Source organism: Lottia gigantea (assembly GCF_000327385.1).
Source record: "Lottia gigantea unplaced genomic scaffold LOTGIsca_7, whole genome shotgun sequence".
NCBI classification, from domain to species: Eukaryota; Metazoa; Mollusca; class Gastropoda; family Lottiidae; genus Lottia; species Lottia gigantea.
The window spans coordinates 93,292-165,380 of record NW_008710370.1 but is presented as its reverse complement, the minus strand read 5'-3'; the positions used below and the strand labels follow the sequence as shown (position 1 = coordinate 165,380).

General features: G+C 33.1%; 4 protein-coding genes across 4 annotated transcripts; 1 reads left to right on the top strand and 3 right to left on the bottom strand.

Moving 5' to 3' along the window:
• Positions 1-12,906: 12,906 nt before the first annotated feature.
• LOTGIDRAFT_229397 (hypothetical protein) lies at positions 12,907-15,871 on the bottom strand (the record flags this gene model as incomplete). The annotated part of the gene is made up of 4 exons (XM_009065364.1): positions 12,907-12,962; positions 13,425-13,489; positions 14,612-14,814; positions 15,782-15,871. The coding sequence occupies 4 exons, from the start codon at positions 15,869-15,871 to the stop codon at positions 12,907-12,909; spliced, it is 414 nt and encodes a 137-aa protein (XP_009063612.1).
• Positions 15,872-21,038: 5,167 nt separating this feature from the next.
• Positions 21,039-22,668, bottom strand: LOTGIDRAFT_154855 (hypothetical protein; the record flags this gene model as incomplete). Its single annotated transcript, XM_009065363.1, has 2 exons — positions 21,039-21,623; positions 22,475-22,668. Coding segments are annotated over 2 exons (779 nt in total), but the record flags the coding sequence as incomplete, so codon positions are not given.
• A 408-nt stretch (positions 22,669-23,076) lies between these two features.
• LOTGIDRAFT_210710 (hypothetical protein) lies at positions 23,077-25,022 on the bottom strand (the record flags this gene model as incomplete). The annotated part of the gene is made up of 4 exons (XM_009065362.1): positions 23,077-23,629; positions 24,002-24,111; positions 24,417-24,461; positions 24,924-25,022. The coding sequence occupies 4 exons, from the start codon at positions 25,017-25,019 to the stop codon at positions 23,077-23,079; spliced, it is 804 nt and encodes a 267-aa protein (XP_009063610.1).
• Positions 25,023-26,579: 1,557 nt separating this feature from the next.
• LOTGIDRAFT_154853 (hypothetical protein) lies at positions 26,580-58,185 on the top strand (the record flags this gene model as incomplete). Its single annotated transcript, XM_009065361.1, has 56 exons — positions 26,580-26,601; positions 27,333-27,453; positions 27,620-27,685; positions 27,820-27,885; positions 28,020-28,085; positions 28,359-28,519; positions 28,817-28,987; positions 29,583-29,669; positions 30,287-30,342; positions 30,466-30,595; positions 31,127-31,144; positions 31,678-31,742; positions 31,941-32,096; positions 32,621-32,835; positions 33,383-33,566; positions 33,942-34,008; positions 34,292-34,329; positions 35,464-35,567; positions 35,750-35,837; positions 36,081-36,169; positions 36,350-36,473; positions 36,771-37,049; positions 37,675-37,963; positions 38,426-38,529; positions 38,561-38,581; positions 38,613-38,633; positions 39,337-39,485; positions 39,794-39,951; positions 40,297-40,478; positions 40,803-41,004; positions 41,207-41,389; positions 42,651-42,761; positions 44,296-44,417; positions 44,601-44,651; positions 45,655-45,780; positions 46,163-46,345; positions 47,175-47,313; positions 47,456-47,805; positions 48,145-48,499; positions 48,997-49,165; positions 49,560-49,805; positions 50,109-50,147; positions 50,893-51,005; positions 51,214-51,299; positions 51,659-51,898; positions 52,623-52,733; positions 52,999-53,103; positions 53,325-53,382; positions 53,554-53,726; positions 54,122-54,297; positions 54,841-55,030; positions 55,530-55,580; positions 55,753-55,893; positions 56,221-56,298; positions 57,793-57,837; positions 58,006-58,185. 56 exons carry the CDS (start codon positions 26,580-26,582, stop codon positions 58,183-58,185), a joined length of 7,320 nt encoding a protein of 2,439 aa, XP_009063609.1.
• Between the last annotated feature and the right edge of the window lie 13,904 nt (positions 58,186-72,089).

Below are 72,089 nucleotides of genomic sequence, written 5' to 3'. Positions count from 1 at the left end.
ATATTTCTGTTAAGGTTTACTACGATTTGATTAAATCGTGGGGATCAAGCAACTTTTTGACTTACATTTTCGAGAGTTCTTTGACTCTTTCTATCAACCTTTGATCACATTTTAATCAAATTTTAAATCGTACACCTATAATTGGACACAGGAGAGTGCCTTATTCTAGCAAGATGCCCATTTCAAAAACTTGCTAAGAATACCAAGAACATTAAAGACGTCAAAAACAAAAAGGCAATAAGATACATGATCTGGTAATGGTAAATCATGAAGGGATAGAATTACATTGAAACTTCCACCTATTTGTCAACAAGATGATTCAAATAAAGAGCAAATTTTGCACATTTAAGGCATATTGACAAACAACAGGTCCCCAAAAATAAAATGACAAAATCATCATGGCACTAAAGACCAAGATTAATTTCGTTTTCCTTCTCTTCTTCCATTTTAATGACATCTCTGATGAACACATTGGAAATGCAAAAGTTATTTTCGTTAAGGTTTTTAATGATTTTCTTTTTCAAGCACATTATCGTATTATATTCTAAAAATAAAAAAGAAACTCTATTTAAATGTCGAAATGTCATTCTTGTTTTAAAACTGTACCAAGACGTCTTTTCATTGAACTACTTAGAAAACGAGCATTTTATCTCCTGTCATTCTCCACATTCGCGGTTAAATTTCAATTCATCACCCTTACTCATTGGGCAGCAGTGGAAAATGGGGTGCTCGGTTTGGTTCCGCTACTGACAGAATCTAAGAGCAACTGGGTTTTCAACGATTGCTGGCAATTGGCGGCATCAATGAATCAGATCAATGAGCGTGTACCGACCTGAGCGCATCAACGGCAAAAAACGCAATTGTTGCCATTTTCCATCATTTGCTCACCTTCGTCGATAAGTTTATTAACCACCCAATTGAGAGCAGTAGTATGTCAATCGTTCGATGGAAGTGTTTCGCTCATGTCGATTTCGTTAGCTAACTTCAGCCCACCTTTTTGACACCTTGCTTACTTGATTACGCATCTCTTGTTGCTGAACCTATGATTTGATTCGTTTCAGTACTAATGCATTGTTAGGTTCATTAAATAAACACGAATGTTCATCAGAAACACAAAGCGGAATGAAGAATTGTTTAGAATATTTTTGCATTTGTTTCATCTGTGTAATGAGTGTGCATTCGTTTCATCTACCGTAATGAACAAGCTATTTTTTGAAGTATAAAAAGGTTTATATTGTATTAACCGTGAATAAATATTGTAGTATTTGTTGAACATGCACATACAATATGCTCGGGATAATTTTACGAGGGAGGTAAAATTACTTGCTAGTTTGTTTGAAGTATGTCAGGTTTTTTTTTAGCCATGAAAAATTACGAAACTCTCCATTGCTTTTCAATGCCTTTTATAAAAGGATCAGTAGTTGATCTAATGGCAATCTAATCACATTGGCCTGAAATCATGACACTTTTTGTGTCACCAATTTCGAAAATTTCCCATTGTTTCTCGTGAATAGGATACGATTAACACTCATCCCCTGGTTCTACGATATAAAGATCCCTCGACAGTTTTGATGAAAGCGTAGTGGATCAAATTCATAGGACACAGAATACCTCAAGACGTTCCTCTTATGCATTGCTTTGATACTTACAATTCGGAAAAAAATGCTATTTTCTAGTCTTTTTCTGAACGAGAAAAAGTTAATAATTTACCAATGATCATGCGTGGTGTAATTATATTTTTTTCACAAATTTTTTTTTTTCAAATTTAATTTTCAGATTTTGTAGTTTATGTTTAAATTATACTTGACTCTAAAGGACCAATATTATACCTAGATTATGTAGTGTTAAATGCTCATCAAATACAGTTTGATATATCAAGGGGAAATATCAAAGACTACCTTCTAAAAATTAAAGGTTCTTGATTATTTCCATGCCAATTTGAATATCAGCTTAATAACAGTGATGACAGTCCGGTCATTGATCAGAATTCCAAAAATGGCAACTTTCCATCCAAATTTGCTCAATTCCGGTTGAAATTAATCGAGGGAAGTACTTTCAATTGAAATTCTAAAACATTAATTATTTCTATGCGAAAACAGATGGCACGGTGTCCGAAGCAGTGAACAATAAGTGCTTTTCCAAAGTTATAATTAGAAGAAGCTCTTCCGGACAGCGTACATTGCCCATATGCATTAAAAAACTATCTGTTATATTACTGTAGCTGGTATGGTATACCAACTATGAGTCGTTCATAATTAGCGAATACACGGACACAGCAGCGTCCAGCGTACCTAGTCCATGTGCACCAAAAGAGCATCTGTTATATAATTGAAGCTCTATGAGTATGATCGAGTTATTAATAATTAAGCGAATACACGGAAGATCGGACATGAAGCTCTTCCGGACAGCGTATATTGTCCACGTGCACCAAAAGACTATCTCTTATATTTTGATCAACAACTTCAACTCACGAAAATAGGTAAAATTCAATTTATGAACAAAAGTAAGACATGATAATAATAAAAGTTGATCAAAAGTTATTATGTCTCTACTTTTGCTCTACATTAAACATAAGAAAAAAACAAATATAGCCAATACCTGATAAGAAATCAGGATCTGCCTATCTTACCTTGATTAATAGACTTGAAACGATCTAGAATAATCAATTTCACAGCAAGAAGACAGTTGTGATACTGTGAAACTATCCACATGTCAAATATGAATATTATTAGTCGAAGTAACAATACATAATCCTTCTGTGTTCAACGTCTCAACTGATCACCAAGGTCGTGGGCAGAAGGTTTTTCTATGCCGTGTGCTCGGAACTTTACCTTGCCTTGTATTGGTTAGAAGTTGAGGACTCGAGATAATAAAACTATGACGATTTTTCCTCGATCTTAACCCATTCTTGACTTCTTCTCGACACAGCAAAGCGATTGTTTTAATACTGACAAAGCCATCTTCCACTTCATCTACTTCATAACAATAAGTGAACAGGTCTACTCAAAGTTCACATATTTATAAAGACCTATTTATAACCTTCATTCAATTTAAACGTTATTTCAAGAACACTCAAGAATTGTTTTCATTAGAAAGTCGACATTTCTATACATGGATGTTAGGATTCTTACTTTATTATGGTTGTCGATACAGATGATTCTGTAATGGGAAGATCTATCACCTACGTTAAGACTTTAACTCTAGAAAGATCCCGTCCTAATGAAAAATATAAATCTTCTTCGCGTATTTTTTCTTTGAAATGTCCAGGGAATCTTTTCATTGTAATTTTAATATAGGGCTGTTTAACTATGTATTAAACTCTTATAAGAGATGCATTATTCAAGAACGGAAGTGTTTTAGCGTTAAACGTATCTCATATATTAGCGAGTCTACTCTTATTAAGTACGAATCGATAGCTTGAAGATGAGAAAACAGAATAACAACCTTGTATTGGAATGAAATGTGGAATGATGAGTTTTGTGTCCAAAATTTCGTCATCTTAATTTGTGTTTTGAGTGATAACGGCATTGTTTTGCGAGAGATAAGAATGAGCTTTTATGCCATCCCATTGATATCATCCCCTAAATACACACCACTACGATAAAGACACTATAATATTAACCCTTCGCCGATTTCGCTTTAGTGTGAAATGGATCATATGTGTTGACACCCACTATTTCAAAATGTCACTTTCAGGAAATCGGAAAAGAGGAAAATAATCTTCGATTTTCCAAATGTTGACAAAAAACATGACAAGAGTGTCACACACTAATGACTTTTGAGTGATCAAATTTTTTAAATCGTTTTCAAAAGCAAAACATTTTCTAAATTGATTGCCAATACGGTCACAGCTAAAATTATCTCGCATTGCTTGGTCACATGGAGCTGTCACTCAATGTTCAATAGGATCCGTTGCTCCGATTTGTCACCCTAGTCATTGGCATCACGGGTTCATAGAATCTGCCAATCTGCTTCCTGGGATCTGCTACCCATATACGTAGAATCTTTTGTTCTAGTCATTGCGATAGATAAAAGATATATCCTTTTTCCTGTTCCACGAGATATCTTTTTCCTGTTCCACGAGATATCTTTTTCCTGTTCCACGAGATATCTTTTTCCTGTTCCACGAGATATCTTTTTCCTTTTCCACGAGATATCTTTTTCTTGGCATACGAGATCTTTTTCTGATCAACGAGCCTTCATTTTGCTGGTTCATGACATCTGGTGTACCCCATAGTTCCGATGGAAGCCGTTATTCTGGTCCTGTATATCCGGCACTCTTGTCTTTGATACGATACCAAAGTTCCATCAGATCTGTCAATCCTGAAGTCAATCCTTAAATTTAATTAGATCTTTATCGTTTTGTCTTGCCATAATTTGAAGATTGTTTTTGCTCTTCATCTTAACTTGTTATCTCTGAGATCATTGTTTGTTGCAACAATCAGCACTGTTTCTGTAAAAAAAATTGAAGGCACTTGTAACTCTTAAGTACTGTTTTAATTGGACTTTTTTGACTTTTTTTTTATCAAATAGACATGACTGTGAACGACTGAGACTTGACTGATTGAGTCATTAATAATTTTACTGACTCATCAATACCGGAAGTTGAAGGAATAATGGGCTTAAAAGCATGTAAATTCATAAAAGATTATTTTATTTAATTACTTATTTATTTTTACTCCAAGGAATACATATAATAATTTAATTTAAGAAAAGCAATCCCTAAACGTTTCTGTTATAGAACGGAACGTAACTAAGTAAAACGTTAAAGCTGAGAATGGAAACTTTACCACCCCAAAAACATCGAAGTAAGGATCGACAAATTAGTTGGTATAGAACCTAGTTCAGAAAGCCGGAAGTAATTACAGTCAATAATATGTTTCTTTTCGAGTCATTAATCCTGTCTTCAAATAATAATAGGTCTTGATGCGATCGAAATGTGGATTGTTGTAAATAGACAGATTTATGGTTTATGTGTTTTCTCCCTTTCTACTATTCACGTAAATCATACTAAACTAAAGAGACATATTTTTCAGGAGACATAATTTGGCTAGTTTTTTTTTTGCCGGCGATTAAGTAGACAAAGGTGGGGGTGGTAGTTTGCTTTGACCTATTTGGGTCGTGTTTTTTGAATCAATCACGGCATGTGCGGGTAAAGATTTCAAGCTGTTTCATTTTTAACAGCGATCAGTTGTAACAACTGCGGATGAGGAGAGGCAACCTACCCCGCTCCCCTACAATACGCCACTGACCACCATGACTAGTGCCCTTTAAAATCTGCAAGGGGACTCGGGGCGGTGGAATACCCCTGACCCCCCGTCAATGAAATCATCTGCTACGTCACTGGATATAGATTCAATGCGAATTAGAATCTAGAGTTCAACACCACCAACTGTTACGAATAAATTTGATTGTGGAAACATATAAGCAATTGTTTTACACTTTTTTAAATAAACCAGTGGAACAATGCACAATAGTAGGCCTAGTTAAAAAAATGTCGTAATTTTAGTCTTTATCACACTATAGAAAGGTTCCTTTAAAACCACTACACTATAATCGATTGAAATTTACACTTTATAGTGAAAAAAAGTGTGTTTGAAGCAATGTTGCCCCAGGTGAAAGTCGGTGTACTTTAAAGCGGATTTTTAAGAGCTGTTTTGCAAACGCTACGTTACCGTCTTCAAGAATGTAATAACTCCACTTGAATTTGAAATATAGTGCCGCTGAAAAATTTTCCCCACAACAAATTGCATGGCGTTGTCTAATACCATTAGCCCGATCAGAGTATGGCAAGTCAATTTGTTAGACAAAATATAATGCTGAAAATGAAGATGCCTTAACGCTATTAGGATCAATGTTTGATAGACTCTCACGTTTGACACAATCTACACCATTAAGATACTTGAGAGACAAGACTTTTTATCTCTTATAGAGTGTTTTTGCGAAGTTGCGAAACCTTTATTCATTCACAATGGCAAGAAAACGTTCAGAGAACACAGTGTAAGATTCAGAAATGTATGGCATTACAATGCTTAGGATATCCTGGTTGAATTGTGTAGCATGAAGGTTGTTCGTCGTATGATCGTTGTATTGCTCCACATTCTCTACTTGGTACATTGCTCCACATTCTATACATGGCACATTGATCCACATGCTATACATTGTATGCATGATACATTGCTCAAAATGCTATACATAGTGCATTGCTCTATATCTTATACACGGTCCAGTGTTCCATATCTTATACATGGTACATTGCTCTACATGCTATACATTGTTCATTGCTCCACATTCTTACATGGTGCATTGCTCCATATCTTATATATGGTGATATACATGATGCATTACTTCACATTCTATACATGGTGTATTTATCCATTTATAAATGTTGCTTTGCTCCACATGTTCTACATGGTGCTACTGTTCTGACGTTCAGAGGTTAAAGAGTTGCTGTATTTGTCGTCTAGTTATTGTCATAAAAATGAACAGAACAATGAATCCTGCGGTCTTGTATTTTTCTCTTGTATCGTTTGTTGGTTTTACGATAAACACATTACATTAAAAATAATCTTTACATAATTGTGTTTGGTTTTTGGGCATTTCTTTCTTTTCGCTAACCACTTGTATTGCAGTTTTCATATTCCAGAAAATTGGCATAAATTTAATCCTTTACGATCTCTCTAGTCATATGCATGTATCATCTTACACATTTTATAGCATGATTTTCTTTAGAATGAGATATAAAAGAAGCGATATAAGTTATCATTCAATATATGAGATGACACAATCGCAATCGAGAAGTATAACATTGTGCCACTGTCCTTGCTAACTTTCCCTCATGGCACACGGTGTGCTATTTCTCGTCTTCATTATCCCAATCAGATGCAGAAAAGTAAAACGTCAAATTCTATTTCATTTTATTTCATTTGACAGTCATTCCAACTAATATTATACGGAAGTTATATAAGGAAATATAATTTGACTGTTATATGAAATAGAGGGATATACATAGAGATTATTAAATAAAACATCTCGCCTTGTTAAAATAATAATCTTGTTCAACAGCTCGCCCTTGAGTATAGATATCACAAATTTCTCTTAATATTCAGTCTAAGCCTTTAGAAATATTGCAACTTCAGTTGATATGTGTTGATTTCCCCCGAGTATGGCGTCACAACACTTGGATGTCATAAGTGTGTTGATTGTCTAGCTGCTGATAACACATATTTTCTTTGGAAGTTTTGATTTTGACACCATCTTGTCAGGAAAAAGTTTGCAAAATCGAATTGATCTACATTTCCTCGACAATGTTAACCATTTCCTTTTAATGGACTTGACATAAGTGGTATATGTGTATAGTGTAGTTAAATTAGTAATACAGAATCATCGTATTTTTCAAACTTTACCCCTTTAAGAATCACTTCTGGATTTCATTAAACTCATCCCTATACACCCTTACTATTTCATGATTTTCTCTGACTTTTCTCGTGTTATATAGCCAGACTGAATAGAAGACAGGTTAACGTTCGCTTTCAGGGGATGCTGATATCGCAAACTAGGTAGTTTTTGGTAGTCGTAGTTGTTGGTAATCGAAGAAGCAGAAGCTGGTTGGTTGGTAGATGACCAGTAACGTTCGCTTCCAGCGGATGCAATATCGCAAACTAGGTAGTTTTTGGTAGTCGTAGTTGTTTGTAATCGAAGAAGCAGAAGCTGGTTGGTTGGTAGATAACAAGTAACGTTCGCTTCCAACCGATGCAATATCGCAAACTAGGTAGTTGTTGGGAAAGTAGAAGCTGATATCGCAGATCTTTCATACAGCAGTGTCAATAATATAAACTAAAAAGTTGTTATTACTGATAATTAGTTTTAATTAATTTAGCTAATTAAGGTGAAACACCTTGTTTTGATAGTTCAAGTTGTAATTCCCAGATGGTATTGACAGTTTCATTTCTCATTTTATCAACATGTGATATATGATATAGTCATTGACTCACCTGTTATCTGGACAAACATAAATTAAGTGTAGTGGCTTTTACATACAATGATTCAGCGTTTACACATTTTGTACTTTGGACTTCCATGCTGTTGGCAGAATTCAAAGCACGAAAAGAACAGCCATATTTGGCGTTGCCCGCCTTCATTAGCCCGATTGGGTGCAGAAGAGTAGAAACTCTCATTTATTCATTTATTCATTCATTTCATTTTCATTTTTGAGAAATATGTAGGCTGATGCAATGCATTTATGTCTTCTGAAAGGCAAACAATCGGGAATTGTTCAGATCAAAAAATCAATTGCAGTTCCCTGCCTTTTTCAAATTGATATACAAACTGACATTTATTATTAAATACTTAACTAAGACTATGCTAAATATGTTTCATTGTAATAAAATATGAAAGACTGAAAGACTCGCCTTTCAGAATCATCTATAGCCAACCAGTCAGTTTTACAGTTTGTCATCTCGGCATCCGTTGTTTGAAGATCGCCCACAAAACTGTTAATATTACCTTAGAATTAATGTCAAATGTCAATGGCCAGCACTAATAAGAAATTAAGACAGTAGGCAACAAGAGACACTACCAATATCTTGTTTTAAGATTGTCTTGAAAATCTTGCTGCTTAATCAGGGAGCCGCGGTGGCTCAATGCGTTAGACGATTGCTCACTGACCTGAAGGTCCGGGGTTCGATCCCGGCATAAGTCTAGATGATACCTTTAGATTTTTCAACCCGATTCCCCCTTTGACAGGGACGCAGATCGCAGGGGCTGGCGTGGTAAATTGTCTAGTTGTTCGGAACGATAAACCGAGGCCCTGTGTTCTACAGGCTATGCACGTTGATCTCTCGGCAGTTGGAAATCGAAAAAGAGTAGGCTAATACCACTGTCCTGGCAAAATCCTCCTCGTTGTACACTGCTTTGCACTGCCCGTCTTCTTTAGCCCATAGATGCAGAAAAGTAGGACGTAAAATTCCATTCATTTCAGTGATTGCCCCCTCCTCCCCCCCCACCCCCCCTTTGAACACTAAGATGTAAAACTTCATTTCATTTCGATAGAAGAATATTTCTATGCCGAGCATAAATATAGTATATATCATAGTATTAACATGATAGTGCAAATAAAATGACCTAGAAGGAAATTTGCCGGACACAATTTCGTTTCTTATTACACAACAGAATTAGTGTTTGGGTCAGGGAGACGTAGACGATGATTGGGGAAGAAAGTAATTAGTCTTCCATTATTTTGAGCTAGATATCCCTACATTTTAATTTCTACTGGTCTATAAAATCTCTTAAACTAGAGAAATTAATCTGAAGAGATAGAAGGTAAGATTAGTTAAGTCTAGTGGATAGTATTTGTAGAAAAGATTAATTTCTCTTGATTTAAATTTCATACAATTGTTACTGAATATCCCCAGCCTTGGGCTTTATTTTGTTGTGTGTCCAATACAGTATTAAACACCCCGACAATAGAACTTATTATTGTCAAATATTCCACTGATTTGCTTTTTTTCATCGAATTTCTTCAACGACGTCCATTTCATTTCATTTCATTCAGATTTGCAATTGACATTTTGGTGTAAATACACGTGCATTGTATTATATCCCAAGCTCTTTTTAAAATTCTCTCCTCCTACAACAATATACACTCGAGTAGGTTGAATACATAACACCAATGTACTTGATGAAAGTGGGTTGACTAAATAACACTAATGCACTTGATAATATTGGGTTGACTATACACCATTGTACAAAATAAAAGTGGGTTGAATACATAACACCATTGTACTTGATTAAAGTGGGTTGACTTAATAACACTAATGTACAAGATAAAAGTGGGTTGACTAAATAACACCGATGTACTTGATGAAAGTGGAATGACTAAACACCAATGTACAAAATAAAAGTTGGTTGACTACATAACACGATTTATCTTAATTACACCAATGTGTTTGATTAAAGTGGGTTGACTTAATAACACCAATCTACTTGATAAAAGTGGGTTGACTTAATTACACCAATGTGTTTGATAAAAGTGGGTTGACTTAATAACACCAATGTTGGATTGTGGTCTGCTAGATGATTAGGTGCCGTGGGTTCGCATCCTCCATGTTGATGCCTGTGCCAGTGCTTCTTATAGTCAGTGCGGTATCGGGTCTCAGCCATAATACCAAGGTACAAGATAAAAGGGATCGATCCTATTACACCAGTGTATAAGATAATGTACTTGGTTCGACTTGATAAAACCACAAGTGTAAAAATTCAACATTAGAAAGTGCAAGTCACACATTGCCATATTTAACTTGCATTCATTGTGACACATTCAATGTACTTTGTTTATAATTGACGCAAGGAAAAAAATTACACGTAGAAATTAGCAAAACAAGGCTATTGTCTTCCTGAAGTATCTTGGAATCAGTGGAAATATTGATTTATATGTTCAAGGCTAATTGAAATAATTCATGAAACTAACTGATTGTTATTGTCTAATAGATTTTGAAAATGCCATTTGAATCTAAAGGAATGCCTTTTAAAACGGAATCGCCTATCTATTTTCTGGTGATGTTGTTTTTTTAATGACACTTAACAAAGACACTCTCCCTTATCCGCCAAAACCTTTTGATCTGATTAAATTTTGTATGTACATGTATTTGAATATCGGTGAGATCTTAGAAAAATTCGACATTTGTGAATTTGTATGTGTTATTGCTTTTGATGTTACATTTGGCTTTTGCATTTTTTTTTATCTGATATTAATAAAATCTGTATGTATATTTCGATGAGATTATGTTCGAATTGGTAATAAATAAAAAAGAGGTTTTACCCTTGTCTTTGTTCACATGAGTACAATTATCTGATCTTGGTGCCTTATGCAATTGGATCCAATTTGGTACATAAGTATCCTATTTTGATGATCTCTGGGTTTGAATTTGATGGTATTTTGATGAACAGTTTGTGAGTTATTGCCCTTACTTTTAACGAAATTCTTTCAAAGTTTGAGACTTTAAAGCAGTGTGATTTAAATAATCTTAAATGGGTTATTGAACTTGGTTAAAAAGATGTTGACATTTTTAGCTCGATTGTATTCTAAATGGAACATCAGTTAAATTACGAATTTTTTTAAAACTTTTTTGGACTTACTTAATTTAAATACTGTCGAAATCAGAACTTGTGTTTTTATTTGATATCAAGTGAAACAGCTGTTAGAGAAGAGAGATTTATTAGTTGTTGTTTGACATGTACAAGATATCTGGAATTTTCCGTAGCAAAATAACATTAAAGGCATTCTCGAAGGTTATTAACCTTTCCGAATTGTAAACAGCGAAGCGACGAAAATAGTTTGTAGTGTCAATACTGCCTTCTCGTCCTATGAAGTATCAAAGTATGATTTTATATGTTTTTACCGGTTCCAAAATAAGTGTCAGAATGTACCAAATCAATCTGCTTTTTTTTTCAATATATCTGGGAAGAATAACCTTAGACCTCTCCTCATCTATAGAAGTTTATCCCCAGTAATTGCCCAACCCTCACTCCCTCCTTAGTTTTAGGAGACAAGAACTTTACGATAAAAAAGTTACACACAGAGATATAGAAAGCAAAAATTTAAATATATTATCAGCTGAAGATCAGTTTTCATTTACCGTGTTGCATGTATCTGCGGTCATCGTTGTATATCTTTATATCTACCGCCCAATATAAGTAAATCATATATCATTTTATTGATAATAAATGACAATGTTTGCTAATCATAAACCATACCGTAATTTCTCACTCATTAGAATATGCACCGATATTTGCTTCTTTGTGTCATTTTGGTTCCGTCTTGCATGGAACATTTCACTGCAATTTTATTTTTATAGATAAGGGGAGATAATAATCTTTACTTCTCACTACTCTGCAGTGGGTTTTCTTTATATAAAACTGTTTTCAGCACCAATAATTTGTCAAGTTGACGAACTATTTCATTTTAAATCTTACTCGAACATGTTACATTGTGCCATGTACATTTTCTGTGACTCAACACAATTAAAGTGATTGTAAAGAGGTTTTCTAAATGTATTATGTGTATCGGGGACACAGATTCCATGCCTTTGATATGTTGATGATTGTCGATGACAGATGTGCCTGAGTTCGGGGGTTCGATCCCAGATAGTATCAGTTATCAGTGGCGGAGACCACATGGCGAAAGAACTCAGTTGAGACAATAGAACGAGGTCCCTTGTGGTACAAAAGAGTGTGTCAGTTGACATAGCATGGCGTCGCTTGTCTTCACTATAGACAAATAGAAGCAGAAAATAAGAATGTAAACAATATTAAGTAATTTTCAGGTGCTTTGCCTGGTTACAGATGAGTGGGGCCCGTGGATTTAAGTGGGCTGGGTTATGCTCTCCCACATTCTGAGACAATAATATGTCTTTTAACGGAAGGTTTCTGGAGTGGGCCTCCTTTGAAATGCGTCACTGGTTACCCTCGATAGGATTTACAGGTGAATGTCTTATTGAGTCAATATTCCATCTAATTTGAGTCAACAGCAAAATGTTAATAGGTAATCTGGTAATAAGCATGGCCTAGTCTCGAAGCAGGTAGAACTAATGACCAGTTGGTAGGCTGGATATATGAAACTAGAGACATTATCGGATAATGTTTATCTTATTTTCGGATTAGATTTGAACGGGATCAGCCTTTTGAGCTAAAAATAACGGACTTATGCCCCTTTTGGTTTATCTATTCAAGTGTAGATTTTTTTTCGTTTTAAAACACAAAAGTATTTTAGACTGTTTTATTCCTTTACTTTAACAATGAAATTAATGTATACAAAATTGTGTAGTGCACATTTCGGTAACTTTTATGTAGATCGACAGGTTTGATATTTATTGGTTTAGTTTGAAGTTGGTGTCATGTTGATAATGTTCAATAATATGGTGATGGAAACCTCTCATCCCTTTCGTCATACAGGTACTCATAATCTATTCTAACAAAAATAGAAAATAAACCAATTATTATCAATATACCAAATACAAAAATTATCAGCTTTGTGAAAGACGTATTTCTGAAAAAGGAACATACGCCCTACGTTAGTGCAGCGCTACGATCCTTCGGATTCAACAGCTGAAAGCTCGCTCTTGTGTTGAAGAAAACCTCATGGAACACCAATTATGTGTACGCTAGACAAGGACTATTCCAAATTTTAACTTAAATTTGTAAAATTTTTGACAGCGACAAACAAACACAAAACAGAGGAAATTGTAGGATTCTAAATCCAGTCGGTTGTACCACAAAAATGCCGCAGTAATTTAGCACCGAAAATCAAAAAAAAGTGTTTATCTCGCAGACTACTTTTCAAACTCTTACAGGCTAGGTAAGAGTTGTATTTCGAACTGAACTACAACGATGTGAAACTTACTCGCGGTCGGTCCTTATGAACTTACCGTTTTTATGCGATGGCTTGAAAAGATAGTCTGCGGCAGATCTTTTGTTGACACTTCTTCCAAATCTGAAAGAAATTACAAAATTTGATAACTAATCTGATTGTAATGACAAATTAAATGTTTCATTACGAGGAGTCCTTATTCCATCTACGATCTTACGAATTTTTTATGCAATACATGTTTTAGGTCATTTAAATATCCAACCCAGATATTTGTGTTCGTGCTTGATAATGATATTGCTTTTTGGACGCAACTACACAATTATTACCTTTGTTTGGTAGTGTATGAAGCAGATTTCGATATATTTTCGCATAGTCGTAATGAAGAATTGTGATTTATTTTGAAAACAAAAACTGACTTAAATCGCACACTGGGAGAAAGGTTTTAATCACTATGCCCGTTTTAATGAAGCTGGCACACCTTTAAGTAAATTGCTGTCTGGGATACCCCTTTTAAGTTATCACGTTATCTCTTTATACACAGAGCTGTTTTAGATTAAAGAATTAGAAATAGTTTGTAATTTACGATGCATTTGAACATATTGATTTCGACTTAGAAAAGGACAAGTTATAGAAGATGATAATTTTCAAGTCGAAGCAAAGCAGATTACCATTTCTTGATCATTAGCGAAATTACAATTTCAATCAACTGTAACAAACATTGTGTCACACTTATCCAACGTAAACCGACAAGATAACCTAATTACTGTCCATAAACGTTTGTAATTCCACCTGTTTGTCATACTGTTCTGCAATTATCGATTTAAGCATTCACAGATTGAACATTAGCCTCTACAATAGTATCACGTCCAATTAGCAAGCAGATTATGACAGGATAGAAAAAAAAGTTGTTATGTTCATTGATCCCTTAATCATTGTTAAATATGTATCTGGTTAAAATATAGATCACTGGTTTCGTGTTTTCCCATGAGTTACTATTCTCCTCGTCCATGATCTAACAAGATTCAATCTAGTTTTGATCTTACGGTTTCTTTCAATTTACGCTTACTAATGAATCACAGTTTAAAGCATTTTTTTTAAACCGGGCATTTATTCAGTTAAATGACATTATAAACTGAAATAAGTTTGGCCACGCATAACAATTTTGTCATTATTCAGGCATAACGGCATTTTAATCTGATTGCTATTAAAGAAAGGATATGGATTCTCTTTTTCGTTTTTTATTACCTTGGTCTCCCAACAATGGCGTAATATTCATTTAATGCTTTAAGGTATCTTCTGAGTTCGTCAGGTGATCTGAATTCTGAAGGCCTGTCTGGTGGTGCTAGCATGGAATCTTGACTCGTCACTTCCAGCATAACTACTGCTGCTAATATTAATAACGATAACACTAATTTTTGCATATCTGTTGTTTTGTTTATTGGTTTTATCTGAAAAACAACAGGATGTTTGTTATAAGTGCATGGATTAGAATATGACAATAATGAATTACTACCTCTAATAATATTAATGGAAAAATTAAACAAAAACTCATATATTATTGAACACTGAGAGAAAGTATTTAGTCACAATTCCTGCTTTAGTACCGTTCTCCGAGAGTAAAATATAAGTATGTGTTCTTAAGGTTTGTGAATTCCCCATTAAGTTCATTTAACAAATAAATCTTGTATCTATCTTAAATTCTAATTAAAAAAATACCAACTGATTAATTTTAAAGATATTTTTGTGCTTTGTAGTTTTTAAAATTATACGTTGTAATTTAACCAAGAATAGACTTCAACTAAATTCAGAAGAAGCTCTTACATCTATAGCTGTCATTACAAGGCTTGTCTTCTGGGAATTGTAAACTATTTGTGAAAACCTACGATGCAGACTCTTGACATTCTTGTTTCATTAACAATAGGATATCAAATAGTTGAAATTACTTTGTTCAAACGGATGAGTTTTCATAACAATATCTCCGAACCAATATTGTGCTATAACTGATATTATAATTCGCAAACATAATTTTGTATGTAATCAAATGTGGTTATTTAAAGCAGTTATCTCAATCCAGTAGTGGTTATTGTGTACTATGTATCTATCTAAAAGCTAGTGGTCGACATTTATCAGAAGTGACATTGGCCGTTGGAAAATCGGTTGACATAGACGTCAGAATATTTTTCACCGCTATGTCATTTGACCAGACCAGATCTGAAGATTTCTCAACCACCAATCCAAAAGTACCAACTACTGCTGCTAATATTAATAATGATAACACTAATTTTTGCATATCTGTTGTTTTGTTTATTGGTTTTATCTGAAAAACAATTCAGTTGATCCGGTTGCTACTACCACGGATACGTACAGCTTCTAGTCTATCAGCTTCTGTTGGGACCTGACGTTAACTCAACCAACCAACCAATCTGGTTGACGTTGATCTTTGGTTAACATTAAACTTTTAAAGTTAGACATTGCATCTCTTGACGGTGGTTCATATTGACCCATGAAGCATTTGTGAGCATTGACTATGAAGGAAGGTCATCTCCATGAAGTCTGATATTGAATCCAAACGATGTGGTCATCAACAACTATTGACCACAAAGCATTGGTTGACATTCATCATTGGTATCTATTGACCACAATATTACTTCCGGAACTTGCTGACACTGATCAATGTTCAGACTAACCTTTATCTAAGAACTTTTGTTTGTCATTTGCCTACGACTAAACAATAGATCTTTGCAAATTACACTGAATCAAATTAAGCTAAGTACATCCTACACAATGAAGTATTTTATACTATGTTCATTAGGAATTTCCTTATTTTTTGACAATTCGTTAGTCAGTGTCTAATTCCAATCAAACAAATTATTCAGTAGAATACCAGGAGATGTGACCACTTGTCCCAATGGAGACTCTGTAAGTTTCAATTATCCTGCAAACACATTCAATTACCAAACTGGTTCCTTGATTAATGTTAATTATTCACAACTGTTAAGTTTAATTAACGTCGTCTAGACGTTTTGTTTTTTTAACAAATGAAATAGGCCTAAAAATTCTAAAATAAACGAATCTCAAACTTACGTCCTGACTGAAAACATCACAAATTAAGACCGTATTTGTATAGAAAAGATATACAACAATTCGTCTCTTTTTGTTTCTTGTATAAAGTCACTTATAATGCGTAGTTTTGATTTCTGAAAGTATCTAATACTTAAATAAGATGCTCAATACAAAGAGAAAGGTCTTTGCAAATGTAACATTGCATTACAAATGTATATTCTTTGAAACACTTAATGATTTAGATCATGAAACAGATCATGATACCTCTTGATGCTCTCTGAAACAGATCATGATTCTTCCTAAAACAGTTCATGATTCAGTCTTAAATAGATCATGATGCTCTCTGAAACAATTCATGATATGCTCTGAAAATCCTGATGACTTTCTCTGAAAAACCTAATGATATTCTCTGAAACAGTGCATGGTATTCTATGAAACAGTTCTTGATATTTAAAACCGTTCATGAAGCTCTCTGAAACTTCAAAGATATTCCCTGAAACAGTTTGTGATATTCTCTGAAACAGCTTGTGATATTCTCTGAAACGGTTAATGATATTCTCTGAAACAGTTCATGATATTCTCTGTAACGGTTCGTGATATTCCCTGTAACGGTTCATGATATTCTCTGAAACAGTTCATGATATTCTCTAAAACAGTTCATGATATTCTCTGAAACAGTTCATGATATTCTCTGAAACAGCTCATGATATTCTCTGTAACGGTTCGTGATATTCTCTGTAACGATTCATGATATTCTCTAAAACAGTTCATGATATTCTCTAAAACAGTTCATGATAAGCTCTGATATAATGCATGATAGTCTCTGTAACGGTTCATGATATTCTCTGAAACAGTTCATGATAATCTCTGAAACAATTCATGATAGCCTCTGATATAATACTCTTTGAAACAGTTCTATATATTCTCTGAAAAACTTTCATGATATTCTTGGAAACAGTTTCCTGAAAATTTCAATTGGCATGCTTATCTTATATTCATTTCGAAAAATTATCGGAAAAAATTAGGAAATTCTTTGGAACCCCTTTCTTTATATTCCCAGATTTTTGCTGTATTAAAAACTTAATCTCAAATCTTCTAAAATGTTCCCCTATTCTTGTTATGTTATAAGTTACATCGTTAACAGTTTCTGCGTTTCCCGGCACTACTGAAATCGGGCAGGAAATGATGTTAGATTCTAATGAAAGCTATAGGTGTACCCGATATACATGTACAAATTTAAAAAACCTCTATAAAATCCCTTAGTGATGACGTAGATTTTTTTAGAAAAAGAAATACTTAATTTTATTTCGTTGAGAGCTTAACTTAATTTTACCGTAAAAGAAACTATAATATCTTATTTGAATATTACATCTTTTTATATTGGAGTGTTTTTGTAACATCGAACTAAAATTCTACACAATTCTATGAAAATATTTAAAATACGCATTGTTTCATTGCTTCGACATATTTGATTCAAAAAAGTTCGTTATTCGAATATTCTCATAACGAATACTTATGAAAACAATTTATGTTAAAATCAAAACTATTAATTTTTTTGTATCTAAATCAAAACAAAATATTTGAAGAAGGAAAACAATTATTTAAACATGATTTTAATTATGATATAGGAACAATAGGTACCACATTAATCTGATGAAAATCTGATCAGAAAGTCTTACCTGAAGTTACTGTGCTGAAGCTGAGGTTGCTGTTCAACTAATGATTCTTATATACTTTCAGCTTACGTTCCAAAATCGAAGTGGTCGATGGAACCTCTGAGAGGACGTATTTATAAGACAACAAGACGTGTATGTCAAAAACACACATATCACATATTTAGATATTTAAATTGGGTCTAATAAACCGCTAACGACTTGTCGCTTAATGACGCTCGCCTTTTGTCTCGTGGGGATGGCACGCTCCAGGTGGCGTCAACCTGGAAGGAGTATATCTCCGCTGCTATTCCGGCGTGGACTCGGTTATTTTAATAGAACTGACAAACACACTACATAGATTATTTACCTCTTGAGACAAACAATTTGTTGTTAAAACGTGATTGAGTTACCTATATAGAAATTTGGAGACGGATGGTGAAAAAGGATTGTTTCTCTCACTGCCTTTTATTGTCATACAGTATCTTAAATCACCCTAAAATAAAAAAAATAGAAGAATTTTCGTTTTCACTTTTGTGATATGTATCTTGGAACAATATTTTGTAATTTTTGCGAGGCCCTGTGAGTAGTTTTAGTTGCATTGGGCAAATAAGACTCACCTTTTGATTAGGCTATCTTGGACAATCGTGTTGGTTATTATTATCATAAATTGATGGTTACTTAGAGGAAGCTAATTTTCTGAATTTGACAAATTAATTTGCAACAGTAACTATTACTGATTTAATTAACCGAGGCGTAAGAACGACCCACCATTAATTAATTATTTTTCGTGTTTTATTTACTGCAACCGAAGTGTATATCACTCATTAACACCCATTGCATTTTCATGTGATCGAATAAAATCAATACCTCCCACAACTCTAAAATGCTAACTTTAGCTATTTTTTCACATTGCACATGAAAATTGAAAAGAAAATGACGTCAACGTGTCGGATTCGCCATCCGTTTGAACAATCGTATCTTAATATAAAAACGGTACTTTTTTACAAAAACAAGATCTATCTGACGTGACAGGGTTGATTTTAGTCTTGAATAATATAAAAATAGTCTACAGAAGTACTAGAAATGTACGAAAATCGCAAAATTCCTTAAAAAATACTGCAAACTGGGAATTTTACTCATTATTTCTATATATTTCTTTTCTATATATATCACAGAGTATGTAAAATTGACGAGTCATCAATTTAACATTCAAACGCGGATAATTCTGGACACACGTGGATTTGAAGGTTCAAATTTGACGGTTTGACTGATTGGCTTAGCTAAAAAAAATTGCGTTTCTGAGACTAAAGTTGGTTGTTCAAAAATAATGTCCCTTTAAACCAAAGCTATAAACTGGAAAACGTCTTTTGGAAGATAATCAATATTCGCTGTCATTGGCAGGGTACTTGCAGGGATTCTATGCTTGAAGACATTGGATTCTTATAGCTACAGGACTGCAGTCTATGGTTTCGGATGGTGTATTTACCCAAGCTGTGGTTCCTCCCTAATTCTCTATTCTGATTCTTGTTATATAAAAAGACGACTCGCCTTGTCTTTCCTCCCTAATTCTCTATTCTGATTCTTGTTATATAAAACTCTATTGAAGTTGTAATTAATAGTTACATGTATATCGAACTAATTTCGAAATGGATGATGTTGTAAAGAGGTTTTCTAAATTTCTTTTTCAACGTGTGTCTTAAATTTATACTGGTTTTATCCACGTTTAAAATTAATGTGGAAGCCTATTTTTTTTCAACACAAACTTTGTGTCAATGTGGTCATGAATTGTGTTTTGTGTCGGTGGCTCAGGTAGTTCCATGATAAAGAACTCGATCCCGGCATAGTTCGGGATAGTATCGTTAGATCTTACCACCTGGTTTCCCCTGTCAGTATTAAACTCATTTTGGAAAATTTGAGTTTGAACTGTATACTGTTATTCCTGTTCTCTGAGGTTGGGCACTTTTATTATGTTTTGAAATTTTGCAATTTTGCATGTGAGGTAAAGTATGCCCCCACCCCACTCCCCTTTTTACAGTTAACCCGTAGTCACTCTGCAACTGGGTTTGTCAACTCGACATCCAACTAGCCAATTTTTTTTTAGTATATTTATTATAAGCGTCGATAAACATAACATAAAAAGGTAGATTTCAGATTTTTTGCAAAATATGTTTCGTATATACAGCCGATGCACACTGAAAATATTGTCATATAGCTCATGAAAATATACACAAATTTGAAATGCAAATTCCAATTCTTTCACTTACAAATTACATGCCAATTTTCATAATAAAAATAACACTCCGTACAGTCAGAATGTTCAAATTTTGTAGCATTTTATAAATACATTTAGCTATTTTTAACATTCTTCAATATAGCATTTGGTAGATAATTTCGCTCTTTTAAACATTATTCAGTGCTATAGCGCTTGGTATAGCGCTTGGTAGATACATTTGACTTTTCATTGTTCATTAATATAGCATTTGATATCAATATGTTCAGCTTTGTAACATTGTTAATAAATATAAGATTTGATATAATATAGAATTTGATATCAATATGTTCAGCTTTTTAACATTGTTAATAAATATAACATTTGATATAATATAGAATTTGATATCAATATGTTCAGCTTTCTGAACTTTGTAACATTGTTAATAAATATAAGATTTGATATAAAATGGCATTTGATACCAATATGTTCAAGTCTTTGCAACAACATTGTTTATTAATATAGCATTTGATATAAGATAGCATTTGATACCAATATGTTAAGCTCTTTGTAACATTGTTAATAACTATAACATTTGATATAAAATGGCATTCGATATCAATATGTTCAATTCTTTGCAACAACATTGTTAATTAATATAGCATTTGATATAAGGTAGCATTTGATATCAGTATGTTCAGCTCTTTGTACTGATGTTCAGTTATACCATTTGATATCAATATATTCAGCTCTTTGTACCATTGTTCAGCAATATAGCATTTGATAAAGAGTGTTTTTGGCTACTATAATGCTGAGTAGGAAGAATAATAAGAAGGATGAAATATGCCGTTACTGTAGCCAGCATATAAATAATAAATAAAATTCTATCGGTCGCAGCAGCAATTCTTTGCCATTCGGCAATCATGATCTTCTTGCGATCTACGTGAGGCAAATCACTCAAATTGGATTCTATTGAGTAGGAGTATTGCACTGGTTTCGAAACATTGTCATTTTCGGGATCATCGGTGGCATTAGAGGGAGTCGAACCAGACCCTTTGTTTGCCGTCTGAGTTTGCCTGAGTTGGGCCTGTTGACTTCTTTCTTGTTCTGTCCTTAATAATTCTTCTAGCTCTTCATGACGATACCAGACTTTTTCTGGTTGGTTAGGTGGTAAAGTAACCTCTGATGGTGAATTGAAGTTGGTATCTGAACAGTAATTATCTTTATTGTTATTTTTGTGGCCTTTAATTTCGTTTGACTCTATCACCGATTTTTCCTCCATTGCTGCCAATGGGTCCGGTGTTCTCATTGAAGTGTAGGTGAAAATGTTCTAAAAAGAAATTTAAAAAGGTTGATATTTTATGTCCGAACAGACAAAACTTGTAGGTCTCTAAATGGGCTACGTGTAGACGTCATTGGCTGAACTAGATGAGTTGGCGACCGTGGACCTGGTTCATCCAGTTCCTGAGGTAGCCACTGGTAAACGTATTATTTTCGATGCTTCAGCTTACTATCGGTAATTAATGAAACGTTAATGGTGCCTAATATGTCCCATGTTCTTTTAGCAACGGTACACGAGGTTTATCACATATAACACGAATATGCCTATCAAACTTCAAAAGGTATATTATAATTATGCACATGGACTATTTATAATTTACAAACATGGTTCTTACATGGAAATAAGACACACGGACGAAGTTCACAACCATTTTGAATCAATTCCTCGACTTTTCAATTTTGAATAAGGCTTTAATATTTCAGCTAAGCCTTCAAATCATATTTCAAGGTTTAGAAATGGCTTCAAATGTGATTCGAAGGCATTATTAAAATATTAAAGCCTTTTGCAATATTCGACTTACTTAATCGCATACTGATTCGAAATGGTGGTGAATTGCGTTCGTGTGTGTTATTTCCATGCAAGAACCATGCGTAGTTGCGTATGAAACATGTAGGTCACAGTTTGTATGGTTTCAAATACCACAATGGAATATTGCAAAATGTTCTTATGCGTTTTTTCTGAATTACCTTCATATTCGATGAGCACATATCAGTGTCCGATTTTAGTAATCAAAGTGTAATATCTATTTTATCGACTGACATATTTCCAAGCAATCTAATTAGTAATGGCACATTGGCAATGCTATTACAATTCTTTACCTTAATGTGACCTTTACTTACCAATTTAACACCCTGCGCCACAAGTATAATATCGTGATGTAGACAAATTGCTTTGGACAGCCATTGTAGTGTCAATTTACGTAACCAGTACGGTGCTCTGTTGGTTTTCATCCCTCTGTTATAGATGTTGATAACAAGTACAGCCACTATTACTGACACCGATGTCATGGTCATGACCACACATAAATATACACCTGTAAAATATAACTTATTATTATGTTCTATATCTCTTATTATTGTGATGGTGTGAAAGACAAAATCAATAATTCTGATTGTTTATGGGCATTGTCGTAGGGCAGCGACCGAAAAGCCGCGGGCAGACAAGTAGTGTTTTGCAGACTCTCGTGCCCTCATGCTTCGCCCGACAACTCAACCCTTTATAATTTTCGGGCAAACCAGCCTCCACACCAGACCTTCGGCCCGTTCGCCCATGTTTATGGGCCTTACGTTATCTGCTCAATAACTCTTTTTATCACTTTCCACAATCTATAGATTTTAATATAAATGGAGACTGAAGATTTCATCAGATATTTTGAACTACACTTGAGACTGATTATTTTAATGGAATTAACCATTCGTTCGTTGATGAAATATATGGCATGCTACCAACCTATCAACGGAACGGCTTCGGATGTCGCTGGTACTTCTTCAGCTATCAGTAGCATAAACATAGAGAATGCTAGGAAGACAGACAATCCGAGAGTTATCTTTTCACCGGAAGTTGGTGGTAACCAGAATGTTAAGAGTGTTAAAATGGACAGCATAGAACATGGCACAATGATGTTGAAGATGTAGTAAAAAGTCTTTCGACGAATGTGAAGCATAAACGTCAAGAATGGATGCTTTTCTGGACAGCAAGAATGACGTCTGCTGTTCTTCTGCTGGCTTATGGACAGCAGATCCCATTCACTGTTGTTCATATAGGAAGACAGGTCGATTGGTTCGTCCTCTGCCTGCGGTGTAAAATCCATCCAGTTACCACTGTAGATCCACGAACCAAAACGTAAAATACATATCTGATCGTCAAATGGAAAGAATGTTATATCAACTTTACAGGAACTTTTTAATTTAAATGGTATAGGCCATTTTATTGTTCCGTCATGATGTATTAACACATACGATCCTTGCATAAAACCTGTTGACCCTGCATCAGCGCTGAAATGAAAAACAAAGGTTGGCTGAAATGGGGTTGAAAGTGTACAGATGATCCAAAGCACATATTTTTTACTTTCAAGGGAGTTAGGAGTTCTTCCCATAATTGCATCGTTAAATTTGACGTCGTTGTCTGTTTCAGTTTGTCGCCATTATAACGTCGAACGTCAGCTTCGTATTTTCAAATGAACTCAAATAAATTGTTACCGGTCCCTTGATTTTAACATATTTTTGAACACAAGGAGAATGGGTTTGCCACAACGCTTTATGCTGACACACACGACCCCTTCAACGAACATAAAGAGATTCGATGGCACTGCTGTTTTGAGTCGAACTGGCTGAAGTGGGTTCACTGGAAAATGACAGATATCTTACTTGTTATATATAAATGTATCAGGAAGCCAGATAAATTTAGTTGGTATTCTAATGGATCTTATATTATTATAGTCTTCGGGATCCCAGATTAAATTTTCATCAACCCATGTCTGCAATATAGAAAAATCACTGAAATTAACATTGCATTCTGAAGGGTACTTCCGCAGATATACCAGCACAAAGCTAAAAGCTGAAAGACTATGGCAGAAGTGGCACAAGTTGGTATTAAGTGACACATTTCTTTGGGTAGTAATCTCATAGCATTACATTTTCTTAGAAAGCTAAAAGTGTTTCAGAAGCTACGTGCTATCATTCGATAGCAATGCGGGTGTGTTGTTCGTTGGTATTGATTACGGAGGCTTTAAATAGGCCAAAACTGGCAAGGATTTGTCGCAAAAGATAATCTGAACTATACCTGATCAATGAATACATTAGTGGTCAGAACTTGATGCCTTTCATCCTGAAACATAAATTATATTATATTATAATATTGATATCAACAAAACAAATATATAGAATACAAATGTATGTTTTAAGAGTAAATAAGACTCGAGATGCATTGAGATGTTTCCAATTTGAGTACTAGCTTGGATGAAATAATTCCAAAAATACACAAGTTGTAACGAATGTCAGTGGCAAAATGGGAGAGAAAACAGTAATATTTTTCTACAAGGGAATCAATATGATAAATTGGTGCTGTCTTTATATTGAAGTCTTGTACAAACGGGCCAAATTTTGAATAGAATCTTGTATAAAAATAATTATTTAGTTAAATGGATATATCGTCCTATATAGAGATTATATTCTTTATTCATGGCATTTCGCAAGTCCAACTGATGAATATAATACTCTTATTGACCAAGTTTGAGACTTTTAAATTGTATGACCATTCTAAGAGTAGTATTCCTTTAAGGTTACTTACCAAGCCAACTATTTGATTCAGTTTTAAAGCAAATTTAACAATGACAACAGTAGAGGAATTTAATACTGGACGAACGGAATTTTCATACCCCACCATAATATCTCTGTATAATCTCTGTTCATCTGGTACATATACTTTAGCTCCTACAAATATAATCAGCTAAAATTTGGTGCAAAAATATGATTGGATTTAAAATTCTAATACCGTCGTTTGCTTTTTGACTGAGGCTTTTCTGTCCAAAAACCAAGTTCATGGTAATTTACCAAGTAAAAGTAGATCGAGTCTCGGACAAATGTATAGTGGCTCTTAGTGCAAATGGGCTGTGTCTGTCTCTATGAATTGCCTTTCTGTTTCATCTCCATTGCAAACTGATTTTTTCTTCTTCCGATCTTATTTAACGGTATATTAAATTGTTTGTAATTATTACGTATTAAAAAATGGGTAGCCTATAACCGAGGACCCGTGTGTTACAGGCTGTGCACGTTAAAGATCCCTCGACAGATGGAAACCGGAAAAGAGCAGGCTAATGCCGCTGTCCTGGCATTGTCCTGGCGTTGCTCATTTTCATTAGACCTCACGGTTCAAAAAAAGTGGCACGTAGAACTAAATTCATTACATTTATGACATGATATCTGAAATCTTCATCAATGGTTGTTCTCGGAACTACACTATTATCTGTATAAGGGTGCACTATTATGGCAGACATTTCTTTACTGGCCGTTGCCTATACGACTTCAGCGATTCGCAGTCGGACTCAGGCAATACCCAAATCAGTAACAATGTGCAAATGGATTCCAAACATCATTTACCATTAGTATATATAGTAATTGCTTCTGTTCGATACTTACCATTACAAATGAACACAAATAAAATCAGCTCCAATATGAAGATGTTCATTTTAAACAGGATAGGTGTTAATTTCTCGAAGCACTTAAAAGATGGAATATTTTGTTTACATTTTAGCAATTAAATAACTTCATCCGGGCATCTGTTCTGTCTGGTACATTATATCGATTTATCTATATGTATATTAGACTTTAACCACTGGCACGCGCTCTTCATTAAGGGCGAAATATTTCATATAAAATTTGTATGAGCTCAATGGTATGAAAATTAGCCCGTATATGGAGAAAACATTTATAATCCAATATGCCCTTTATTCTTCATTATTGCTTAATTGCTATGATTTTTAGACTGTGCCATTCGGCTCTTTTCAAAGAAAATTCATTTAACTTTGTTAATTAATGACCATTAATTATCAATGGCTAGATTTGTTAAGATCAATGCGTGTTATTTTACCGTTATCCAGACTGTTATATCGATTTAGTAAGGGAACTTGATGGCATGATAATCGAGAAAATGGAATCTCTACCGTGCTAATATTAATCAACTACAACCAGGAGAACCAATCGATGGCATCGCTTAGAATCTAAATTTAGTAACAATGTCTGCAGTTCCTGTAGAAATTATGGAATCAACAACAGAGTTTAAATAGGTTTGTTTTATTTCAAAGTTTAAATTGCCATAATGGCAAAGCTGTCAAATTTGTCTACCCGAAGATCATATATCTAGATGTGCGTATATCAAGCGGTATATATCAATGAAATGGTGAATATACAAGTATATTAACAGAATCCAGTGACAGGTGATTGAGAAATGGCTACCAGAGCTGCTACATGTAAGTATATTTGCTAAACAGTATGCTTAGGTGTATGCAAATGCAATAAAGCGATATAATAGAAGTTTAACCTTGTATCAAGGTCATAAGGTCTTAAAAGGTCTCTAGGTCTAGGTCTCTTTAAGGAATCCATTGTCTAGAAATATGCCCCTACCTCACCACTGCTAAAATCAAAGGTACAGAAAATATGCACTTGTGATATCTGATATTAAACAGTTTTTTAATCAGTACATTATGCAGTACCCTTGAAAAAAGATATACCATAGATATTTGCTTAATACATTGATGGGGCTCCAATTTCAGCTATCCACATCTGAATTTGAATCTGACGTCCAGTTCAGATGCAATTTAGGCATGCAGCCGTTTAGAGGTTTTCTAACCTCTTTATGTGTATCGGGGTCACTGATATCTTCAATTGTTTTTCAATCAGATGTCTGTGGCTCTCACAATTCTGCAAAAGTTATACACTTAAGCAGGCCCATAGCTAGACCAGGGTCTCAGAGGGGCCAAATGTTTTGAAGGGTTGCTCAACTAAATTTTTCAAGGGGGGTCAAAATTTTCTTTCTTTTCTGAGTTTAAGGACATCATTATCACAAAAGCTGCTATTATAGAATGACCTTTGTGATAGGCAAGTCATATACCACTTACTTAAAGTGGAATTGCGAGAGCCACAGACATCTGATTGAAAATTGGAATGGTGATACTGATAATGATATTTTGTTCTGTTTCAGTTACGTCTAAAATCCGAAATCTAAAAGATTTCAATTACCGTGTTGCTAATAATTTAACACCACAAACAAATGGTTTAGATATAGCAAATACATTGAAATACTTCTCTCAGACTCTACTCAGGTAATATATTTTTAGTATATCTTTACTATATTTTATAATATGTGATATACTGTTAGTCCAGAAAGATATATGTGCATCTCCATCTAGATGCACCAAATATACCATAAGAGATGTATCAACCTAGACCACCAGATAGTGTATCTGTATTTTATATTTTTATTTCTAGTGTATTAAAAGATGTACCTAATATACCATCTGAGAGTTATGAACCTAGACAGAGAGATAGTGTTAGGTTATCTGTGTTTCCTAGTGTATATTTTTTTATTTCTAGTGTATGAAAAGATGTACCTAATATACCATCTGAGAGTTATGAACCTAGACAGAGAGATAGTTTTAGGTTATCTGTATTGATATTTTTATTTCTAGTGTATTAAAAGATGTACCTAATATACCATCTGAGAGTTATGAACCTAGACAGAGAGATAGTGTTAGGTTATCTGTGTTTCCTAGTGTATATTTTTTTATTTCTAGTGTATAAAAAGATGTACCTAATATACCATCTGAGAGTTATGAACCTAGACAGAGAGATAGTTTTAGGTTATCTGTATTAATATTTTTATTTCTAGTGTATTAAAAGGTGTACCTAATATACCATCTGAGAGTAATGATCCTAGACTGCAAGATAATGTTAGGTTATCTGTATTAATATTTTTATTTCTGGTGTATTAAAAGATGTACCTAGTATCATCTGAGAGTTATCAATCTAGTCTGCGAGATAATGTTAGGTTATCTGTATTAATATTTTTATTTCTAGTGTATTAAAAGATGTACCTAGTATCATCTGAGAGTTATCAATCTAGTCTGCGAGATAATGTTAGGTTGATCTACCTAATATACCATCTGGGGGTTATGAACCTAGACAGAAAGATAGCATTAGGTTATCTGTGTTTATTTTTTATTTGTAGTGTATTAAAAGATGTACCTAATATACCATCTGAGAGTTATGGACCTAGACAGAGAGATAGTGTTAGGTTATCTGTGTTTCCTAACCTAGATTATTCTGGTCTATACCATGCAGTTATAAATATAATAGATTTGGTATCTACCATACAGATTGGACAGCATGGTGAGTAGATATACTACTAGGCTATATTTTACAAGAATAACAAGGTTCACAGTTAAGGATCTTTTCTACCATTTGGTCCTTGGCCAAACCTCTTGGCATTGATCTTTCCAGGATTATCTGTACCTATTAACGACTGGAATTATGAGTGAAGAATTTTACATGCTGACTGAAGAAAGAGCAGCAGTTTGTTCCTGAAGAAACTTGAAAAAAATACCTGATTCTGGAACCTTGAAAGTTTGCCATGCTGGCTACAAAGAACAGAACAATGAATTATTATTTATACATATATATTTGCAGCATTTGGAGAAGCAGTATTGAATGTATTGGGTTGTTTAGTACCATTTCTAGAACATGAACTACTAGATACACTACCTTATACTGTAGCAGCTACATTTGCTGTCTTTCCTTCTACTATCCATAAAGATATCATAGATTTACTATGTTCCAGCTTACTGCCCATGACTTTAGGTAAGACAAGATCCAAGACACAATATTGCGTTCATAAAGGATATCTATGGAAGTATTGTTTGGTGTTCTTATGTAACCCCTTGAGTGCCAAATATCCTGAATAAGTACTCTTTCAAGTAAACAGATATACTCATAATGTCACTATATCAAGGATATTCAGATACTAAATTTGACCAGAAAAATGGCTCACACCCCTAATTGTATCCCCACTCCATTTTTTATTTTTTACAAATTTAAAGATAAGATACTTTTTTGTCCCAAAATATGTATTAGAATGCACTAAATTAAGTGAATTTTTAGAAAAAAAGGAAAAATCTCTCAGAAGCTCCATCAGAGGATTGTCACTATTATGCCTCCACAGAGTTGACACACTTTGAATTCAACCTTGATTCAATCTGCACCCTATTTGTATCCCCAATTACTTGGTGATTCATACTTTTTTTAAGTACAAAATTTGCAAATTTGGCAGTGAATCCTTTTGATAGAAATGTAACTTACATACAATCACATAATTATCCACAAATACTGGTTTAGTGTAACTAGAGAGTAAAACTAAGCCCTTGGTATATATTCTATGCCTATGTTTTTCCCCAAGGATTTGATGGATGTTTAGAGCCAACTTATGCCAGTGAATCTGCTGCAGCTATTATTACCATGGTGTTTGAACATACAGATAATGCAGGTAGGCAACACATATATAATAGTCATAAATATAATATACACTTCATATAATATATTAACCCTTTCAATCCTAGCGACCGGTTTACCGGCCACACACTAACCCACACAATATATACCCGAGCAGCCAGTATACCGGCCGTCACACGCTTTTCCTTTTATTACTTGGAGTTCAGGCTATATGACGTTATATTTCATTTACACTCAGGGTTCAAAGGATTAAAGCATATAACTTTTGTGAAATCACTAATTGTTTGGTAACAGCAACTGCAATAGCCACTCAGTAATTTATCACACAATTATGTGCCTGGGCTGACTGATAAATCTTGAAAGGGTACCCATAATATCTTTTAGATATTCCATATAAACAGTATCTAAAGAATTAGATATTTCAGCATTCATAAAAAATAAAACAATGAGTTGACTTGTAATAAAGGAAAAAAAAATCACATGATAATGTGCTGTCTACTTTAGAGATCTTAGTTTTGAAAATAATATAAAGAAAAATTGCTTAAGGGAATTTTTAGTTTTAGAAATTTGTATTACAAATCTGATGGTATTTCATTGTTCTTGAATAATTTTGGTTGAGACTGAATAATGACAGTGATTTGTGTTTTTCAGCATTTCATTCTCAAATTGTTGAAAGTTTCATGGCTATGAAGAAAACAGTTATCAATGTAAGTTTCATTATTCCAAATATTGACTCTAAATGCAGTAAATTTTGATTGAATTTAACACATAAAAACAAATTTGGATTTCATTGACTTCGCTTCAGTTTATCTTGTTTGTATTTTCTTCAGGATCTAATCAGTATTATTGCCTATGGTTCACCTAAAGCTAGAGTTCCTGCAGCTCATTTATTATTCTATTACTGGCCTCAATTAAACCCAGCATTAACTGATAGAAGGGGAATCCATTATAAATATTGTGGTAGGTATTCCAAAGTTGTCATAAGTTTTTAGATTTTAACTGGCATTGAACGACATTTTATGTTTAATCACATTATGGTGTGACAAACCCTACCATGGTAGACAATAGACATGTCTGGCCAAAAGAGTCGGAACAACATTTTTGTTGGGTTACAATATGGCCTCATATTTCTTTGTAATATGAATATTACTTTGTAATCTGAATATTTCTTTTTAATCTGAATATTTCTTTTTAATCTGAATATTTCTTTTTAATCTGAATATTTCTTTGTAATATGAATATTTCTTTGTAATATGAATATTTCTTTGTAATATGAATATTTTGTATTGTCACCTGTTGCTATCTAGATATTTAACTTATATCTTATGTAAGATACCATATAATTGTGAATATAGTGCCCACCCTTTTCAACACAGTCACTATGACAATGGTGGCTATCAAAGTTATCATTTGGATTAAAAATCTCACCAAACTACTACTAAACTACTATTAATTACCTTTCTTTAAATTTATTAAATGCTGCCTTTTTAGGAAATATGGAAATAACTGGTAAGTTTTGGGTGTCCAGCTTACAGTTTTGCTTTCAATTCAGATGATAAAATTCTTTGTATTATACTATTTATAGCATTTGGCAGATTTGTTTGAATCTGTAGACTGTGTGTTTTTTTGGTCTACACCTTATAGATTGGTTCCCTTATTTTCATCTATGAAAATGAAAATGCTAATATAGAAAGTAGAGGTGTTCTAATGACTTGGAAAAATACCAGTTTGTCTCACATGTCCAAAATTAATTCATAATTAGCTAAATTAGAAGAGAAATACCAGCAGAATTCCAATGAATGGCCGATCAAGAAAGTCAAGAAGTCTTTTTTTTGTTCATCCAGACTGTACATAAATGGACATTTATGATTGGTTAATACTCTGAATTATATGCAATAAGAACATAATGACAGAAGAATACATGATATTTCATTAGAAACACCAATTAATCAAATAGTTTGCTTAATTCGACACTAAAAAATAAGGAAACCCATCTTTAAAGCTGCATTACTTTGATAATTGCATTGCATTTGATTTTTCAGCATGGAAGCCATTACAGTGTCAACGTGATACTTGTCCTAATGAAAGAAATAGTCAAGCTGTGAAGGTATATATTCTCAAGTTTTATGTAATCATATTTGATAAGAAGAAGGGGATGGAATCTTCCTTTGACCTTATTTCTTTTCACAAAAAATGAAGAACAGCCCCATCGCAAGGGTGTGGTCCATGGGGGCTAGGGCCCCAGTAAGTGAGAATTAAGCCCCAGCAAAATCGTCTTCAGTTCATGTTTTATCATATGTTGTAGATGTGTTTAAATCCAGCATTAGCTATACATTCTGGAGACACGCCACCTCCACTGTATATCTGTAGTGATTGTGCTGAACAGTTAGGAAGAGAAAATGAATATATGGTAGATTTATTACTACCAGTTAATTATGTCTCTACTATTTGTGAAAATAAGGTAATTTTGATTTAAGATTTTTGTATCCGCTAAAGCAACATGGATGTCACAAGAATATTCCAGGATCCAATTGAAGGGAAGAATCTGATTGGATACCTTGTAAAGCTGTCTCAATTGATCATGCAACTTATTCAGTTCAAGCCTTTGCATCTTTACATCAGTGTCTTAATTACAGCCAACAAATGTTTTTTGTTTTCCGTGAACCTTTCCTCAATCGCCTCGTCCTAGTTGTAAATGAATAGGGATACCTTTGAATTTTCTACCCTGTCAGTGATGCAAGTGTGCTGATATGAAAAAAGCGCTTAATCTTTCATATGGGACAGTAAACCAAGGCCCTGTGCGCTACAGGCTGTGCACGTTAAAGATCCCTCGACAGTTTGAGATCAGGCTGCTGTTCTTTCAAAATTTTCCTCATTGCACACTGCCAAGTGTCATGTAACAAAATTTCATTTCATTTCATTTGCTAGATCTTAGCTACGTTAATCTCATATTAATGATAATCTTTTTGGATTTTTGTCTTGTAGAATTGTAGATCAGAACAGAATCTTGCAGTCTGTACATGTTTTTCTATAGAATGTGCCAGTTTTAATGGTAATAGACCAATCAGATACTGTAAAACATGTTTTGAACAGAAACACAGTAATAGACTGGAAGAGAATCATATAACACATAGTAATATAGCTGATATATGGAGCTGTACACCAGCATTACAGAGATACCTTGTTGATGCTATTGTTAGGTAAGTGATGTTCTAATGAATACCACAGGATTTCCCAATGTTCTAATGAACTTGAGATCATTTGCTGGCTTACCTGGAGATCCTTGTTTCAGTACAAGCCTAGGCAGACATACATGACATATTGTTAATGCAGTTTCTGACTGTTGGGGTTACAAGCCCAAGGGGCTGACATGAGAAAAGCATCATGTCTTTCGAATGGTACAAAAGTTGAAGGTTGGGAATGAGAAAGTTGGGTTTGAAACCGATGTTTTGGCGATTTGGAATGGGAAAAAAGTATAATTATCATGTATTGTTAATCATATGATTATGTCCTTATTGCATATAATTAAGAGTTTTAACCAATGGTAAATGTCCATTATGTACAGTCTGGATAATCAAAAGGACTTTTTGACCTTTCTTGATAGGTCACTCATTGGAATTTTGCTGGTAATTCTCTTCTAATTTATCTAATTATGAATTAATTATGGACATGTGAGACAAACTGGTATTTAAGTTATTAGAATACCTCTACTTTCTACTGCAATTTCAAACCTCCTACTTTGTTTAGTCTGTTAAAAGAAGCACAACCCATAGAATCAAAGCGTATGGTAGAAATGGGTGAAGAACAGAGAAGATTGAATGATGAAGATGAGTGTTATGAGGTAGAGGAAGGCGGAGATCATAAATTATTAAGTAGATATGGTATCTGGTTAATGGTAGAACTATGTCGTCCTAAAAATGATATACCCATTGTGAGTGGTGCTGGATTTTTTGATTTTTTTTCACTAATTTTCCTATCCACTTGAATTTTTTTATATGATATTCCTTGAAAATACAGATAAATAGTCTTGTAAAATGAATATTTTTGAGATGGTGAAAAAAATAAAAACCAAATCAGAAATTTGTGGTGAGGTTTTGAGTATTATTCCCCCTTTGTTAAAGAAATTTGACACTCAACGTTTTGAGTTTTTTTTTGCTGCGCTATTTCTTTTGAACATCATCTCAACTGTAGGCCTATTACATTTGTCAAGCATCGTTTACTATAAAAAGGTAATACATATTCATGATGGCAAGTGATTTTTAAACTGCATATAGCTTTTTTTTAAAAGTGTATATAACAATTGTAGGAAATTCTAGGTAGATTATTGGGGATATTATTTCAATGGTTTGATGCTACAGCTTATTTACCTGATGGTAAGGGAATTATATACTATATCGCTACTAATTTCTACTATACTATAGTCATTTAGTCACCATTTACAAAGTAAATGGGTCAATAAAGCAAGATATGTGCACTTAAGGACTGTCCTATGAATGTTTCCCTCAGTCACAACTGCAGATCTCTGTCAGTCTTCATTAGTCAGAGCAGGAAAGTAAGATGTTAAGCTCAATTTGATTTCTTCTGTAATGATTTTTGGACAACTATGAAATATTTTAATAATATCATCTATAAATGTGATATCTTTTTTGTTTACAGATAATGTTGGCAATGCATTGGAAAGACTTAAACCAGAGGTAAAAAAATTTTTTTTTAATTTGATATCATGGAAAAAACATTCATAGTTTTAATTATGTATATCTATACAAGCTTGTCTCATATCACAAGATGCCTTTCTGTATTTTAATCAACCTTAGATTTTTTATAAATATTTTTCCCAACTTTGATATTATTATACATGAACATGAGGGTAGCCAAGTATAATTTTTAAATTCATTGCAATGAGAAAGATTATTAGTTTTATTCATATATTTTGTGTTAATAAAACACATGTTATATTTCAGTATATCTATAGTTTGCTACAAGATATTAATAAAACACATCTTATAATTCAGTACATCTATAGTTGGCTACAAGATATTAATAAAACACATCTTATAATTCAGTACATCTATAGTTGGCTACAAGATATTAATAAAACACATGTTATGTTTCAGTATATCTATAGTTGGCTACAGGATATTAATAAAACACATGTTATATTTCAGTACATCTATAGTTGGTTACAAGATGTTAATAAAACACATGTTATATTTCAGTATATCTATAGTTTGCTACAAGATGTTAATAAAACACATCTTATAATTCAGTACATCTATAGTTGATTACAAGATGTTAATAAAACACATGTTATATTTCAGTACATCTATAGTTGGCTACAAGATGTTAATAAAACACATGTTATATTTCTATATATCTATAGTTGGCTACAAGATGTTAATAAAACACATGTTATATTTCAGTATATTTATAGTTGGCTACAAGATATGAATAAAATACATGTTATATTTCAGTATATCTATAGTTGGCTACAAGATATAAATAAAACACATGTTATATTTCAGTATATCTATAGTTGGCTACAAGATATAAATAAAACACATGTTATATTTCAGTATATCTATAGTTGGCTACAAGATGTTAATAAAACACATGTTATATTTCAGTATATCTATAGTTGGCTACAAGATGTTAGTAAAACACATGTTATATTTCTATATATCTATAGTTGGCTACAAGATATAAATAAAACACATGTTATATTTCAGTATATCTATAGTTGGCTACAAGATGTTAATAAAACACATGTTATATTTCAGTATATCTATAGATGGCTACAAGATATTAATAAAACAAATGTTATATTTCAGTATATCTATAGTTGGCTACAAGATGTTAACAAAACACATTTTGAAGTTATTGTCTCCTGTCTGTTACCACATCCTGTAGAATATTCTAGAGTTGGTGGTTTCTGGTAAGTATCTTTGTAATTTTAGATTGTTGCAATTTAAATTAACGTCTGCTTACAGTGATGTGAAAAAAACTGGGGGTTTTTGGGGTCAAATGATTGCACACAGTTTCCCTTTAAGTCGTAGCTTCACAACCTTAAATAACAAAGGTTACATGACTCAAGACCCAAATTTCTTACTTTTTCAGGGACACTTTAGCCACTAGAACTGCTCAAATTAAAGAAGGGTTAAACTGTTTCTTCTGTCTTGTACCATACAACATTATAACCTTTGAAGTACGTATATATTTTCCCTTATAGAGTAACTATTTTTTGTTTTTCTGAGCATAGCTGCATAGAACTATGGGAATAAAATTCATGCAGAGCAACAAAAGTATTGTCTTTAGTGCCTATCTTTTTTAGTAGGCCAATATGAATTTTAGAGGATTATAAAGAGATTATCTATATTTTATATGCATATCGTGGACACTGATAGCAGAAAAAAAGATATATGTATGTGAAATTTTTTTCCACTGGTAGATTTGGGATTATGTTATGCCATATTGGTTAGAAGCTATTAGAACAGAGATAGCAGAAGAAGACCTACATGAATTAAGAGTATTGTTGAGGTAAATAATATATTAAGCACCGATTTATTACATTAATTGGTCTAAAATTTGGTTCTTGTTTCAAATATGAGGTATTTGCCTCCATTAAGCTACAGAATTTAATTCTGAAAAGCCAGCTGTGTTTCTCTTTGAAAAAATGTTATTTTAATGAAAATAGCAAGTTGATATGTATCATTTCAGGAAAGCATTTGATATTGATATGTGTCCTTTGCCGTTCACACTAGAAAAGATGTATCATTTCATAACAGAGAGATTTGCTGATAGCAGTGCTTCTGTTCAGGAACAGGCCTTACAATGGCTACAGGTAATAATTCACCATAGAAGTAAACAACAAGAAAGCAAATGTCCACAAATTCCGGGGACTGGTTTCTTGAAAAGTGAACTAAAAAATGCTTTGAGTTGTTTTTTTCGTCTGAATGATTAATCACTAAAATTAATATTTCAATTTTGTTTTGGTAATCAATCAGATAACTGTTTTCATTTCTTAATTTTACAATGGTGGCTTTTATTGTAATATTTTTTTGAAATGTGGTTTATCAAAAGACCATCCTTTTATCGCTTTGATTTCCAGTTTAAGATTTGGTCAAAACCTCCATTTCAGATACTCTCATCATTGGATATAATCATTCCGATGCATCTTTTTTTAAAAATGTGCAAAGTTGGAGTGGAGCAGATTAATTCAGATCCTGAAGATGTGACTAATGGAACAGAGAGGAAGTCCAACATTAATACCGATCATATAGCTGACAGTAGAGAAGAGTACCCTGCACCATTAAGTCCAGAGCGTGAACCTCATTATAACACCAGTTATGTTTATGAGAAAGAGTCTGAGTTGATCTTACCCAGTTTTATTATGATGTTAGATATGGTGCTGAAACAGGTAAAAATGTTGATCTTTTAATGGCATACTAGAAGCACATGTTATATAGATAAATAAGATAATTATTGTGAATAGATACTTCTAGAATATTACGTACAACGTTTCAATATGGTTCTCACATCGTCATCAGGAATATAATAAATACTAACAACAAGGAAACATAAGTATATATAGGCCACAAAGACTCGTGATCTTGTCATGAATGGGACAGATTCACATCTTGGTCTTAGAAACAGGAATGTTTTAGCTGAGCTAATCAGTAATAGTGTTCACAGCCCATCGTCAAAATGTGAGCCTTCAAATTCATTTGTGTCCAGAATTATCCACATTTGAATGTTAAAATGATGACTCAACATTTATTGAGATTCAGCCATATATAAAAAAGAAATATGAAAATAGAATATAGAAATAGAAATTCCTAGTTTGAGGTATTTTGGAAGGATGCGATTACATGCAGTTTTAATCACTCTAAAAACTAGTTACATATATTCAAGATCCAAAAAATTCATTGTTTGTATACACCTCGGCTTAAAATGTAAAGTAAGAAATAGTAAGAAATGGTCCTTATTGTTACCCCTAAAAAGATAAAATTGTTAAATCATTATTGAGGGACGTCTATTTATAGATGGAGCTACAGGAGTCACCCAAGCATCTTGGTATTTATAATGAAACAAGTAGAGAGGTCATGCAGCTATTGACTTGGATGTTACGTAAAGATTGGGATGGTGTTCACACCTGTTTATCAGAGGTCCAGAAAGTCAACTGTGAGTTCTGTCAGAACATTGCTCTGTGGCACCAACTAGCAGCTCAGCTCATGGAACATATCTGTCCAAGAGATCCTCTGAAGATTCCACCTAAAGAACTACCCAGATTTGATGAAGTAAAGAACAATATCCAAGCTGCTGATAATTCAGGTATTAGAATAATTTCTAAGTTTATCCAAGTCTCCTACTGACTAGAGCTCAACCAATATTACTGACACATGTTTCAGATACACATTCCACATCAGGACAGTCAATTTGATATATTCTGACATACTGTTTCGGTCAAATAATGCTTTTCAAGAGAGACAGCTCTGGAAGTGGGGGATAAATACCTGAAATTGGATTTTAGACAAATAAGAGCTGTGGTCGCTCAGGGAAAAAGAGACTTGCTCATTTTTCTAGTGGTGGGGTTCAAAGAATGAGATGATGCCAAAGACTATTCATTTTAAGACCATTCAATGGATGGAAATTGGGAAAGGGTACCACATAAGTATTCTGGTTCTCTTATTGAACACCCATGAAATGTCCTACAGTATTTGCGTCCCATACCAAAAGAGTAGGATGTAAAACTCCATTTCACAATTTTGTTTTATGACATACTTTCTGTTGTAGAATTTATAGATCCATTATTAAGTAAAGATGAAGAAGCCAAAGAACCAGAATATGACATCCATTCTTTTCCTATATACTTACAGTTGTATGATACTTTACTAAAGGTAAGTTCATGCTTTTCCTAAATACTTACAGTTGTATGATACTTTACTAAAGGTAAGTTCATGCTTTTCCTAAATACTTACAGTTGTATGATACTTTACTAAAGGTATGTTCATACTTTTCCTTTGTTATCTTCTGATATTAGGTTATAACAGGGTATATGTACTGATGTTGATATTATGTTCTTGTACAGGGATTATGTAACATAACTGATGTTGATATTATGTTATTATACAGGGATTATGTAACATAACTGATGTTGATATTTTGTTATTTAATGTAAATGATATTATTTTAATTTACAGGGATTATGTAATGAAACTGGTGTTGATATTATGTTGTTTTATAGGGATTATGTACTATATTTGATTTTATGTTATTTTGAAGGGTTTCTATAATTTAGCAGATGTAGGTATTATGTTATTTTACAGGGATTATGTAATATAACTGATGTTGATGTTATTTAGTGTAACTGATATTATGTTATTTTTTTTACAGGGATTATGCAATGAAACTGGTGTTGATATTATGTTATTTTACGTGAATTATGTACTGTATATGATGTTGATTTTTTTATTTTAAAGGGTTTTTATAATTTAACTGATGTTAGTATTATGTTATTTTACAGGGATTATGTAATGAAACTGATGATGATGATGTTATGTTATTTTACAGGGATTATCTACTGTACCTGATGTTGATTTTATGTTTTTTTAAAAGGGATTTTATGATTTAACAGATGTTAGTATTATGTTATTTTACAGGGATTATGTAATGAAACTTTATGTTGATATTATGTTATTTTACAGGGATTATGTAACGTAACTGATGTTGATGCTCTATATAACCTGTTGTCATCATTTAAATATCTGTGTTTACATGGTGAATGTTTAAACTATACAGTTAGTCAGTATAATCTGTATATACAATATACTCTAAAGACACAACTCATTCCAAAGTGAGTTGATTTTATTTTCACAAATTAATAATGAGCCGGGTTGTGTAGGAGTTAAGTGGCATGCTGTTACCATAAGTTCTTGCGTGCACCAAAATCGATGACATCTTTATATATACAAGTGAAAATTAAGCTTCTTTATTATCACTATCCAAAGGATCCTTAATGTAATAAAGTGATCAAATCTTGTGATGTTTTGAATTACTTGCTTCCAAATTCTGATTCTATACAAAGGCAAAGTTCCAGAGTCTCAAAGTTCCAAGCCTTGCAGAACATGGGCTTCAAACATGTACTTCAATATTTAATTGCAGTCTATGGAAACTACTTCAGTGTGAACACTCACAATTATCAACAGTAGCTGTACCATTATTGGTCCATTCCATAACTCTACCTACTGGAGCTGATGTATTCTGGAATCTAGTTGAAGAGTGTTATGGACATGATGATTGGAGAGCTAGATTCTCAGCAGGTTTGTTCTGCTATTCTATAATATCATTTCTTTGGATCATGGTTAGTAAAAATAGTAAAAAAATTAGTAAAGTCTACCATATTTATATTTTTTTTGTTTTCTTTGCCAAAAGCAGCAAACCAAGAGGTTTTGTTTATTCCATTAACAATGACAGAGGTTTTGGCCTATTTTTTTGACAATAACACAGCAAGGTTTTATGTCAATTATAAAAATGATTAAAATTTCAAGATTTTTGATGTCTATCAAATCAAAGCCATTTCAATTTTTTTTTCAATTTGATTTGCAAATAGATTGCCACATGTATAATAGGCGGTTTCTACCTTTCTGTAATGTTTCTATTTTAAGTTGAGAAAGTAACAGTAATGGCAAGATGTCTTGATACAGATTCCATACGAAATAACCAAGTTGTACAAACTAGTCTAGCTCATGCTTTCTGTCATCTTATTGGTTCTGTAGAAGATATTAGTGCTGGAGTGTCCCAGAAAACTATCATGTATATGGATACCATTAGACCCGCTGCTCTCAAAGTAAGTAAACTTTGAAATCAGTTTTATTTTGTTTTTCTCTTTTTTTTTGGACATATTTGTATCTATGCACTTTTTTGGATAGTCCTTGTAGGGGATGTGGGCTCTAATCTTGGTCAGGTGACGTTTTGTAGTCTACAAAGTTGTGATACAGATTAGCCAAGAGATTTGACCAATGATTAGCTGGTAGTTGAGTGAAGAGTTCTGAACAGGTTTGTCTGTTCCAATTCTGCTCTCACGGAAGTGGAATATGTCATCTATTCCCTTCCCCTTCAGTCTTCTTGTTCAAAATTGCTGTTTCCTTATTGTGTGTTTCTTTGCTTTCAGTGTTTATGTCATTGTTTAGAGTTTCAATTTGATACAGTTATCAATGATAGAACAATGATCTTAGATAGGATGCATCTATTAGCTTCAGTTTTACCAGATCATAGAATATTAACATGGGAGTTCTTTCTGGGTAGATTTGATACCTTATCTCTAGAGGCACAAATTGATCTGGAAAATAGTGGAGAGATTCCGTATCCACAAGGTAAGTGAACTGTTTATTGAGAATTTGGATGTTTTAAGTAATTGCTCTTGCCAAAGTAAATACATGTTGATATCAGTTGTTACTATGATAGAATTTAAAGATGGGTTCCCTTATTTTCATTTATATACTTATATGAATAGAAAGTAGAGGTATTTTTTATGACTTGGAAAAATACCAAATGCCCAATGATTTAACTTTTTAGATCTTACTAGTAGTGACAGACATAGTGAACATTTCCTGCGTAAATTAAATCGAGCTAGATTAGCACTAGCAAGAACAGACAGTATTAGATCTGTGAGCCTGAGTTTTCAAGTCAAACCACCATATAGACGTGCTGTATCTGTACCAGTACATCTTATAGCTAAAGGTACGACTCCACCAAAATGTAAGTATATATCTATTCCACAGTGTGCCTTCAATAACATTTCCATCTTAACAAAAGTGCACTTGTGTATTAGTAAATAAGAAATATATATACATTTTGATCCATTTCAGAGTTTTCGATCCAATATTTCCTTTGATTAGCTAAAATGAAAATTTATCACAACGATTTGTGAATCAAATCAAATTGTAGCCTATATTTTTTTCATGTGAATTTTTTTGCCAAATTGTCATATACATCAACTGTATAACAATGGAACTAATGACTCTGGCAAGATTTTTTGAAGGTTTACCATTAGAACATTTTAAATTACTACCTAATCTTTAAGAAATGCAAATCAAAATTAAACAAAAATCAGGACAATCTGTCAATCAAATCAATTTGTATATTTAAAATTACTATTGGAACATTCTAAATTCCTACATAATCTTTAAGAAATGCAAATCAAAATTAAACTTGATTAGCCAAAGCTAAAATTCAGTGTTATTCAAATTTTTCACTCTAAATTGAACTCTGCCGATTTATGAATAATGACATATTGCACTTTGTGTACTTTTTCCACTTTTCTCCCCTCTGAGATTTAGGAAGAGAATTAACATGTAAAAAGCGCATCGTCATTTGAATATGATAAGACACTGAGGCTCCATTTACTATAGACATTGCATGTTATAGGGCAGGCTGCCTTGCCTTGAACTTTTCTTTATTCACTTCGTTTCAAGTCGTTTTTGCCAAAATTGATGTCATGACTTTAGTAAGTCTATGACCCTATCTTCCTTAAGGTGAGGATCCTTAAAGATCCAAACTGAAAGAATGAAATGATTTATCGTATGAAGTCTTCTCTCTCAGCTATCACTTGATCCATGTTAAAAATTAGTCTAGACTGAATTTTTAGCCTTTTACACATAGATTAAACGAATGCATTTAAAGGGATTGTAAAGAAGTTTTCTAAATTTTTAATGCGTATCGAGGACACTGATAGCATCAATTTACACCATACCAATTCTTAATCATACGTCTGTGGTTCCTGCAATTCCACTAAAACTAAGTGTTTGATGACATAACTTATCGTGAAGGGACTTATGAGATAAAGCATATTTTGTTGATGACGATTAGATTTAGTGGAATCGCAGGAACCACAGACGTCTGAATGGAAATTGGAATGGTGCAAATTGATACTATCAATGTCCCAGACACACCTAAAAAAATGAAGAAAACCTCTTTACAATCCCTTTAACTAATATTCTAACCAACTGTTGTATTTCAGTTGTTAAAGATATTCCTTGTGTGAGACAGCAGTCAGCACCTCAATTTCACCTTCAATCTCGAATGTCTTCTAATGTTAATCTAGGATCTTATAGTAATGTCTTATTTGCTGGTATGTCTTTTCTCTTCTAACATTCTGTCTATTTCACTCACATTTTTATACGCCCACATGAAATATATTGTCGTCACCCATGTCCGTCTGTCGGTCCGTCCACAATTGCTCGTAAACACTCTAGAAGGCGCAATTCTTGACGGATTTTGATAAAACTTAGTGTGAGTGTTTGCCATCACCCAGGGATGAACCCTATCAAAAATCAGAAAAATCCAAAAATATTTAGTATGAGTTATTGCCCTTGTTCTTGAAAACGAGTTCAACTCAAGAAGGTTCAATTCTTGACAGATTTTGACTATTTTAAAATCAAAGCTGTCGGTGTATATTACATTGCCTGGCAAGCTATCTTCTATAACTGTTTATCTTTAGCATGAAGCAGACGACAAATTTTTGTCAAGAAATATTTTTCCAACGCTAAAAGTTTGTTAAGCCTGCTGTTTTGTGTGCATAAAAAGAATTTGTAAACTGTTTTGAAATTCAGAAATATTTGTTTGGGACCAATGGACAATTCCGCGTGAATTCTGAGACCGTCAGATGGCTTAAGGCTTCTTTAAAAAAAAAAAGAAAAAAAGAATCAATTTTGGGTTTAAAACTCACAAATTTCGAGCTTTGGAAAAATCTCCCATTTACCCAAACTCCAGATTTTTCAAGGCAAATCTCCAAATTTTTTTCCCTGACCTGTACACATGCATGCCAAAGGTGCTATTATTAGCAACTAAATTTAGACTCGGTAGAATTAATCCATTCAATCATTACTAAAGGTACAATTTAATTCCATTATGATATATGCTTGAGAAAGTCAGGTATTGATATGGACTGCGGCTCTATAAATGGTTATCTGATTATGAAAGTTGAAATGCATGTAACCTGTGAATATGCAAAACAGTGGATGCTTGCTTGCTGAAAGTTATGCATAAAAATATCCAGAGATGTTTCTATCTTTTCTATTCTTCGATGATATCTTTATTGGGAAGATTATAATTCTGACGAAAGGGCCTATACTATAGTGCTGGGTATCGCCAAGCCACGGTATAATACGCATCGCGATACAAGGGTCATGATACGATATGTATCGCGATATGGCGTATTAGGATAAAAATTAACACTACATACATCGATTCACCAATATATCGTGCCATCACTAATATACTAAGTGTTCTTTGTGAAAATAAAGATTAACTGTAAAAATTTCAGAAGATATATTTGTAATTAATTGACCCTTGAATAATACACGTTTACTAATTAACTGAATCTCATTATGTTACCTAGTAACAATGTTTTTTACTTATTTTCCGTGCTGTAATGAAATTTGTGTATCAGATTGCATAACACCAGTGGATATTCTTAAAAACAGCTTAAGACAATTGTCAACTTTTTTACATAAAAAGTATTCTGTCAAAGCCAATTTTTCTAGCTATGTATTTATCTTTAAATGAATAATTTTTTTTATGAATTTTAAAGAATGACTCATTCCTATTTTATCCTCTGAATTTTTGTTAGCTTTGAAGTTTTTATAATGATATGAAATTTGTAGGTGGACAGTTCCGAGAATTTTCAGATGAAGAAAGTAATTTTGCAGCTCTGTTACAGAGAGCTATGGATTTAGAAGGTGTAGATAGGCATACTGTTTATCAATTAGTAGCTCTCTTATTGAAGGTAATATTAGTCTTTTCAATGAAAATTTAAAAGATTAATTGAATCAATGTTAAAAAAGCTAAATTTCTGGTTAGACAATTACTGACTGCTATACAACCTCACAAATCATTCATTTTTTAAATTAATTTAGAACTCTGAAATCAGTTAGTAGTATTTTGCATTTAGCTTTTTTGTTTTTTTTAGTTTATGGCCACATATAAAGAAGATCCTAAAAGAGATAATACAAGAGCTCAGGTAGGAATTTTATTTTCTGATAACCAAATTTAGTTCATTTCCCATGGAAAGATCAAAATTAAGAAAGGGCTAAATTATAAACAGACTTTATATTCCCAATAAAGATATTCTTATTATTATTCTTATACTTATTCTTATTCTTATTCTTTTTCTTATTCATATTCATATTCATATTCATATTCATATTCATATTCATATACTTATACTTATACTTATTCTTATACTTATACTTATTCTTATACTTATTCTTATTCATATACTTATTCTTATTCTTATTCTTATTCTTATTCTTATACTTATTCTTATTCCTATTCCTATACTTATTCTTATTCATATACTTATACTTATACTTATACTTATACTTATTCTTATTCATATACTTATTCTTATTCTTATACTTATACTTATACTTATTCTTATTCTTATTCTTATACTTATACTTATTCCTATACTTACTCTTATACTTATACTTATTCTTATACTTATTCTTATACTTATTCTTATTCTTATTCTTATTCTTATTCATATACTTATTCTTATACTTATACTTATACTTATTCTTATACTTATTCTTATACTTATACTTATTCTTATACTTATACTTATACTTATACTTATTCTTATTCATATACTTATTCTTATTCTTATACTTATACTTATACTTATTCTTATTCTTATACTTATACTTATACTTATACTTATTCTTATTCTTATACTTATACTTATACTTATACTTATACTTATTCTTATTCATATTCTTATTCTTATTCTTATACTTATACTTATTCTTATTCTTATACTTATACTTATACTTATACTTATTCTTATTCTTATTCTTATTCTTATTCTTATTCTTATTCTTATTCATATTCATATTCTTAAGCATGGTGCAGAAAAGTAGGACGTAAAACTCCATTCATTTCATTTCATTTCATTTCTTATACTTAAGTGAGATGTGTATATAATTTGTAATGTATATGTAGATATATTTAATATATTATAGAATACAGTTTTGAGACATCTTAATATATTACTTGGTTATAATCAAACAGAGAAATCATTCAGTGTACCACCATATAAACTGAGATCTTCTGCTGTATTTAATGCCTATTTATCTGGTATACCATTTGTAAGTATTGCTACTGTTGTTAATGTATATCTCGGCCAGTTAGTATAATTGTGTTAAATAGAATATGCTGACCTTTTTGTCTTAAAATATATCTGAATCCATTGAATAAGATAAGATTTTATAATTTCTATTGAAGTTAACACACTGCCATCTAAGAAATGCAAGGAAAGAGACATGTGTTTTGATAGTGTTTAACCCATTAAACCTGTTCGTGTTAAATATATATGAATTGCCTGTAACATCATATTAACATCATCTGTTTCAATTGCTATAACCAAATTTTGAAATTTATTTATAGAAAATGTGTCCATAACTATCTTTGCCAATTTTGATGGAAATTTTTTTGGTAAGTGATCATAATGATATACCTTTTCTTGTTTAGGTATTGGATAATAATTTTAAACTTGGTAATACTATATTACCTATAACATTACTATTATTACAATATAGTCCCTCACCACAGAGGTATGCTTCAGATTACCAACCACCAACATATAGTTTATACCATCTTTCTCAGTATACCAGAATATCTTGGTTAAGAGCTTTATTGGTTATATTATACAAGGTAAGTTTATAATCCTTGTCAAAATTTCCCCTATTACACACTGCATGGTATTGACCTTCATAAATTTAATAAAGAGAAGTAATAGTATGGATAGTAGTTAATACTGTAGATCTTCAGTATCATCTATTTTCTTTCAGTATCAGATAAATAGTATCACCTTTTATCCAGATGCTAGTACAGATTGTGGTTAATACTGTAGATCCTCAGTATCATCATTAAACTCTATTTCCTTTCAGTATCAGATAAATACTATCACTTTTTATCCAGATGATTGTAAAAAATGGGGTTAATACTGTAGATCCTCAGTATCATCATTAAACTCTTTTCCTTTCAGTATCAGATAAATACTATCACTTTTTATCCAGATGCTAGTACAGATTGTGGTTAATACTGTAGATCCTCAGTATCATCATGAACTCTATTTCAGTATCAGATACACAGTTCTCCAGTATCAGCTATCACCCAGACTCTGGTACAGGTTATGGTGAATACTGTAGATCCTCAGTATCATCATTAAACTCTTTTCCTTTCAGTATCAGATAAATAGTATCAGCTATTATCTAGACTAAAGTACACAGTGTGGTTAATAATGAAATCCTCAGTATCATCATGAACTCTATTTCAGTATCAGATAAATAGTTCTCCAGTATCAGCTATCACCCAGACTATGGTACAGATTGTGGTGAATACTGTAGATCCTCAGTATCATCATTAAACTCTTTTCCTTTCAGTATCAGATAAATAGTATCAGCTATTATCTAGACTAAAGTACACAGTGTGGTTAATACAGTAGATCTTTAGTATAATCATAAAAATGTATTCACTTCAGTATCAGATAAACAGTTCTCCAGTATCAGCTATCATCCAGACTCTGGTACAGATTGTGGTGAATACTGTAGATGCTCAGTATCATTGTTGTAAATCATCAGAAGATGGGGCACCTCAAACTTCTGGTCATAGATGTAAAGGTAGGTCATGAACTTAATTTGAAACCCTGGTGGCTGGTCAAAGGCCCCATGAAAACTCTTTGCATAAGAGTCAGACACTAGTTTGCACAACGCAAGGACAAAAGAATTTGCATTCCCTCTAAGATTTTGGATTATTCTTTAGATTTCAGTAAGACCTCTATCAGTGATCTAGAGAATATTCAAGAAACAGACACACCACCACAAAGTCCTGATAGTATAATAGAAAAAGATGAAGATGATCATACCATTCTACTTCGTGGTCAGGACGGCTCAGGTGCTGTACAGTACTTAAAGAAGACCACAGAGCGAGCTGACAGCAGTGAAGGTGTCTATTCTGATGGAGAGTCTACACCACAAACTCAAAGTCGCTTCAAAAAAGATGGAAGAAAAGTTCCCAAAGTTCGTCAACCTAAACAATTAATTGATTACTCAGAACCTGATTCTGCAGAAGAAGACACTTTGAATCAAAAATTGAATGAGAAGCCTCCAAAGGTATGTGTATTTTGGTGGTAATTTGGAATCATTCTCCTTATGAACATCACAGCATGCCAGCCGCTTGATACAGTTCTTATTGTTCATTTGTATTGGATACCAATAAGATGATTTATGCCATGTTCATCAATATCATGTGGTGTTGTGATCCTGTACCAAAAATAACTTTACTGGTTTTAATGGTTTTACAGCACTCTTGATTGCCTATAACATAAGAGTACAATTTAGAGACTCCAATCAAACAGATGTATGTGTCTTGTATGTATTTTTGCATGTTTGAAAAACCAACTCTGTGCACTAAGTTGGGTACATTCGATAAGATCAAAGATTTTATTTCAGATTATCGAAACCCAATCCAAGTTACCATTAAAACCAATCATATCTCGTGATGTAGAATCAGAGGACCAATCAGAATCACCTTGTGATTCACCAGTTCCAGTTACAGAGAAATCAGTAAAACTGAACATGGATGTCAAGGTTGAAGATGTCACTGGTGATTCAGATACCCACAGAGCAACAGGAAGTAGTACCACTGGATCTAGTAACCGTGAAGGTGGTACATCAGAACATAGTCGTGATGCTGCATCAGAAGTTGAGAGCACTGAGGAGAGTGAGAAGAATCAGACATCTGATGCTGAATCTGAGAGGAATTTAGAACATGGTGATTCTGTTGAGAATGCAGAGGACAAGAAAGGTAATTATTGACTCTAGTTGATATATAATCTTTATGGATTAGACTTAGATAACATATAATACTCCTTTTCTGTCAGAAAACATGGTTGTATTGTATTATGAAAAAAAATGGTGTATACTTTAAATGAATGTGCTTGATATGAAATTTTTGACATGCATGTGTTTTAAGAACAAGTTATTGTTAACTAGGTAGAATCCTTGCAAATTGTTGTAAATGTATTATGTTAAAGGGACGGATGCGCCATGTTTTTGACCAATCATACTTTAGTCTCAGAAACTGGATTTTTTAGCTAAGCCAAACAGTAATAATGTTTAATGCCATATATAGACAAGACATCTATAGAAATAGGAAAAGAAATTCCTAGTTTGAGATATTTTTGAAGGAATTCTGCGATTTTCAACGCCAAAATGGCGCATCTGTCCCATTATGCTGTGGAAAAGTTAACAACAAAAATTTGCACTCTACTAAAAAGTCGTGAAAATTGTCTTTATTCACAGGTGAAAGAAGAGATATTCAAGGACAGATGATCAAACCCAAATTCCGAGAAAGAAAGTCGAGAAAAACAGGAATAACAGCTGTGGAATTACACAGTATATTTCCTGAATTTGCAGAGATCTGTGAACAAGTACAAGAGACACAGAGTGATGCTTATGCTGCTACTGCTAGGTGGGTAGTTTTAGGAATTTATGTGGATTGTCACCCCAAAATATGCAGTATGCATCAAAAACGTCATAAATTATACCTTAAAAAAAGTTACTATTTGCTATTTACATCTATATCTTCTTGATCAAACTGAATTTGTTTTAAAAGGATTAATTAATAACTGAAAGCACTAATTGTTAATTAAGCAGTTTGACCTAGTTTCGGTGATAGGCTTTATAATGGCTCAATATTATTAGTTGAAAACTTTAGAATACGTAGGAGACATTTTTCTCTACCTTAAGGTGTTTATTTTAATTAAATCCTACGTAGGTTTCTAACTTAAGTCCACAAATCCCAAAACCCACCAAAATCGAAGAGTCCAACTAGAAATTATGACAAATTTATCCCTTCTTTTCAGCCATAGTAGAAAAGCAAGAAAAGCAGTCTTGTTGGCTAAGAGTAGAGATGGGTCTAAGAAGACAAAGAGTGCTATTCGTTCTGGTGAGACCATTCTGATAGAGCGATGTACAGAATGTGGTGCGGTGCTAGAATTATATGATGATGACACAATTGGGTTGTGTATTGTCGTTTTGACCACATTTATACACAGAGAACCTGAATTAGCGACACCCATGTTATTACCAATACTGCAATGTGTATCTAGGTGAGAACACTAGTTATTCATTCATTTTATTTGACCCATTTAAGTGGAACCACAATCCACATTAAAAAGACAGGAATGATATAGCTTACAGTGGGTGATGTAATTCAAAATTTTGTTTAAGGGAGCTCAATTTGACTTTAACTCCTTTGAGCCATCTATTATGCACTATGGTATAAGCAATTGATTTCAGCATTTGTATCAACATTTGATGTCTTCATTATGAATGCATTACGCATATTAATTTATTCATTATGTGGCTTCAAGACCACTGTTTTAAGTGAAAAATATTCTAATTTTTTACAGAATTGCTGCAAGTAATCAATATTCTTGGCAAGCTGAGAGGTTAGTTGGACCAAATGAGCTTTTCTGTTTTTCATTATGATAATAATAATTTTTAATGTTTCATTTGCATGGATAATGCAAGTAATAATTGATAAATATTGCAGCAACATGATATTGAAAATGATAATTATTTAATATTTCAGTAACATAATAACATATTTGATATCATAAATATATTTCATAAACCTGGTTACAAAGTGTTGATTGTTGAATATTTCAGCAATATGATAATTTGAAATGATAATAATATTATAACATAACTATAATGTTATAATGAATAAGAATATTTGAGTAACATACAAAAACAGTCGATAATTCAATAAAATCATAATGAAAATGGTAATTGTTCAATATTTTAGTAACATGATAATGTAAATGATAAATTTTTAATATTTCAGTAACATGATAATGTAAATGTTAATTGTTCAATATTTCAATAACATGATAATGTAAACGATGATTAATATTTTAGTAGCTTGATAATGTAAATAATAACTGTTTGATATTTCAGTAACATGATAATGTAAATGATAATTGTTTAATATTTCAGTAACATGATAATGTAAATAATAACTGTTTGATATTTCAGTAACATGATAATGTAAATAATGATTGTTCAATATTTCAGTAACATGATAATGTAAATAATAACTGTTTGATATTTCAGTAACATGATAATGTAAATAATAACTGTTTGATATTTCAGTAACATGATAATGTAAATGATAATTGTTTGATATTTCAGTAACATGATAATGCCTGGTAACAGTATTACTATAGCTAGGCAGTTAATAAGATGTGTTTTACATCAGTTAGCACCAAATGGAATATTTCCAATGTTATTTCAGAGCAATTTAGGTAAGTTTAATTAGTCTTGATATGCTTGTGTCACTTTGGGGTACATATAATACAAATAGATGGAGGTGGGCTCTCTAGCAGGGTAGGGTATTTGATGGAAGACAAAAATATCTTCAACTTAACGATGATTGCAAAAATGTTGCAAAAATGTAATACGTATTCATTAACATGAAAGGGTAGGACTTGATAATCATGATTTGTTTTCCAGAGCCAATATTTTGGAAGACAGTTGCTGCAGCTCTAGTGGACTTTAATGATTTAACTTGTCATGCTCCATTACAGTTCTTACTAGAGGTAATATTGACATACTTTATACCTATGTTGTATTCAGTGGTATATTTAGGTGATAATTTTTTGTGCCATTCAATCCCCCACCCATCTCTGGGGCCATAAAAAAGAAAAATGTATTCCACTTTCAATCCAACATTACTTTAGATGTATTATCTGGCTTCTTACATTAGCAAGAATGACTAGTGCCCCCTTAATTCTGCAAAGGAGCACCAGTCCTTTTGGCTTCCCTTCGACAGACATGATCTATAGTAATATCTTGGATCTGATGTCTCATCAATATCAACAATTTGAACTATGTTTGGTTGATCTAACTGCAGTTCTATTGTACAGAAATACAAAACTATATTTTGTTTTTGTTTTAGGGGTTAAATGAGAAGAAGAATCTATCACAAGATACCATCATGTTATTATTGAGTAATATATCTATTTATTTAAACTGTGTATCATTAGAGAGTTCCACAGCTATCTGGCCTGGTATACTCTGTCAGTTTGAGATTTTCTTCAGACGTCTACCAGTCTTGCTACCAGCTCCATGTGATATCACACCAGTCCTCAAGATTATTATCTCAATACTAAAAGTACCAGCTGTTGGTGGAGTAAGGGTAAGTTCATTGATATATTTTGGACAATGATAGCTGTAAATATGATAATGGGGATTGTGAGTTTGATAATTATGGTTGTGAGTTTGTTAATGATAGCTGTCAATATGATAATGGGGATTGTATGTTTGATTATGATGGTTGTGAGTTTCTTAATGATAGCTGTAAATATGATAATTGGGATTGTGAGTTTGATAATTATGGTTGTGAGTTTGTTAATGATAGCTGTCAATATGATAATTGGGATTGTGAGTTTGATAATTCTGGTTGTGAGTTGAATAAAAAATAAGGGTTGTAGATCAGCTAATAATGGTTGTGGATCTGCTAATGATGGTTGTGGATCTGCTAATGATGGTCGTTAGTTTGATAATGGTGGTTGTGGATCTACTAATGATGGTTGTGCCTTTGATAATGATAGTTGTGGATCTGCTATTGATTGTTGTGACTTTGATAATGATAGTTGTGAGTTTGATAATGATAGTTGTGGATCTGCTATTGATGGTTGTGACTTTGATAATGATAGTTGTGAGTTTGATAATGATGGTTGTGACTTTGGTAATGATGGTTGTGACTTAGGGAATGATGGTTGTGAGTTTCATAATGACAGTTGTTATTTTGATAATTATGGTAGTCAGTTTGATGATGATTTTGATAATGATGATTCTAAGTTAGATAACTTCATTTTATTAACACTATATAGATATATGATATGCTCTTATTATTTCAGGCAATTTTGGAACCATTTTCCAAAGTTTTAAGCTTTGCCATTCAGAATTGTTCATTTAAACTACAACAACTTTTGGATATATGTTCACTATGTAACAGAGCTTTTAGTAGGGTAAGTATATTGCTTTGAAAGTTCACAACAAAATGCTCCATGGATAGCATTGATTTACTGATGATAATTCAAAAGTTTTATGCTTTTTAGGTAAAACTATCTTGTTGATATTATTAGATCTATCATGTCCAATACCTAGAACTGCTTTTACAATTTTGACTTTTGAAGCTCTTTTCATCAATTTTGACTATACTTTTCAAAGACAAGATGAAAAATAGACTTGCTACATAATAGGAATTGTGTCAATTTGCTTTTTTTTTCACAGGAGAGAGATAAGATTTTATTGACAAGAGTTGTGATATTTGAGCTGGTGTCTACATTGAAATTTAAAATAAGTATACCAGATGATAACTTGCTGGTCTTGGTACAGGTAAGAATTTACTGACTTTTGAAGATTCAATAGAAATAAAGCAGGCTACTGATCCTAGTACATGAAAACCTTGAAATGTAGATACTTGTAGATCCTATAATGATGACTTATGTGATATACCAAAATATCAAGGTGGTGTGTGTTCTAGTATATTATCAGATGATGTTGGTATGACCTAACCACCTCAATCATTATTAACTTATTGTTTCTATTTATTATAGTTTGTATTATTAGATACTGGAGGTAGTCTATGTTCTAGTATATTATCAGATGATGTTGGTATGACCTCACCACCTCAATCATTATGAACTTATTGTTTCTATTTATTATAGTTTGTATTATTAGATACTGGAGGTAGTCTATGTTCTAGTATATTATCAGATGATGTTGGTATGACCTCACCACCTCAATCATTATGAACTTATTGTTTCTATTTATTATAGTTTGTAGTATTAGATACTGGAGGTAGTCTATGTTCTAGTATATTATCAGATGATGTTGGTATGACCTACACCTCACCAGCTCAATCATTATTAAGTTATAATGCGGCTGAATGTATGAGACAACATATTAATGATTGTATAGAATTTATATCTGATCTTCATACACTTACTAAAGTTAAGGTAAATAATGTATTTTAAAGGTGTTCTATCTCCAGAACAAGTAATTTGATGACCATTTATGCCATTCCAATTTTCAATAAGACGTCTGTGGTTCCTGTAATTCAACTAAAACTAATTGTTTGATGATGTCACTACTTTCAAAATATGCTTGTATCAAATAAGGCCGTCTGTTATTAATGACATCATCAAACACTTAGTTTTAGTGGAATTACAGTAACAGCAGACGTCTGACTCTTGCAAATTGAAGATATCAGTGTCCCTGATACACAACACAAACTTAGAAAACCTCTTTACAAGCCATTTAATAACATTTTTTGACCACATTTATCATGTGGCATCATATTCTTATATAGTTAGGAGCTACATAATGTTATTTTGGTATCTCATTTAATTAGAATAATAGTAAATGTGTATCAAGAAGTTTAAATGAAGATACTCTGGGATGTCAGTTAAAATCTGGTATAGCTCAGTTTGTAGCATTAGAAATAACCAGAGGTAATGGACATGATAATAGAGCTATAACCAGATATCTTCCATGGTTGTACCATCCACCATCAGCCATGCAACAAGGGTAAGATCTCCTTTATATCTAATAAATTGATCCAATTTATTTATTTATGTAGCTGGCTTTTGGCTGAAAGTGACTTGCTAATCTGATTTTATCAGCTGCTAGTTTTTAACAGTAGCTGAATTGGTGAAACCGACAAAAATGCACGTGGTGTGCCCAGCTATCACCCATCCCAAAGAGAAAGAGCCTGAAGTTACTAAACCTCATTAATTGTTCATGAACATAATTACTTGCCTTTTTACAACTTCAATTACTTTCTTTAGCTGTATTTTTGCTTGTATAGTGCAAATTTTTGGCTTGCCCTACTGAAGGTGCACATTATATACAGTGATAAAAAAGTTGAATTTTAATCAGAGGTTCCCAATGGACAAGCCGTCATTTTGTTTTATTGAATACTATACCTTATATAACAAAGTTTTATCTATATCCCAATATCGGTGTTGCTTTTGTGAAGAGTACTTGACATTTTTTTGTAACCATGGTAACCAAACATAGCAACTGTGTATTTGCGCAATTTATTTTTATGTATAATTTTGAAAATTTCAGACCAAAAGAGTTTATAGATAGTATCGGCCATATTAGATTATTATCCTGGATATTGATAGGATCTCTAACACATACTGCTATACGAGAGGGGGCAGCACCTATCTCTTGTTTACCTGTACCTATAGAGGCTAGTTCTCATATAGCTGATCATGTTATGGTTATAATGACTGGTTTTGCCGAACAATCCAAGGTGAGAGGATTAACAAATTATTTCACTAGGAAAATTACCATATAATTGCAAATATTATACGCATGTATAATGTTCACCTTTTGTGCTCGAAGGAAATTTGGAAAAATCCTGACAATATGCAGCCCATCTATTAGAGAAATATCAACAATTTTGCATAATGGAGACACCAGTTGATATATTGAGCACTATTTTAACGGTGAAAATACTTTATTGTATTGTAATGCAGACACCATAATATTAAGCACAGGCCCGTAGCTAGCCCTTAGACTGTCAGGGAAAAAGGTTTGGGGCCAACATAATTCGATGGGGGCTTCAAGTGTGTGCCATGACAAGACATTTAAGTCCTCTAAATTTTTCAGGAGGTTAGAAGGGTCAAAAATTTCTTATGAGGGGCGACCTGATAAGTGTTATATCATTTATCAGTATATGATAAGGCAGTCCAGTCCTGCTTTTTGAAAGATATTCATAATATATGTTCATATTTTTATGTTAATTTCAGGCTTCAGTACTTCACATGTCATCACTGTTTCATGCTTTTATTCTTTGTCAGGTAAGTTTATTGTAAATGATGTTTTAGCACTTATAAACCTGGAAAAAAATTGTGTTTGAATAACTTCAAAATTTTGAATATTCATATGGGTCAAAAAATTTTGTTCTGGTTATTGACTTGTTGATGAGCATTGCAAATTTGGATTAATATCATTTTGACTCTATTTTTCTAGTTATGGACAATGTATTGTGAATCAGCTGCAGCCATGCATCCTCAGAACAGTGAACAATATGATACAGCATCAGCTATGGTTATGGATTTCTGGGCTAGAGTAACACCTGGTATCTTACAGTTACTCTCTCATTCTAAAGTGGTGAGTAATATTTAACTATTTGTGAGTTAACCTGAAGGTCCAGGGTGCAATAATTTTGGCAAAGGTTGAGGTTTTGAGGGCTATCCTAGGTGGTTCAGCTTATTAGTCTCACTAAGATTATGTGTAAAGGGTTGCCCATCAATGAGGTGCAAGGTGGATTGTCGGACACAGAAGACTTTGGCTGTTCCCATTAACAGCTAATTCCATTGTCTTTGGAAATTTTATAATTATGCCAATCTTCAGGGGAAAAAGTGTATTTATGGCATTGCATATTTTAAAAATTAATTTTGTTAATTTAGTTACTTATATGATCAACTATATTTGCAGTTGGCTGAAATGGTAAACTTACATTTCTTAAGTTTAATGGAATCTCTACAAGAATGTAATTCTGCTGTCCTAACTAAGGTAATCCTTTGATTCTTTTTTCCATCATTGCACACTTGGCTTGTTTGTTTTCTTTCTATCACAATTTTATAACATCAACATATATGTTTTTAATATGCTGTATACAGAACACATGCTTTATAATTTGTGTCTTGTGCTTCATGTATGGTAGCATATGCTTTATGATTTGTTATACATATTAGTGCTTTATATTTGTATAATAATATATGCTTCATGTGTTTTTTTTATTATTTATTTTGTGTTGTGCAGTATGTGCTGTGCTTTGTTACATGTAGACCTATATTTGATTTATTTTGCAATGCGCTTTATATTTTGATTTATGCTATAATGTTAAATATTTTCTGTATGTTATAAAGCATGTGTTTATGTTTCGTAACGCTTTGATGCTTTGTAATATGTGCTTTATGCTTATATCATAATCAACCTCTATATTCCCATATATTCGATTCGGCCTGTTTTTGTTTTTGTGTGTCGAATTCTCTGTTTTGAATTTTGAAAGAAGAATGTGTTCATATGGTATGTTGTTTTTATTTCATTTTTGTTTATATTTTGTCTGTTTTGTTTGATGATCACATTGCATGGTGAATTTGTATTTTAAACTGTAGGCTACAATTGCTCTTATTTCCAAGAATATTTAGGAATTAGACAAAATTCAAATGTTTAAAAGTGATGAAAATTATTGTAAAATCCACAAAAAAGATTTCTCATATCCCTCAGATGAATCCATTTTGAGCACAATGAGATAAAACATGAAATAACTGGAAGTAATATTAATGTGGTCTGTAATATATTTTAACAGTAACTGAAATTAGAGTAGTCTACCATTTGCCTATGATATTTGAGTTGAAATTACTTAAAACTTGTGTCTTTCACAAATTTTTGTGGTTTAGGCTGCGAATATACAAGAAATGATGTGCGACGATGTGCAATGCAGTGTACTGTGCAGAATATACAATACAAATGAAAACAGAAGAAGTGAATTAGGATTAGGAATTACTTTAGTATAACCACCTTTAGGATAACTTCAAACTATTTAATTACTTTAGGATAACCACCTTTAGGATAACTTCAAACTATTTAATTACTTTAGGATAACCTCCTTTAGGATAACTTCAAACTATTTAATTACTTTAGGATAACCTCCTTTAGGATAACTTCAAACTATTTAATTACTTTAGGATAACCTCAAACTATTGAATTACTTTAGGATAACCTCCTTTAGGATAACTTCAAACTATTTAATTACTTTAAGATAACTTCTTTTAGGATAACTTCAAACTATTTAATTACTTTAGGATAACCTCCTTTAGGATATCTTCAAACTGTTTAATTACTTTAGGATAACCTCCTTTAGGATAACTTCAAACTATTTAATTACTTTAGGATAACCACCTTTAGGATAACTTCAAACTATTTAATTACTTTAGGATAACCTCCTTTAGGATAACTTCAAAATCAATTTAATTACTAAAAATCTATATTTTCTTTTTCCAGTTATTTCCTATGTGGACCACCATTCTCTTTGCTTATCATTCAAAGGTTTGTATTTTCCTCCTGGAAAGAATTTTCAAATTCAAATTTTATACTTTTGGTATGTCTTGTTTGCTAAATATATACAAGCTACAAAAGAAGCAAGGTTTTTAAAAAAAAAATACCAAATTCGAGAATGATTTCCCATCATCTACAGGTACAAATTTGTATTTGCAGCTTCCTGGACATTTACAAGTCAGAATGCAGGTTTGTCAGAATTGGAAACCTCCCCATCCTACCAAAGATCAAACCAACTTTAATTCTACAGTATTGGTAAACTGGTTGAAGAGAACTCAATTTAGATTGGGACAGATTGAAGTCCAGTCATCAGCTGCTACCCAGTTCTATACAGTTTAGATTAGCTTCATATATATTGTCAAGCCTGTTGAAGCTGCTAATACTACCTAGTCTGATGTATCAGCTGCTTCCCAGTTCTATACAGTTTAGATTAGCTTCATATATATTGTCGAACCTGCTGCAGCTGCTTGATCTTCTATTGCTCAGCCTTGTGTATCAGCTGCTACCCATGTCTATACAGTGAAGATTTTGTTGAACCTGCAGCAACGGCTTGGGCTACTACTACCAAGCTTGGTGTATCAGCTACTAAACATACAGTTTCATACAGTTTAAAATAAGTTACATAATTGTCCAACCTACTTCAGCATAAATCGTGTTACTTTTAGTGGAATGGCAAGAACCACAGATGTCTGAATGAAAAGTGGAATGATGCAAATTGATGCTATCAGTATCCCTGATACACATAAAAAGTTTAGAAAACCTATTTACAATCTCTTTAAGACAATACAGTATCATTCAAGACATTCTAGAAAAAAAAATGAGTAGGCAATGAGCAAATGCAGAAATATCATCAGCAAGGTATCAAATTTGATGTATGCAGATGTGATGTTCTGGTTATTTCAGTTTTTGATTTGTTCTCCGAATTTTGGTAAAGTCATGAAATGTTACCAAATATAAATTTGATTGATTTCCAACTACAAGGATGAAATACTCAGGTCAATGATAGATCATGCCAATGGACAAATAGGTTTAACATCAAAAGATGTCTGTACCAATAGTCAATTTTAGTCTATATAAATAATGTCCGTCCTGGCAAGAGATTTGTTTGGTTTGACTGACCACTGTCCAGTATTGAATTATCCATTGATGATTTTGGTCAGATTGGCAACTTATAACTGAAGTGACTATAGGCTTGAAATTTATTTGAAGAAAGCTTGGTAAATGAATTGTATTGAGAAACAATTGTTACTGGTCGAGCAAATTTTTATATGAAACTATTTAAATTTTCTGGTTTTGAGGCATAAAATGTTTAAATATCAAATTTTTGTATCAAAAAAGACCTTTACATTTTCTGATCCTTTACCAGTTGTGTCTGCATTCATCCTTGGTCTATCAATATTCTATGTTTTACCCAAATTCAACTTTAGTAACTGAGACATCTGACTCAATAACTAAAAGATTTAAGGTAACCAAAAGGAAGGACTAAAAAAAGTAACTAAAAAATTGGGCTTAATAACTCATAATTTACTATTTCAAGTATAAAATGCTTTGGTTTGTCCCGCTGTTTTAGCACCCCATTAAATATCCTATCACTTAAGATAGTTCTCTCTCTTTTTTTTTGTTTATATTAGTTGACCTTGGACATTCATGGAAGTGTTTGGTAAAATATTTGTCAGGGAATCACTTGTTATGGTAATCACTTCAATATGACACTTCATATGTCAATCACTTCAATGTCAATCACTTCAATATTCACTTCTGATGTCAAGAGTCTCTTAGATAATCAAAGAGTATTATAAGCTAAACTTTACACTTCTTGATGTTAATAATTAACTTGATGATATTGATATAGATAAACTTGATGTAATAATTACAGTGTCAAATTTCAAATTTTTGAAATTTTAAATAGAATATTATCTTGAATATATCTTAAGATGTGTGGGTATCTTTCGTTTATAAACTTTGCACAGATTTCAAAAGTGATAACCTCCAGCATCAATTAATGATATTGCTCTACAATAAAATTATGGAGCACAATTTTAACATCCAAATTGGAATTTCTTTTACTCTATTTTAACGAAATTTAGATTATTGATAGACTGACTCAAGGGGGGAGAGGGGCAGCCCAATCGCAATTTATTGGTGTTGGGGCTCAGATTTTGTACTCAGATAATTTGAAGAACGAAAGTCCCAGAGAACTCATTTCTGACAATTTTGAGGTGTCAAAAACATCTAAATCTTTTTGATTTTGTACAAAGACACTGTAAATGAATCAATCTCTGCTGAACTGAAGAAGATTTTGCTGGGGTTTAATTCTCACTTAATGTTAATGAAATTCTAAGATAAGTTTGCCAAAAGTGTCATCAGGTGTTCCCAAATTAAAACTGTTTAAATTCAAACACTTTATTTGACACAATTACATAATAATGAGATGAGGACCGAAATGGCAAGTGGCAACAGGTGAAAGTTTGAGGATAAACTTCAATTTCTTACTGAGTACCTCTTAACTTATCATATTAAACAATAGAAATTATGTAATATGTAGAGTATAGAGAATGAAAACTCACGAACGGAAATACCATTGACCTACTAAGCTGACATGCAGTTGAATGGGGGTTGTATAGTCTATTCTTTTACGTAATTAAAAGTATATGTTCTCAATGAAAGTCAAGACGGTGTTTCCTGCAACGAGTTTATGGCTCACTCTGATGAAATAAGGTCCATTGGGGTCAATAGGTGTCATTCTTTGACATTATTATGGCGTCCATGGTTTTATGAAACTTCTGGTTCTGGTACTGCCATTTGTGTGGTGTGTTGAACTTTTCAAAAATACTCAATAAAGGCACTTTCCAACTAACGTTGGTGGTACCGAGCGCGGTAGCAGTCATTGGACACACAATGATCAGCAAGTTACCCCTCCATCTTGTCCCATTCTGATAAGTGTTTCCTTGTTGGCACTTCTGCTTCATTTTAGAGGGCAATATTTGCATGCCAAAGTTGTTCCTTTTATAATATATGTGAACATCTGAATAACTGAATTTCAATTTATTTGGTTTGTTTTTAATCATATAATAATAACAGGGTTCAGGTGCAAGGATTTTGTAGCAAAGCGTCTTCCAGAATTTATTTAGGCTAGGCTAGTAGCCTAAAAGCCACTTGTGTCTGAAAACTAGCTCGTCTGCAAACGACATTGTTCATGCAACCATGAGACAAAACAAATGTAATTTATGTACATTATATAGTAATTGTTGTGTTATTGTTATTATTTATTATATTTAATGGTAAACAAACGACTCTGTGATGTTCATTTTATTTATTGTTGCCAAAATAAACATATTATTATGCTTTCAATCTTTTTCTTTGTCTGTGTATGTAAAAAGTATGTGCGTTGAGGCAACGGAAAGAAAAATTCCATGTGAATTTCTTAGTTTAGTCTGAAACCTGAATTATATAGGGATTAAATAGCGAAGTCCTACATGTTACGGGTTCACGTTGTTGGGAAATCAAACGATACACAGGCTTAAAATTAGGTATATTATAACTCTAATAGGGCAGTTTTGATCACAATTGGATTACTTTCGCCCATTTGACATTAAATAGTCTAAGAAAAATACGAGCGACCAAGAAAATCTTTAAAATAAGGTTTGATTTGCTTGCATCCGAGGGCATTCTGGATATAGCATACGACGATCGACTCTCAAGTAGAAATAAAAAAAAAACCACAGGAATTGACATAAAAGAAAACTAGTGCTTTTCAGGACTTCCTCCTGAATTCAACATTCAACTAAAAAAAGGGAAGGATTTTTAGGACTGCTGTAGAGCCTGCATACGTCATATTGCGGTCGGAATGCAACTTATTGCCTACATGCTTCGCCTAAAAAGAATAAATCGGAAATGGACTGAAGTACTATTTTATTCTACTGTATTTCTACCACAAGATGATGACGTACCCGGAACTTAAAATAACTTAGCCTACTTGTAGAGATTTTTAAAATATTTTCATTTCAATATCGGTCTACTTTCCTTAATCTTTAAAATTGTCCAATGAGTGTCCACTCATATGTAAGAAGTTCGTAGTATGAATTAAAAAATATCAACAGGAAACATTTGTTCAATAATTTACCGCAAGAAAAACCTTCATTACGTAAAATACTGGTCAATGTTTTCAATATTTTAGAAATTTATAGAGTAGCCCCTCGGAACCGGACGTTAATACTTTGGTTTATAAACATTTGAACCGGTAATTTAACTATAAAAGGAAATACTTGAAATATTAATGAACGTGTATTGAGAACATCCTGTAAACCATGCCAATCATTTCCACTCGAGGTAAAATAGTTTCAACATCATTCACATGTGAAGGCAGGTCATATCAGCTTCGGGGTTAAGATTGTTAATTTACCTTGGGCCGTATCGAGTAGCCATATTGAAATTAATTAAAACTGGTTTTTCAGAGCAATCCAAAAATAAGGCAAAATGCAATATGAAGATCGATAATGTGGAGCTCTCTTTAAAAAAAAATCAATTCCCAGTTTCGCGCCAAAGTTTACTTCCGATTGGTAGGATGGTTGGAAGCTGACGTGATGGTAATCGTGGTAGTTGGATCTGGAACAATTTGATGGTTTGGTACTGTTGATTCGGTAGTTGAGAAATCTTTAGATCTGGTCGGGTTGACATGTCGGTAAGGCTGGTCGTTAGGGATTTATATCAACCCCATCATATTTCTATCCCGTAGCTATTTCTAGCTCTACCTATTACTAAGTCAAACCAGGAAAACTAAGATGATTCACAAACCAACAGGGTTAAATATTACACCGATTAGAATGAAGAAGCTAAGTTTGTGAAAGTTTAATTTCTAGCAACCATTTCTGTACTTTTCCTCGAAGATCTATTCAGCTGGAAGAGGGAATATTTTTTAAAGTATTCATTCTGTAACAAGTAAATTCTACATTTCTTCATTATCATGTGAAGTGATCATTTGGGATTTTTCTGTAACAGTCGATCAGAGAGGCCGTGAAAATCTTCTACCATCAAAATGTCGATCATATGTTTACGTGCACCAAGTGAATGTGGTATTGTAATGCAATATGGAAATGTTCTTACAATTTCTACCTTTGTAAATGATTATTTTTGTTTAACGTGGTCAAATTTAAGTAGTACTCGTCAAATTTCTGCAATGAAATAATAGAAACCTGGGAAACAGAGCTGACATTCATAATGTTATGTAGGCCTAGCTACGGACAGGAAATCAAGAGAAATGAAATCTCGGTTACAAATTGATTTAGTGTGTATGACATGCAGTTAGTAACCTTGGTACAAGTAACCTCCAAATGATAGTTATAGTTTATGAATGAACTTTACCATCGATCCATTTTTCCTGGATTGTCGCTGATGGTCTGTTGGTCTTTGGAGATCTGGAAGAGATTATTGTAGGCCATTCGTTGTACATTCCGGTATTGGAATTAACTGCTCCTCGTTTGTGGTGCGGTTCGGAGGGCTGAAGAGGAACAGGTGTCTCTTGCCATATTAGCATCCATTGCATAATGCTCTTCATAGTCTTCATCGACACAATCATGTACAAAACAAATTCGATTGCGTTTCTTCTGCTAGCCCAAAGTCCTTAGTTATCCAAATAATGTCCAAAAACTCTCACCGGTTCGAGTCTAAGAGCCTTGTCTAAGACGCAAGTCCTATCCCATGTTCCTACTGCGTCTTAAGATATGAAAATCTTAATGCACGGGCCTAAATTGTTCAATTTTCCGATCAAACACGTGAATCAATTTGAAATCCATACGCGATGACTGCGTTAGAACGCAGTTCCAATCCTTTTCCTCTGTGATCAAGACACCAAACAAGTGTCGTGGCGGGGGCGACCAATTGGTCTCTTCAGTACTCCGGAATACACAACTTGAATTTGAGAAGACAGATTACGAATTAGAAAGTTTTCACGCATTTATCTGCAGTTGAAAAAGACTAATATCACGTTCGACTTCCGGAATATCTTAAAATATTTGGAAAGGTTTTTATAATAACCAAAAATGGTATGTTACCATTAAAGGAATTGAATTTTTCTCCTTATTGATAAGTTTGTTTACATATTTTACTGAGCTACATTAGTGTAGGCCTATACAGTAACTATATAAGGAGAAGATAAAATCTATGGACGGGCGGGTCAAGGTTGGCCCTTGAATTTGAAACTCCTATAAGGTTCTAAACCGATTTAAATCACGAGACATACTAACAGTAGAATCTTTGTCTTTCCATGGATGAACGCTTAGTTCTTAAAGCTAGAAGTTCTTCAACTATAATCTTGGCCCTGCAAAAAGTCATGGCACCGCAACATTTTGAAAAGAACCAGCATAGCTGAAGATTGTGACGCTCAGTCCTTAATGCATGTATGTAGTTTTCAAGTTCTTGCAACAATTCTAGAGTAAGTGCTTCCCAGTATGTTGTTTTATTACCTACAATAAAGCTTTTTTCAATGGAATAAAAATGGTGTTTAAGATATGCATTAATTTTGTCGATGATGCATATTAAAGTTTGCATTATATTTTTATTATAACTTTCCTTTCAAGTCGAGAAGCCCACCTGTGCTAATTGTGCATAATGCATACGATTATATTACTTGCACGTGATCCACTCGTCCGACTAGTAAGTAAAAAAAATTATCTGAGCTCTTATATAATTCATCCCGAAAAACTTCAAAGTTTCACTGCATTGAAACCATCAGTGCAAACTTTAAAGGTTTGAGAACAAAGGATAATTAAAATCGCATAATGACATCGACAGTAATTAGTTTTTAAAGGGATCGAATCGCGTAAGACTGGCATCGGAAACTGAAGCAGAGTATTTGCCAGAGTTTATCCTTCAACTCGCCTAGATCCAAAAGTGAACATACGCTTTAGTTAAACTTCCGAAAATTTTCTCCGTTTATGGAATATCTATTACACTGTTGCATGTAGAAAGTAAAATTTGCAAAAAACATGCTTTGGACCACTTCTATGTGAAGAATTCATCAGCCTTCTTTGTACCTCTTCTTTCAATATTATCTTATACAATGGTGTGATCAATAGGCTATGCTAAAACAAAACATTGTGGATTTCTTAAATAGGAGCAGCGTTTACAAACCCATTCGCAGAGCGGAATCAAAGGTTCTGGAAGTTTTTGTCATAGAGATGTTCGAATCCAGAGAACAAAAGCAGAAATATAGGCTACTCGAAACAAGTTCTTTAAGCATGTCGCTATGACCTATGAAATTTTAATTTTAATTGATGAAATACAATTGTAAAACTAAAACAAATAAAGAATATAGAATGATACCCTCTACACCAGCTGGGATGTATGCATCAATTCATTCATCACCCTGATTACTGTAAAAACAGCAGGAGAAAGTCAATGAATCACAGGGAACCTATTGATTCTCTTTGTCTCACCCCGTGTCAATTTAACATTGGACAAGATCTGGTTTCAAACTCAAATTATAAAAGAAAATAAAAAGGATAAAATCACTTGCTGTGCAAATTTTAAAAGAAAATATTGGAAATTGTCGTGGTACTACATCAAAGAAATTGATACCAACGTTCATAATAATGAGATATCGAAACCTTTTAGTGCCTTATTGATGACAGATAATTGTTCTACAAATAAAAAGGAACTTCAGGGATTGAAAAGGGATTTGTAAAAAGGAAAAGTCGTGTTGTAACATACAAAGTAGATAGACATTATCATCAGATCCTTTGTATGATGTAATTATACTAATTGGCTACATTGAATGCGCTTGGTAGACGTGTATTGCCGTCGCATTATTCCTAGACTTCGTCTCATTCATTTTTTGGCAAGATGGCAAGGTTTTTGCTCCGTTATGCGAGCTACAATTTTGGCGAGGACAGTTGAAATTGATTGCCAAAATTCAAGTGCAATTAAGATACTTAATGACAACTTTCCAATAAATGGGTTCAAAATTGGGGATCTCAAGGCTTCTGGATCTAAACCATGACCCTTTGTAATAAGATATTGCTGTACACCACTTATTTCTATGTACAGCATCAAGATATCTCAGCTTTATCAATCTGTAAGTCTGCGCGTCCGTCAAAATTTGTATACATACATATGAGCTACATACATGTATTTATGGATCTGGTTGTAATTTGGTATGCATAAGGTATAGTATTTAAGAATACATTCTTAGGAATTCTCAGTTTCTATGGGCGTATGTTACCTTGTCTAATCTAGTAATGATGGCCCAGTTTTAATGTACAAGTTCAGCAGCGGATTTGACTTTGTCATCATCGAATGAATTTAGTATAATTTTATGTGTTCATCATCATGTTCATGAGGATGACTTTAGAAGGTTTTAACACGATTCGGACAATTAATCAAGCAAATTTCATTTTGTTATTCAGCGTTGCGTAAAAAAGTATTCTATCCCATTTCTATACATCAAAGATATTGGGTTATCGGTCTTAATAACAAATTTGCGATTTAAGACAGTTGAAATGAAAATTGAAATAGAGTTTTACGTCCTACTTTTCTGCACCATGTGGGCTAACGAAGAGGGGAAATGCCATGCATGGTAAAATGAGGGAAATATTTCCGGGACAGCGTTATTATCCTGCTCTTTTTCGATTTCTAACAGTCGAGGGATCTTTAACATGCACCGCCTGTGCCATACAATACTTCGGTTTATCCCATCCGAACGACTAGACGCTTTTTCCATGCCAGTCCCTCTTATATAGGCAGTTGAAGAGCACAAATACTGCTCAGGAGCACAAGAGGCAGCTGATCTTGTTTACTGGTGTGCATGTATGCGTCTCTGACAGGAAACCACATTGAAACGGTATATCTTCCCTTTCAGCCGTCTTACTCCGGACCTCCCAAGTAAGCGAACAAACCTTAAACTTCCGAGACTTCACCTTCAACTTTCCACAAGAACGGAACTTTTCTTATAATTTTTTTATGCTTATATTTCCTAGTGTAATATCATGCATTTTCTCTTTGACTACAAAAAACTAGATTTTTACAAGAAATGTGGTATGCAATTTGGGAGACAAACATGAGAAAAAAAAGTCATGTGGTCAAGAACCCTAACGGATTACTCGTGAAACGTACCCCCTGGGTTCATCCCATTCAACATCCACTATTTATGGTCAGTGGCATGAAAAATCGTGTCGCTATGTCCATTGTGTTCGGCCATGAGCTTTTCCTAATTTTACAAGTTGACGACTTTCGTGAATATTTATGACAATATATAAGCCTTATTGTGTTTTGAAAGTATTTTTATTTTGAATCCTAATGGAAACTGACATGAATGGACCTCAAATTACTGACAAAAGTCAAGGATGGTATTCATGCCCAGCATCTCTCGCCATGGCGACATATATCGGATGGTTAGCGACTTATACTTGATCTCATTAAGGAAAAGGCGACCATAAAAGAAACTTTTAAGATGTGGTCATTTCTTGCCTACTAGTTCACTTAAGATCTTTTATTTGTGCATCTAAAATTCGATCGCAAATCCTCTTGGGTGTTATAACCTGTACTGCACATATAACTCGATGTCTGGCTATAACATCAGTGTTATTCCTGGTCTTACCGGTGGTAAAGGTATGACCAATCTACTATGAAGAAACAAACTTCATGTAGTTATGCCTTGTACATAAATCACTCGATCTTACCACTATATTGAAATATTTTCATTGCTACCGCCTTTGTATTTCGTTTGAAGAAGGAAACTTCAAAATCCTAATTTATTTTATGATAGTTCATTTTAAATCAGCATAGATTATTCTTAGAGAAGATTTTTTATAGTTTCAATACACAGTGGGATTAGATTTATTCCTGCAAGTACTCGCAGACATACACAACTCTTCAAATCTAATGATAATTGGAATAAGCGGAGCGCGGCAAAAAGATATATCTCCTGCCTCATATCTGTTACAATATCTTGGGTTCTATTCGCTATGCAATAGATAAGATCATTTTGGCAAAGATTCTGTGCAGTAAAAAGCGAGACGTCATTCGAAGAATTTGTTGCAAAGTAACTAGTATTACATAAATACTTATTCAGTTCGTTTTATTTTACCCTAGAATTGTTATAATTATGATTATACCAAAGACACATTGCATAAGACTACACGATATCTTACAGATCTATCGGGAGTGGCAGTACATTTAGCATTTTTTTCCTAATGCATTTATTGAAAAAATATTGCATACTTTCAAGCCTGTACTGTCTTCATTTTAACGTCTTGGTAGTTTTTGGATAGCAATTGCTCATGGTTGAACCCTTACTGTCTGATCAATGACAAGGAACGTTTTGCACTGAATGATGCAGGGGTCGCCAATTCTTTCCCATTTGTTGTGGGACCTGAGCATGTAGGGGTGTCCGCAAGAGGGTATTACACCTCTCTGTAAGATTCCCTTCAATGACTGGCCAGTGGCACTGGTTTGGAAATCAGTAGATTGGCTTCTTATCTGACAGGAAAAGCACCATGACCAGTTATCAGCATGTTTCTGTAAAGTACTCCTCATGTGTTGCACCAACAACAGAGGCAATTCCAATGGAGAAAGTAAACGAATTTAGTAAAATTTATCATCTGCAGTTTTGACGTTTCAATCATATATATCGGGGTGTCTTCTTGCAAAATTGCATTCATAGTATAAATCATTAGTTTGTAATTCGTTTCTAATGATGTGTTGATTCACAATGGCAATTAAAAGACTATTTTAACCAACCAACTAAAATTTCCAACATATGTTTGATGTCTATATTGACAATGAAACGATTTATTGCATTGAAGATTTGTCTGTTGCGGGGTTAAATTGGCCGAAATTGATCGTAAGCTTTGGTGGTCTTTGTCTTTCGTCTCTTTGATCAAGTTAATACCTCTACCCACAATGATCCCTCGATCTAAAAGACCAAATTTAAGGGGAGGTACCCCGATCGCCTTGTAATTTGAGAAGCTTTATGAAAATTGGAGACACGGCATGACCACTTTAAATTACACCTGTTAGACACAATATGTTGAATTGAAACGAAAAGGATATTATTTCATACCCTACTGTGAAGTGAAACATATCTCTGCCTCCCTCTTATTTAATACAACATACATTTTACCGTGTTTTCTAATCTCACTTCTGATAGTCGCCGACTCTGGTGCATTAAGTGAACTTGGCCACCTGTTTCAAACCAAAAATAGTAACTAATCTAACTTTACCTTCTTTGCATTAGTTTTTTTTTATTTATAGTCAACAATACGACTTCTTGCGTGGTTTAAAGCAATATCGTATACTCTGATAAATGTCAAATGCAATACACTGTAGCAAAAAATGAGTTGTCATGGGGAAACAGTTACTTATTTAGGGTGTGCCCCCCTTCAGGCCTGTGAAAAGGTTTATTTTGAAGTTAAAATTAACGCTTTAAATGCGCAAAATTCATCTCAGGCCTTCTGTTGGATTCTGGGGGCGCTTGGCAGCCCCGGACCCCGGCCCCAATGGACTTCGGTCCTTCGGTTAACACCTGGGAGAGCTACCTCTTATTTTTGACCCCTCGGGCATTTTCTAGGTACGCCCCTGTGGAGAAATACCCCTGAAGATATTTCGACGTGTTGGAAGATGGAAATAACGCCGTAAGATCCTGCTATGATAAACCATTACATTTTTTTTCCCTCGAAGATTTCTAAAAGGTCCATTAGCAAGGTCGATCTTTACAAATTCGAATTTTGTGATTTATTTCGTGTGCTCACCGGGTTGACCACGATACTATCTTGAAATTGGCGTGTCGATACCAGAAAAGGCTTGAATTATATTGATGAGATCTTAGATTGTGGTTAAATGGAGAAAATTGCCCTTTTAAAAAATACAAAGGACCCCTTAATATACGTCTGAAATTGACAACCAAAGCTGGACGGAAATTGTCTTAAGCGTATTGGCCACAGACTCTGGCAAAATTCCGTCAACAGTTCAGGTATGTTTATGTCTTATGTGTCTGTATATGGCATTTTTTTTTAACAGTGCCCAATGCCCACTGCATTGTGTGTCTGACTTACTGGGGGGCAATCGGCAAGAGAAAAGTATGACTATAAACTCCATTACGTTTCAAATAAAATATTCCATGGACAAGAGAAATTTAATTTAAGTCACAAATTCTATAGGGTGTTTTAAATGAAATGAATGGAGTTTTACGTCCTGCTTTTCTGTCCCATGTGGGCTAAAGTGTGTTTTTTTTTATATAGTTACGCAACAAAGTACCATGAACCAATATAGTGAAATTTAGTACTGGTTATTGGTTTTAGTTTCATTGGAGTCGACTGTTTGGTGGTTTTCAATGCCATCGACAGCTGCTGTTCATTACAACTTTAACTCTAGGCTCAGTTCATTATCCGAGTGGGCGAGGAAGAACAAGCACTTATTCAAGGGGAGGTATAGACCGACTTATTCAAGGAAAGACTAGCCAAAGTCACACTCGATAGCTTTACCAACATTTTCATTGGTGTTCAGTTGAAGCGTGAACGTAGATTTGGTAGTAAGATTATATTCGGCGTTTTACTTATAAACGTTTGAAGATCTCGAATGGAGTTTGGTGTGTATTGTAGAGTGGAGTAGACCGTTATTACCTTATACCTTATAGTATTACCGTTTTGCATTATACAATACAATACCTTCGACATTCTTATATTGTGGATTTTACGTTTTTTAACTGTGTACTTTTAATATACTTTTTAAAGTGAGTGGACAGTATTTTAGGAATTTCTGTGCGTGACATAAAGTATTTCATTGAGAACTTTCAAGGTAAGTTGAATTACCTGCGTTTATACTGCAATTCGGTTTACTCCATTACGATCGTCTCTTCTTAAAATAGAGCCTGTTGGGCGAATTATTGACTTTGGCCAAACTGTCTATTGACTTTGAAAACGATTTTCATTGAAGTTCGATACGATGAGTGGTATAGCCTACGTTTTATTTAGACTTGTTGTTATGTTAAATATTAAAATGTTTTTTTAAAAGGCCAAGACAATCATTGTCTGTCATGTAAGGTCTCTCATCATGTTTGATAAGTTAATTTTATAGTTAGTTGTTTCTATGAGTAGTGACTATGTTTTTTCATTCATAAATTAGACATAGTAGATTATATTAGTACTTAAGTAATTTCATTTTTGAAAAGTTTACTATGAGCCTTTTTAATGAAAATGTCATTGTAGGAGTTCCATACCTGGTGTTGGATTGCTCTTATTACTTTTTGAGATTCATTATTTAATTGACAGACAGGCCATTTTTGTGACCAATCATACTTTAGTGACAGAAACTGGAATTTTTTAGTTGTGTAAATCACTAATAGCGTTCATAGCTCACTGTCAAAATTTGAGCCTTCAAATCCATTTGGGTCCAAAATTATCCGTGATTGAATGCTAAAATTTTAAGATACTCTGTGATATATAGAAAAGTTATTTATAGAAATAGTGAGTAAAATTCATAGTTTAAGGTATTTTTGAAGGAATTAGTCTAGTACTTCTGAAGACTATTTACATATATTCAAGACTAAAATCAATCCCCCAAAGTCCCAGAAAATTTTAATTCGTGAATCATTCTGAAGCAAATACTGTTTGATTTGCATTTAAAGATGGGTTTCCTTATTTTTTAGTGTCAAATTTAGCAAACTATTTGATTAATTGGTGTTTCTAATGAATTATCATGTATTCCTAATCATATCATTATGTTTTTATTGCATAGTATTAAGAGATTTAACCAATCATTAATATCGATGTATGTACAGTCTGGATAAACAAAACAAGACTTTTAACCTTTCTTGATCGGTCACTCATTGGAATTCTGCTGGTAATTCTCTTCTAATTTATCTAATTATGAATAAATTATGGATATGTGTGACAAACTTGTATCATTAGAACACCTCTTCTTTCTATTCATATAAGTAGAAGTATTTTCATTTTCATAAATAAAAATAAGGGAACCCATCTTTAATCGGAAATTTTATATAAAATGTATGTGATATACATGCACAGTGAAAATCTGCTTCTCTTATATCCTATCAAAATTCATGTGAGGAAAGAAAAGTTGAGTTAAATTTACATGAGATTTACACTTAAGACTGTATAGTGTAATCAGATGCAGATTGTTTCACATGACAACCTAGCTTATAGAATTAACAGTCAAGTGATGAAAACCTGGTCTCACTTCACATAACAATTATACCACCAAATTCAAATATTTCAAATTCTTCACACATA